Consider the following 72089-nt stretch of genomic DNA (forward strand, 5'->3'; position numbering starts at 1 on the left):
ATTAATTCATCGAGACGCTGCAGAGCTCCTCACCCCCAACAATAGAGTTTAGAGACTCATGCTGTCAAATAGTATAAAATTCAGATCTAAAAATGTCATGAGATCCAAAATAAGTCTCTAAAAGTTGTTTAAATAGTAAACTAGTACCCTAGGTTTACAGAAAATGAGTAAACTAAGATGGATATTGCAGAAATCCACTTCTGGGGCCCACTTGGTGTGTGTTGGGGCTGAGACTTAAGCTTCTCACGTGTCTGGGCTGTTTCTGGAGTCGAACGCCAGGTTGTAACCTGTTTCTGGCGTTGAACTCCAACTTGTAACCTGTTTCTGGCACTGAACGCCAGACTGCAACATGGAACTGGCGTTGAACGCCAGTTTATGTCGTCTATCTTCGCGCAAAGTATGGACTATTATATATTGCTGGAAAGCCCTGGATGTCTAATTTCCAATACAATTGAGAGCGCGCCAATTGGACTCCTGTTGCGCTAAAAAATCCATTCCGAGTGCAGGGAGGTCAGAATCCAACAGCATTCGCAGTCCTTTTTCAGCCTGAATCAGATTTTAGCTCAGCTCCCTCAATTTCAGCCAGAAAATACCTGAAATCACAGAAAAACACACAAATTCATAGTAAAGTCCCGAAATATGAATTTTTGCCTAAAAACTAATAAAAATATACTAAAAAGTAGCTAGAACCTACTAAAAACTACCTAAGAACAATGCCAAAAAGCGTATAAATTATCCGCTCATCAGCTAATAAACTTCTGGTTTACAGTGGCATGTGATTCAATTGCACTAATCTTGGTATAATATAACCCAGATGAATGTGAGGGCAACTTTTCTAATATAACATTTTCATTTGAATCATGAGTTATGAAACATTAGTACTCATAACTTTCCTCATTCACAGTCTCAATATGATATCTATTTCGGCGAATATCTTTAAAACTTAATAAGTTTCTAAGAGAATTGGTAGACAATAGTGCATTATTTATTATGAATTTTGTTCCTCCAGAAAACAAAATTATAGCTCTTCCGGAGCCTTCAATCACATTGCCTGAGCCAATAATAGTATTAACATATTCTTCTTTTGGCATAAGATGGGTAAAATATATATCACTTTTGAGAATGGTGTGCGAACTTGCACTATTCGCAAGGCATATATCTTCATTATATATCCTTGCCATTTTCTGAGTCTTCCTAAAAATTTGATCAGAGTCTCGTGCTGATAACGTGTTGTAAAATAAATAACTGATGAAGATATAATAAATATAAAGTAAATAAGTATAAATAGAAGACTCTAATTTTGTTATTTACCAATATAATTTATCTTAATATAATAATAGAAGAAACTTATATATTTTTTTTCCAAAGGTAAGTTAAATTTTATTTCTTCAAGAAAAGAAACAAGTGTCCAAAGAGGTACAAACAAAAAGCAATTGGAAATTCCCACTATAGGTGACATAACAAAACAGATGGCTAACAAGAGAGGGAACGACACGAGGATAAGTGCTGAATCTGAGTTTCATCTCAATGGTACGCATCACTGCATTAGTTATCTCCTCCATTGTAGTCTTCTTTCCTTCAAACACTTCTCTATTTCGGGCTTTCCAAATTTCCCAGCAGACAATCACAACTCGAGCAAGTGTCTCAACGCCGCCCTGATTTTTTGTTGTGACCCGCAGCCACCACGATACGAAATCAGAAGACCCATTTCGATCAACAGTCGCAGCAGGAAACAGGGTGTCCCAGGTCGCTAAGGCAGGGCCACAGTGAAGGAGGCATTGGGTGATTGTTTCATCTTCCACTTTGCATCTTTGGCAAAGTGGCACGGTGGTTAAAAATCTGCGGTGGATGACATGCATCACAGGTAATTTTTCATGAATTGCCCTCCATAGAAATATCTGAAGTTTAGTTTGAATCTTTAATCCCCAAAGCTGCTTCCAGATTACCTGATTTTGCAACAGAGAAAAAAGTTGTGCTGTTGGAACATGAAAGAAATTGTAGGCTATCGTGTACCCTGTAGAGACATCATATTGTTTTCTTTTGTTCCAGATCCACTGGAGCTTGTCAACACCATCGGCATTCAACGGAGTGGAGAGGATACGGGTTGCTGTCTCCGGCGGAAAATTTTTTTCTATCAGCTCTTTTTTTTCCATTGCCGATCCACTGTAAGTAAATTCTTGACCCAGTAGACTCCTGTATCTGTGTTGTTGCTGCAATTAGGAATAAATGGGTATGGGGGAGGTAACCAAGGATCATACCATATACGCACATTAGAACCCAAACCTATGCTCCAGGAAATACCTTTTTCTGCAACTTTTCTTCCTTCTAGCAGACTTTGCCAACCCCAAGAAGCCTGTGATCCTTTATCCGCTGTGAGTGTGGTTGTATAACGAAAATATTTTCCTTTTAGCATTATGGATAGTAGAGAATTTGGGTTGATGGTGACTCTCCAAAATTACTTTCCAAGTAGTGCCATATTAGAAACTTATATATTTACTACTATTATATATTAGTAGCGTATGAAAGAGGAAAGAGAAAAGTTTAATATAAAGAGAGAATTGCTTTTTATTTTTATTGCTTTTCGTTAGAGGAAAAGCCTCTATTTATATACATACATAAGGTTACTTTGTCAAACCTTATTAAATGTAATTTTTCTTGAGAATTGATTCCTTCAATATTGAGAAGGTTAGTCTACTCAAAACATACGTGGTCATTCACATCTTTATCATAATAATATCTAAAAAAAATTATAGTAATCACCATAATATAGAACATTTTAGTTTATATTAGATGAATAATTAAATTTATTTATAGTAATATCCTAAAAAAAATTATAAAATTTCAAATATATATTTTTATATTTAGTACCTAATTGATGATCAATTTTGGATTAAACCCTATACATAGTATAATTAATTCATATTTTATAGGATATTGATATAATGTTATTTAGCATGCTTTCTTAAACTTATTATCTTTGTTTTTTCCTCTTTTTTTTTTTTTTCATTTTCTCTCTCGTCATTTTCTCTTTCCAACAAGACAACAACTAAGGAGGGAATTTTCGTGACTTGAAAGATTGATACTTTAGTTTTTAAATTTAAAAAATTGATCAAGTTGAATTGCCGTTGAATCTCACGTTTGAACTCCAAATTCAGAAGCTCTTCAACAACAGTGATAGTAACTGACTGAATCTGAAAGAGTAGTCGCCTTCCAAGTTCCAACCATTCCACCAAAACGTCACCGTTTTGAACTCATCAATGGTGAAGGGGCTCCACGGCCAGAACCTCCCTGCTGATGTGACACAGGTCGTTGATCAGCTGGAGCGCCATTGCTTGGCTCCTGATGGATCTCTCATCTCCAAGCCTCTTTACAACGATCTCCAACTCGTATCTCTCTCTCTCTCTCTCTCTCTCTCTCTCTCTCTCTCTAAAAACTCAAACATTTTTTGACCCATTTTGACGAATGTTTGACTTTGGTATTGACTCGCTGAATGGATTTGCAGGCCAGAGAGGAAATGTGTAGGGAAAGACTGCGTTACTTGGAAGCCATGGTAAAGTGTTTTCTATAGAATGAATTAGGGTTTTAGTTCTATTTTCTATGATATTTGTATCTATAAAGTGATTAAAAAAAATAGCAATAGTATGAAGCCGTTATAATATATTCATTTTTCTTTTCTGTTTTTTGAAATTCTGGTGGTGGTTGAATGACATAGTGGCATGACCTATTCAATCTGATTCATTTAAAGGTTATTAATTGTGCTATGTTGCTCCTGTGCTTGATTGTTCGCAAACAATTCTGGCTATTGAGATTTTTTCTAAAACCAATTTTGACTTGGGTCTAAATGTTTGGATGGTGTGATCCACAAACTCTTGGAAGGGTTGTCTTGTCTCTTTTTCCACAAGAGATGGTCATAATCATGAGAAAAGTTAGCATGAGAGGATGCATTGGGGTTTACTGATATGTGGTTCTGATACCGTGTGTTGGTTACGCTTTCAGGCAATATATTCTGAGGCCATTGCTATGGTGGAAGAGTATCAGCAAGCCATTTCAATGTCTAGCCTTGGTGGACTTCGAGATACTGGCGGTCTTTATCCTCAGCTTGGGTTAAGGAACTCCCCTCAGGTTTTGAGTTATTATACTGGAAAGCTAGTTTAATTTCGAAACAACTGTTAGAATTGTAACTCTGTCAATTTTGGTCCTGTAATATTTACATTATGTTATGTATATGGAGAGAACGGTTGCGCTCTACCAAATTGTTCCTTATGGAAATCGTTTGTTACATGAATTGTCTCCTTCCTTATCATAACTTAAATGATAGGCTACAGGGGTTGATATTTGAACATCAGTATAATTAAGATACTGTGATTTTAATTTAGGTATTATGAAATTGATAACAAAAGATACTATTGAGTTCTTCATGAAATTACCTAGCTCTAATCTAAGAGGTTCTTTCACAAGTAAATGAGGAAACAGGTGCTATAAAGTCTAAGCTCTCAATATAATTAAACAGAAGATGGGGGATTTTGGAACAACTGGTAGCTATTTATCCCTTATCCCATTTGCAATGCCACATTTATGTAAGATTGAAAATCACTCTTGAATTTATTAGAGGTGGAAAGTGTCTTCAGGCGTTAGTTACCAATGTTCTTTGTTGGAAATTGGAATGTAGAGTTACAATAAACTAGTGTATTAATAGACACTACCCACTTATATATTAAATGTGTGTAAAAGTAACAAATGTGGAAATAGTTAAGATGGTGAGTGGCTTACACTCTAATCAATAGGTCTTGTGTAACCAAAAAAATTCTTTGCTATAGATTATATAAAATGAAGGGTATTTTAGGAAAGAAAGTTATGCACGAAGTCTCTCGCATATCCCCATTATATATAATAGATATAATAGATATGCCACCTCTTCGTGAGCTTCATTTGGTAGTCTTTTACTTGATTCAGTTTGTTTAGCAAATAAAGCCTGAGTCTAATATTTTGAATTTTTGTAAATGAGATGTGGGTCTATCTTCTGCTTATTGATACTATTCATTATTGTTAGCAGAGGAATTAGCTTAAATAATGTGTTTCTTGTGGATTAATATTTGCTTGGCAATGGTAAAGATGTGCTTCTTTGTTAGTTGGCTTTAATAGTCCTATGAATATATCTTTGAACCTTAACATTACAAGTGTGCTTCATTTTAGTCTTTGAAATTTCAAAATTAACTATTTGGGACTGAAGTTATATTTCATAGATCATTTTAGTCCTTGGCCAGTATATGATTAGTCAACAGTCATAGTTTGCTGAGGTGTCACATCAAAGGACATGTCAGCATGTCACATAGCTTTCCATGTAGTGTTGATTGATGATGTGTTGTATGCCACACCATTGGTCAACATTACATGATATGTTAACTTGTTACTCAAACAAAATTGTGATGGTTGACCAAACAGGGATTGAAATGACTTGCGGAATGTTAGAGATTCAATAATTGATTTATTTAAAGTACTAAAATAAAGAGTGCCCATTTTCAGAGACCAAATTGAACCTTGACTTTTTTTAGTTCTTATAGAAACATTTGTATATTTTTCTGTCATGTTATGAATATGTTTCATTGACTTAACAAAAAAGTTACATATCCATCTGTATCAGGTTTATGAGACTTTGGAGCATCAATTGGTTGTGGCTGAAGCAGCCCAAAGGTTGAGGCTACCTCTTATCTCCAAAGATGGAGAAGTCCATACTGAGGATATTGAAAAATTGAGTGTAATGTCTCGAAGCTCCCTTGACAGTACCAACACCAGCACCACGAACAACTCAAGCACAACTTCGATTAATTATGCTACTCCAAACAGTTCAGTTACTGGGATTAATTCTTCCGTTGCTGCTATGGATTCAGTGGAAGCTGCAGTTGGTGGTGTACCTAATCGTTTTCTTGGTATTACACCTGCTTATTTGCGGCAAACTCAACATCAACAAACACCATTATCTGTGGTATGCTATTTAGCAAAATATGAAAATCAGCTTCTAAGCAAGGACTTTCTATGATAGGTTATATTTTGATGTGATTCACTTGGTTATGTTTTCCTTATTGACACATGAAACATGCTTTCTAGGATATGACAGAATATCACATGTCACTCTCACGTGAGATAGAGGCCCACTTGAAACTGAAATGTGATAAATTGTCCAATGCCTTTGTTTTGGATGACAATGGTAAGTTTGACCAGCATATTACTGATCTTATATAGGGATTTGAGGTTAATTGATAATCTTTTTTATGGTTTGGCATGTGATTTTTTTGCCAGCTGATTTCCTTTTCTCTTCACTCAGATTCTTCATCATCAGGAATTCAAAGTTCAAGTTCTCGGCTTCCAGAAAGGTCTGATCTCATGAAATTACCTTAATTCTTTTAGTAGTTGGCAAGCTGTATTGATTTTTACCCAAAGAACATTTTTATGGAATAAAGCAATTTTGTTATATATTGGACCTACAAGTATATCTAAACCCTTGTTTGAATCATATGTCATCAGAGTTAGGACATGCTAGTTTTTTTAGACAGTCGACCTTGACATTATACAATGGCCCGCAAAGTCATGTCTGGATACTTGTTAAAGAAGTTGTACGAAGTTAGATATCAATCACGTTTTATGTAATGATTGTATTGTGTTAATGAAATTATCAATACTCAATATTTGTTTTACTTCTGTTGGTCTGAATAACAGGTATCAATGTTATGCAAGTCTTGGTTTCTCTAGCACTACAAATATAGAGGATTTTTATTCCCTTTAAAAATAATCTGTTTCATTTAGGTTTCTAGGTGATCACAGCTTATATTTGCCATTACTTATGTCTTATGCTAACCAGAAACATTCAAGCTTTGAATGAAATTTCTATAAAGTGAGTAACATAGCATTAATATGTTGATTGCATGATTCAGTATATGTAAGTTCCATACTGTACATATCCATGATTATGACTTCACGCTCTTCATATCACTTCTTTTTCCAGGGTCAAGCTGTTGATTGAGGAGATTGAAAGAGAAGAAGCTGCACTGCGAGATGATCTATATTCTGCAGATAGGAAATTTGCTGAATATTATAATGTACAAACATGCATTTATTACAACCACCATCTTTCTTGCAGACAGATGCATTTTCCGTAGCTCTACTGAATCTGTGTGGACACATGCATTATAGAGGGAGGGAGGGAGAGTGAATGAGTGTTTAAGATTTGCTTTTTGGCAGAATGCTCATGATGATTACATATTGAAAAAAATTGTTAGGGCCAAGTAGGAAAAAAGGGGAGGATGTGAGTTTCAACTGACATGAGCCCATTGATTTATCACTCAGTTTGAGCGGGAAAGTTAGTTAGTAGTTGGGGTTGAATTGAAGGAAGTTCATTAGGTGGAGAGGGATTATGTCTGGTGAATAGGCGTGTTTTGGGGGAGGAGAAATTCTCAAGTTTTCTTAGAGTTGTACACTATACAGTGGATTTTCTTTCATTTCTCTACTGTACTAATTGGATACCAGTTCTAACAACGTTATTCTCTGTCAGGTCCTAGAGCAGATACTTGGAGTGCTTATCAAACTTGTTAAGGATTTGAAGTTGGATCATCAGCATAAACATGTGAGTGACTATAATATGATAAAATCCATGATTTGATAGTTAAGGCTGTATCTTGATTTTTCCCAATGTGACAATGTATTTGTAGGATGAGCTGCAGAAGACGTGGCTCTGTAAAAGATGTGAGACCATGAGTGCAAAATTGAGGTTTGTTTTTTGAAATACGCCCTTTATGATGTCATGATTATCCAATATCAATTTGCTTTGAGGGTTTGGTTTGAAATGATAAGATGATAATAGAAAATCACAGAAGTGAGTCATTTGGTAAAAAGACAAGTTGCAACTCTATTTTCTTGGTAGGGGTCATTTGAAATTCAGCTTTTCCTAGTCTTCATCTATAAAATTTCCTTATTCGGTCTCTTTTTAAGATCCATGATTGGCTATTCACCACATTATTTCTTTGATGACTTCTCCAACATTCTTTTTGATGCTTCCCCGGCTGTGACTATTCTGGTAGCCTCTTGTCCACCCTGTGCTCCCATCACCGCACCTTGCTGTTCTGCCACTATTCATTGTGTTTCCACTAGTGTCCACCATGAATGGCTCTTTTCGTTTTGTTTTTCCTGGATGATGACCCTGTGGTCGCTGTCACCTACACAGCCAAACCAGGTGGTTGCATTTTGTGCCGGTCACCATTGTGCCTCAATGTGCCTTGAACCTTCTTCCATGCTGTTCAACCGCAACAGAATCTGTTGTGCATGTTGTTGAACAAGGGTTATAAATGGATGAAAAAAAAAATAATGGGAATGCTAGGGAGCTAACACTTTTAGTGGTTCAAATATAAGACAAAATAAATAAATAAATAAATAAATAACGGTCACCTAACATTTCTCAAAAATTAATGTTACCTAAATATTGTACATGAACAGATATTTCGAAACATCAAAAGTTAAAAATGACATAAATTGCAATTGACAGAATAGCTGGTTTGCCTTGTATTCCATATTATTTTTTGGTTCAATTACTTTGAAGGTCTTTATAATTTCAGCCAATTTTGAAATAGGTTATTGTATTTTAAAGTTTATAATCAAATCTCTATTTTCCTTAAATTTTTCAATTAAGTACCTATAGATAAATATTTATATCATGTTTTTATATTACAAACATTTCTTAACCAGGTCCCTCTAGTTTAAAAAGTATTGTCATCAAGACCCAATACTGTAAAAAATTTCGCAGAGTGCAGGTATACGACTATTTTTAATCTAGAAGTACTTGATGAAAAACATTTGTACAGTATACGAGCTTGATTAGAAATGTTTAATTGATACCGGTCTTAGTGAAAATTAAGTGAAACTGGAGAGGTTTTCCAGAGTAAATTAGACTTTATTATTTTTATTATTGGTAGAAAGTTGTTTGTTTAATAAAAGATATATTTGCCATTGCATATCAGGGTTCTGGAACATATTCTCCTGCTTGAAACTTATACAAAGGACTCTATACCCGCGCTTCATAAGATAAGGTACAACTGATGACCTCTGTAAGTTCATAAGCAGTTCTTGATATAGTATTAATCAACTATCTTTTATCCATTTTTTTATCTCAGGAAATATCTTGTTGAGGCAACTGAAGAAGCATCGATTGCATATAATAAAGCAGTATGTTCCTACTCCCTATGTCTCCAGTTCCATGGTTGAAAATTTTGGAAATTAAACACCTAGCTTGTGGTCTCTTTTTAATTATACCTTTTAAATGGTTTCGGAATGTGATTGCAGCTAAATGGTAGTCATATAGTATTATTATGTTCATGACTCTTTATGGATTGTCTTTTCCTCCATTGTTGTGGTTGTTCATCATATTTGTGTTGGTTGGTATTCTGGCAATTGTACCAGGTAACTCGCTTGCGTGAATACCAAGGTGTTGATCCTCACTTTGACAACATTGCAAGGCAGTATCATGACATCGTAAAGGTGATTTATTTTGCTGAAAATTTATGATATTTTATATTTACATTTTTTAGATTAAGATATATCAACCTCACAAAATTTGGGACAGCAATAAGAAATTGTAGGAGACATATACATCTGCTGAACAAACTTGAAACTCTGAGAAAGCAGGAGCTAAAATTCATATCAATACTCCTTAGCGATGATCTTGTTTAAATTGTCTGATTGGTGGTGTGCAGAAATTGGAGAATATGCAATGGACAATCCACCAAGTTGAAATGGATCTGAAACGTTTACCAGATAACACCACCAGCTAGGAGTTTTTATTCATTTGGCCTCTTAACAGTGGTTAGTTTGATTTCTGTAAATGGTAAAAAGTGTATATATTGTTTGGTTATCACTCTGCAATGATTGTTACTTGTCACCGATGATTTAGAATGATGTCTTGCATCTTCTCAAGATTTTGTGCAATTTTCAAGTTGTGCTTTAAACATTTCCCAGGAATGATTCTCAATTTTTGTAGAAAGGGGAAACATAACTTTTGTACTTTAATATTGAGATTATATTAATCCATTTCCTCAAATTAAATAGATTGCAAAACATTTTTGTAAATGTTCGTTACTGTTACTTTTACTAGCAGTTTCCCGAAGTCTTTAGACATGCTAAAACCTTGAAAGATTAATCTTTTACAACGAAATTGAAGCCCGTTAAACATTTTGCTGCTTTTAGTTGTTTACCAGTTAGTTATGTTATATACTTCATGTATGTCATAATGGCGATGGCAACTAAAACTTCAGAAAGATAAAAAAATGATTGTTAGGAGAATGAACATATACACAATATTGTATTTAAATAGTTGAAAATTTGAAAAAATAAGGGTTGGAATCTCATACTAGAAAATACTCACACATTCATATTCTCAGCGAGTTTCTGAGTCTGCTAAGAGTTTTCTTTTTTGTAAGGTTCCTTCCATGTATTTTAAATTTCTTTTGAAATTCTTGTCATATTTATCTTTCCTGCAAATTTATCTTTTTAGCAAGTTTATTTTTTCAGTTTTCTTTTAAGATTCAGCATTTTGTATTTGATTTCAAAAGTTTTTTTATTTTATCTGATTTCAAAAGATTTTTGATTTTATTGAAGGCAATTTACTGCTTTATTTAAATTCAATGTTATTCATTTCAATTCCATTCATTTTACTTTTAAATTTATTTGCTTTCCTTTTCAGATTTTCTTTTGTTATTTTAATCGATTGAAAGAATCTTTGATGCACTTTTAAAAACTGATACTCACAAAGAGAAATAGGTTTCACTCCTAGAACTTAGATATTGAACAACTTCAATTTGCTAAAAATCGGTAAAACAATAACAAAGATTTTTAAAAAATAAATAAAATTTGTTAGTTAATAATATATCTTATTTTAAATATTTATATTTTTCAGTTTTATTACTTATCCATTATCATTGATAAAAATAATAAAAATACACGTACCTTTTTATTATATTGGTTAATAAATAATTTATTTCATTTATTAAAAAGTCCAATAATAAATGAGTAAAAAAAACTTCTGTGCTATATATTGTTGAAATCAACCCTAAACTCTTTCAGCTAATTTTCTTGACTCTGGATAATAGGATGTGATGATTTGGTTGACTAACTTTATAATTTGTTAGGAGAGAAATGAAGCTTCACTATCTTGCATATATATCCTCTATATCATGCAATTAATGCCCCTAAAATTGCATGCATTGTACTTTGTAATTGCATATCACTATCATATCCGAAAGATACACTTAAAACAGAACAAAAGGGGTGACTGGTGAGTCAACCAAACTAGAGCTTAAGAAAGGCAATCAGGGTTGTGTTAACCCCTTTCTTTTGCTTAACCTCATACAGAATTAATGAGAGAAAAATGTATGTTGCTTTCACTAATTGGACCTTTTTTTTAATGACAATTTGTTTGTAAATGTAGATCACTTACCAAGTTTTAGGAAGAGGACAAGAGTGCATTTAACAGCACACAAAAGCAAGCACCGCCATAAGTTAATATCATCATCAATCACTAGCATATATGTAAGTATTAATTAAGTGAAGTGAGGGCAATAATGTCATTTTATTGTTTATTCAAAACCCTCCTTTTTCTTTTTGTTCAACTTTCTCTATGATCTATGTAGCAAGATCAAGGTCTATATATTGGTAGGTTTTCAAATATTTTGGATACATGATTATATTTAAAAACAATATTACAGTACCAACAAAATTTATTATTTTTTGTTAGCAGTTCGCCAATAATAATTAAAATATAAGCTAAAAATATATTATTAAATTATTAAATTAAAAAGTTAAATTAATAATTAAAAATATTGACTAAAAATAATAAATTTTGTTAATTTTTAATTTTTTTTATATCTAATCTGATTTTAAATAATCTTCTTGAACCTTATTTTGTTATATATAGCTAGCTAGCTTCTATAGCTACTTGCTACTGTGGCTAGTGACATTAGTTTAGTTCATTTATTAAGTGATGTAATTATAAGCTTCCACCAATTGTTAGTTGTTACTCTCTCTTTCAAAAGAAATCTTATATTACATAAATTATAAAAATATTATTTACATATTAAAAATTTGTTACTAAATTAATATATATTTTATATTTTAATATATATTTTATACTAGTAATTAAAATTTAGTAATAAAGACATAAATATAGTAAAATTTAGGTATAGATATTTTTTTTGACTTCATTCTCAAAATATCCAACAAATTAAAAATTAATTTGAGTTCTATTTAGGATCTGCAATTGACCATTAAACTACTACACATACGAGACATCATTTAAATTTTTGACACTTACTTAAATGGACAAGTAAGTTAATCACTCGACTAACTCAAATTGGTTAAAAATATTTAAAATTTTAAATTAAAACTAACTAAAAATATATACATAATTACTTATTATATTATTTAAAATAAGAAAAAGATAATTTCACACACATTATAATATTCAAAATAATAAAAAAATAATTTATAATGATTTCGCTTTTTATTTTTAATATGATTAAATATTATTTTTTTATATATATTTTTAAAAAATAATTTTAGTTTTCATTATCTCATATTCAATTGTGAAGTTTATGCAGTGACGGATTTAAAAGATTTTGATAGTGAAGACAAAATATATATAATATAATAAAAATTTTTATAATAAAAATATTATGTGTACATAAAAATCAGTTATCAAATTATTCATTAATCATTAGATATTTATATATAAATATATGTATTTTTAATTTATTTTTAATTTGTATTTTTTATTTCAATATGTATACATGTGATTATTTTTTATGTATATATAATATGATTAGTCTTTAAAATATATAATTTACAAAGTAAAACAATAAAATAGTAATTTAAATGATAACATATAATTTAAAATTGGGTAAAGTATACTTTTTATCCCTGAATTTTGGCAAAAATTTTAAAAATACTCCTAAGTTTTATTTTGTTTCAGTTTTGTCCCAAAAGTTTTTATTTGCATCAGATATACCCTTGACGGCTAAATTTTCAAAAAATTTAAGACTAATCTAACAATAATGCATGAAAATTATGCTTAATTTGCTTGTGTTGAGAGTTATTCTTATGAAATTGTTGTTAAATTAGTCTTAAATTTTTTGAAAAATTAGCCGTCAGGGGATATATATTTGATGCAAATCGAAAACTTTTGGAACAAAATTGAAACAAAATAAAATTTTAGGGTATTTTTGAAACTTTTATCAAATTTCACGGACAAAAAATATACTTTACCCTCTAAAATTTTATTATTTAGGTTTTATATTTTAAAAAAAATTGAATAATCTTTTTCTTAATAATATGTTATAACCGAAGAAAAAAAAAGGAAGAGGGGTTTAATGAGTCACGTGACTCACCCCCTCCCCAGCCCCACTTATTTTCTTTTACCCGAAACCCTTCTCCCTCTTTTTCAATTTCATTTCTTCTTCTTCTTTTTCTTCTTCTTCTTCTTCTCCCTTTCCATCTTCTCATCTCTTCTTCTTGAAATCATACACTATCTTTAAATCCACTTCTTTCATTTTACTTCCTTCTCCTTCTCTTCTCTTCTTTATTTTATTCATTCAAATTTCTTTTATCACAACCCTAAATCATGGAGCTTCAACCTATTTAGTAAAAAAAGTATTCAACTTTTGAGTTCTGGTTATTATTGAGGCTTCAAGGTAACTCTTTGACTCAATAATTAGCTATATCTCAAATTTTTAGCATCCCTATACTTGTGGGTATAGCAAAATCCGAATTAGGGTTATTATGGTTAGAAAATTTGGGGCTTTTGTCAATGTGAGTAAGATTATGTTAATTGACGATATTAGTAGCTCACAAATATCATTATTGTCATATTTCTAGAGTTGTAGAGTTATTGGACATCATTTGGTAGCTCGTTGACGCGCTCAGAGTTGCTTCCGGTTCTTTGGAATAAGTTGTGAGTGGATATTATATCTATAATTGTTTTTAAATATATTATTATTATCAATATCTATGTTGAATCATTAATTTTGGAGTTTGAAAATATTTTATTATTGTGATTTCTGAATTTTTGAAAATAAATATTGATTTGTGAAACTTACAATTTTATAAAAATACACACGAGATGATATTTATATATTTTGTAAAGTATAAATGTTTTCTTATTTGACCTTATGTAAATTTTAATTAAATTTTAGTATGCAATCCTATATATATTGATTTGCTATGGAATTTAGTAGTATGTTATAAGCACTAGAGATTTTTATAAGTGATTTGGTTTGGATTGGTTTGGGAGACTCTGACTAGAAAACCGTAGTTAACGGCGGTTATGACGTTAACCTAGATGCATCTGGCTCAGACCTCAGCTAGCAAGGGCGTTGCTAGCCTAACGTGTAGGCCACACGTTGGATCTGTTATACCGTACGGGCACACTAGAGGAAAGGGCTACCCTTAGAGGTGGAGCCGCCCTAGATGTGTAATATTTGATTTGATTTGACTTCTGGAATGAGAACTCCCATTTCAGTTCATCCGCTTAACTATTTATCTAATGTTTGTATAATTAATTAATATGAATTCCTCATCTCCGAAAAGAAATATAATTTTCAAGGTAAACTCTGTATTGTCTCGTGTGGGTTATAGATGTAATGTTTGCTCACTGAGTTACAAAACTCACCCTATTATATTCTCATATTTTTCAGATACAGGAGTCATTCCAGGTTCCATTCCACCAGCCCCTCAGTAGATCTTAGTCATTTTGGTGAGCCCTTCTTCTTTCTAAGGGCTAAGTAATTATGTAATGGAACCTTTGCTCAAAATCTAGATTATGTCAATGCTCCATATGTCACAGGCAGGATCCTCGTGTAGGTTATGTTATTTTGAATCTTGAACTGTTTAGGTAGTGATTATGATTTGGTTATGTAAGACTTATGGTTTTAACTATATACTCTAGTTATCAACTTGATATATATATGATGCGTATTTTGGATATATTTGGTTGTGGATATAATTTGGAGTATGTTGTTGTTGTTGTCTTGGAAATGGAGGTTTATTATTAATATAGGGAGTTAATATTTATGTTGGTAAGGTCCTAGAAACAGAAGAGATTCTGTCCGTTTTTCTGAAAATTTAGTCGTTTGGCTTGCTGAGGGACTTGTCCCTTGAGCGCCAGTCATGGCTTGGTTCGGGTCATGACATAATACAATCGAAATATCTCTCTTTTTATATAGAATAATACTACATATTCAAGTTTTTTGTTAAATAAATCCAACCAAATTAGTCTAAAATCAGTTATGACTAACATTATTCAAAGTCTTATGCTTTTACTTGATTAGACTTAGTTCATAAAAAGACTTGAATGTATAGTATTATTTTTACACATATATATATTTAAAAATTTACTTCTCATACAATTATACAATTAGAAGCCAATTTTTATTGAAATTCATAATTGAAAAAGTTCTTTCAATTAATGCGGTTGTTATAGAAAAAAAAATTAAAACTAATATAAAAAAATAAATAATACTCTTTCGAGTTGATTTCTAAAAAAAAACACAAATTTTATTTAAATTGAGAATTGATCATTTTAACAATATCTAATATAAATTTCTTAAATTGACTATGAAGTACCAAAAATTGAGTAAAAAATTATTATGGAGTCAAATTCAATAATTTAGTGGAAGCAAATAAATTTTATTATCATATACTGCTCAAAAAATTTTCAAATTGTAGTGGGGGCGCTTGCTCCCACACTTATACATGTACATCCGTTCCTAAATCTATGTATTACTATTTTTATAGTATAAATAAATTGTTTAACCAAAATAATTACTATAATCAAGATCATTTTAATAATGAATATTAATATAATATAATATATTAATAAATTGATAATATGCTTTTTATTTTAAATAATATTTTTAAAAAATCATTGACAATTTAAGTTGTACTTAATTAAAAAATTAAATTTTAATTTAATTATTAACTAATTAACTAATATAATAAAATTAATTATCAGTATTATTTTAGTTTATTTATTTATTTATTTTTAATTTTTATAATAAATTAAATTTAACAATATAATTATTATTATATGTTAAGTTTCACAAAATATTTTTCTAACATAAAATACAAAAAGATCATTTATATTTTATTTTGGAGCAACATAATATAACAAGGGATAAATATATACATTTATATATAAGTATTAGTATAGTCACCAAAAAAATATATAAGTATTAGTATTTTTTAAAAATATTTGTAAGGGATACCCCTTTTTCATTATATGGGTCTGCCGCTGGTGGTGATTGATTTAATAATTAAGTTTTTGTATATAGCTAGCATTGTTGCATAAATTAATATTGCACGCAATGTAGCTATATATATATATTATTTTTATTTAATTTAGGTAAAAATAATAACGATTTTGGTTAGACTGAGCAGTTCACCAAGCCCTTACCACTTTAAAGGGGACATTAGGCCTCCTGCTGAAGCCTTTACCAAGATATACTATTACAAAAATACTCTTCCTTTGGACTGGGATAAAACAATACTATTATTTGATATTTTTTGTTTTGTACAAAAATACTCTTCCTTTACCTAGATATATCGTTTTGGGTTTTTTGTTGAAATGTCTATGAACGTTTTTGTTAATAGTCAAACTGGCCACCAACTTCATAAGTAAGTAAACGATGAGTTGTCTGCACAAACTGGGCTTTAAGAAATTAGAGTTGCTTAGGAATTTTAAAAAGAAAATTGTTAAAAAACTACTAGAATTTATTGTTTTGACCTAACAAAATTTAAAAGTATAGAATAAAAAATATATTGTTGAGCTATTAGACTAAAATAATCAGATTAATGATTAAAAATACTAACCAAAAATAATAAATACCAACCCGACAGGTCAAAGACTAATCCGTCGCGGATCTGAGTTCCATTTAAGGATCTGCCACTGGCCAATGGGTTGCTACATGCACAAGGCAGGATTCGAACCCCCGACACTTGTTTAAGCGGACAAGTGAGCTGACCACTCGACCAACCCAAGTTGGTTAAAAAAAAAATGACTTCTTTTACCTTTCTTTGTTAGCATCTATTTTATTACTTTGTAGGCCCATGAACATTAACCAAAATAAAAGTGAGATTAAGGGTTATTCTGCATCATAAAAAAAGCACACAAGATCTTGGTCTAGTAATCATCATCCATATCTTGTAATAGGTACATCTAAGGGTTTGGATGAAATTTTTAAGTATTGTGTGTGTGAATGTAGTGTAGATAAATTTATAATACTTGAAATTAAAAACGGTCCAGTCCATCTTAGCAACAAAAAGAAAAAACATAAAAAAAAAATCCTAAACCCTTGGATCTTTCCATTATAAAAACCTTCGGTGCTTGACAAAAGTTACTTCTTGTCATAAAGCAAAGAAAAGTTATACATCTCATCAACATGATTCATGACATTTTCCCACTAACTATGAACTCGGAGCATATTATTCGCAATGATTAAACTCTCTTTCTGATCAATCGCCATAATTTGGAATCTGAATAATTTTAGATAAAGTATTAAATCATCTTTTGAGACTTGAGATAGTAATAACTAATATTCTATCTGATTTAAAATAATTATTATTTTAATTTTTTATATTTAAATTAATATACTTAGATATAAAATAAGTCTAAATACATTAATTATTTAATGTATAAAAAACTAAAACAACAATTATTTTAAAACAAATAAAATATAACAAAAATTTTAATATAACTTTTAAATAACTTAAACAATTCTAAAAGTTTCTAATAAATACAATCATTTTGTGATTCAAATTTTATTATAATTTAATATTTTATATATTTAATTTTATATAAATCTCAAATTTTTTTCTTCATATATTACTAATAACTCATTCTATACAAAAGTGTTTAAAAGATGAAGAATGAAGATAAATGCATGCTACTTTAGGCATCAACATCCACAATAATATAAATTTTGAATTGTGTGCCAGTACCACCAACACCAAGTGGGGGATGACAAAAGAGAGATTCTTAAAAAGGTGTGATTCTAATAATGATGTGTAAAGCATCATCTTTTAGTTCTTTCTTCTGTTGAATTATTCATTTTTGAATTCTAATTAATATAATTCGATCATATCATATCAACTTTATTTTACCCGCCGATAATAATATTGCTAAGAAATTTGAAGAGAAATTGCTAATTGTTAATAATAAGGACAAATATATTTAGTACAAACTTTTTTCATCTATTCTTTTGTTATTTAATTTATCTATTATTTTTTTACTTACTCTTAGTTTTCAGACAAAATTTCTGTTATTTGATTTTAGATTTACCTCTAATATTTTAGCATATTCTAATTATATGTCTGAACAATAATATATAACATGGAAAATGTACGTATGAGCTTAGGATTGTCACATATTAATATTTAATAATATATTAGATAAATTTATCTTATCAGTATTTATGTTAACAGAGTTAATCTCTAAAAATATAATTAAATTTTACTTAAAATATTAAAGAGTAAAATATTGTTTTTATCCTCGATGTTTGGAATGAATGTTATTTGTATTTTTAACATTTAAATCGTTATATTTATATTCCTAACATTTGTACAAGTGATTTAATATTATCATGTCATTAATTACACATCATGAGTTTTAGTTGGAATTTTAAAAATCTCTTCTTAAAGTTAGACTATAAATATTTGAAACAGAATCGATGATCTACTCTGGTTAATAATTCTTTAAAAATTGAAACTAATCCCTACAATATTTACATAATTCATTTTTTTAGGGATATAATTGAACCTTAACACAAATAGTGGATACAATATTAAAATCGAACACATTCAAATGAGACCTAACTGAGAATGAATACATTCAAGCGAAAATAGTTAAAAAATACAATTTGATCTATTAGTATGATTGACGGCAGTATAACATTATTGGATCACTTTTACAAATGTTAGGGATATAAATAGAATGATTTAAAATGTTAGGAATACAAATAGGATTTACCCCAAACGTCGAGGACAAAAGCGATACTTTACTCAATAATATTAGAAATAAAACAGAAACAAATTAGAAATTAGAAGTATTTTTTAAATACTTTTGAAATTTTAAAGAAAAAATACAAATTTTATCCAAAAATAATTCAATATGAAATAAATTAAACCCAAATATTAGTACATGATCTATGGTTGTTCTGGTCCACCATAATTAACCTTATCTACTGTTCTATTGGATGGAGAAGAATATATAAAACCAAAAGGTACTTTATGATTTTTAATTGGGAATAATTACTGTTCTTACATAGCTTCTTACTTGTTCATGCATGGTGGAAAACAGAAGCTTGAGAGTGACTACTGCCAAAAGATTTTAAACATTTAAATCATATGACGTATTCAATGACAACATTATTTCTTTCTTTCAAGATCAAGCGTGATTTTACCTGTTCATACATACCTGTTATTAAAGCTAATTTGTCATTTTATGAATAAGTAAAACGGTGGCGCTAGCTCTACCATAGTATAGCTAGTACCGTCAAAATTCAAGAGTATCATAATAAATAATAATATAAAAATTTTGAAATGACTTCAAGACTTGAAATTGTATTTGTTGGCTGCTATAATTTTTTAGACTCTTTCAAAAATGAATTATATACTAAGATATGCTTCGTGTTAAATGTGAAAGTTGTAATTAGCTTTTCAATTATTACTTTTCTTATAATAATTAATTATGTACAAAAACTATTGATCATGTAAAATGTCTCGGTTATAATGTTATAAACTCAAAAGAAAGGGTTCTACTAACTAAAAAAATCATAACAAAAGCGTTTTATATACTAATTTGCTTAGAATACATCTAAAGTATGCATTGTTACCAAATAAGTTTTCGAACAAATATATTAACAATTTGACCAGATGAGATTAGTTAATTGGGACCAATTTAGCAATGTAGTCTAACCATTATATAATATACTTTCAAAAGATTGAGTAATTTTTTTCGATTTAAGATCACAAATTCAAGCTGTGAAAATAGCTTATCAAAATTAAATTGTGTATATTATATTTTTTAGGTACTGTCTTTTTCTAAATTCTACGTTAATACGAAATATTTATGTATTGAATTATCCTTTATTATATATTATACTTTCTTCTTTTTTTACCGTTAGTTTTTACTTAAATTGTTCTCTATATACTCACAAACTATAAGCGGTATTATTAATGATGATTTTAATTTAATAAGTAAATATTATTTCTAATCTCTAACCATTTGTTTGAAAAATAAAATATCATTTTACAAAGAATATCATTAATTAATTTCTAACTATCCAAATAATTTTAGTCTAAGTGATTCTTAATACATCCATAGACCATCATTTATAGAAACTATTTAAATAAAATATTTTTATAGTTAGAGATGGACTAAAGATTTTTGAATTATAAAAACCATCAAAGAAAGAAAATGAGAGTTATTTAAATGATGAAAAGGATGTATCCGCATTGAGCACATATGCTTTGTGCATAATAGCACGAATTCAATGCTTGAATCGGTGTAACTTGCACGTTTGAAACTTGTTAAAATTGGGTGGGTGCATAAAAGGGGCATATAAAACTCCGCATGAAGGGGGAATTAGAAAGTGGAAATGACAAGAAGTTTTTTGGTCAAAGAAAAGGGAGCTACTCAAATGAAGATGCAAAAAACATCTTTTTATGAAGATGTTTTGTATAAAAGTGTGATTTATTGATTTGGCCACACTTCAAATAAAAACAACACTTTTATAACATATCAAAATCTAACCCTACACTCCATCATCTAAGGGTCAAAAAGAAAAATCATCACATGAAGACAATTATAATATCTTCATGGGAGTACCCACCCAAAGAAAATAGCCAAAAGAAAAGTAGATAAAATCTGCTGTCACATTATAACTCTTAAGAATCAGAACCCACGGCCACCAAATCCCCCTTCCTAAAGTGCTTGACAGCTTCATAGAATGAAAAAAGCATTTTCCACCATAATAATCATACAATTAGGTTTCTATGACTGTATCCTCAAGGACACCAGCAATAGTTTATCAAAATTAAAATTAGCTTCATATACAAGATATTCTTGAAATATATATGGTGAATAAAGTCTCATTTTAGTTTCAAATTTTTAAATATGATTAATTTTAACATAAAAAAGCATAAAAGATTATAAAATTTCTCATTTTTTGAAAGATTTTGGAACTTTATTTTTTGATTTAGAATTAAAATTTATAATATAAGATTTATAATTCAATATAAATAAAATTATTTTTAAAAAATTAATTGATGTTAGTTGAGAAAAATTAACTCCTTAACACTATTTTTGTTCCAAAGATAATAGTGATATCTTATTCAATAGAGAAATAAATACAATATTCAAAAGTCCAGATAAGAAAAATAAAAAAATCTCAAATATTCACGAACAAGTGAAATTATAAGAAAAAAATAAAATAAAAAAGTAGATAGAAAAAAAATCTTAGGACATTATGCATAAGGCAAAATAGATAGTTCCTGGTTCAACTTAAACGATGTTGTTAGCACTTTTTTCGGAGGCTCTTAGCTTGGATATGTTCGAAGACTCGCAGATATCTCTCTCTTCCAAATATTCCAAACTATAATCAAAATCAGTTGAGCTCTTTGAAGACTTGTTTCTTAAAGTCCAGTTTGTAATACCGAATTTCTTCACCAATCGAAGAACATAGAACATCTATGGTTTAAAATGAGGTAAACAAAAGAACTCTTCTTCTACACTAGATTAGCATCTCCATAGAAAAATAGACAGTACATGAGTGATTTTGGAGCTGATTTGTAGAATGAACAAATTACCGGAGTGGATGAAAACCACTAGTGGATGAGAAACAGAATTTACAAGAATCTTACTATGGAGAATTTTTCACGCAAAGAACAAAATCTTGTGAGAGATTTCAACTTTCATAAATGACTCTAAAATGGCTTTTTATTGCATGAAGTTTGGACAAAATTTAATGGAGGTATGGTAAAATTGGTAAGCAATCATGTACCATGATGCAACATCATATGTTTTTGCTCTGTTCATTACTCATTGAATTGTGTCTTCACCTTCTCTTAGGGTTATGGAGAGGATTCGCTGAGCAATTTTTGGAGGAAAAAACATGTCTTTTGCCCATAACAAATGATAACTATCTAATAGTAGTGTCGCATATGGTGGAACAGTGAAGGGGTAAGGAGAAGGGAGCCATGATTGAACTTACTTTCTAATTAACTAATATCTTTCTCTACAAGTCGCCTCCTTTCAAAAGTATTTTACCAATCCGAAGGTAAGATTCCTACTTCTGCTGTAAGGATAGAATTAAATTTGAAGTATTTACTTTTAAGTATTTTAGAAAGAAGAGAGTTAAATTGAGTCACGATTTTGTGGCATTATTTACCTAAAAGAGACAGGTTTTAAGCTCTAAGATCTTTGAAACCAAGTTCGCCTTCTCTTTTAGACCTAGTAATCTTATCTCAACTAATCCACACTATTTGCCTTTTAGAACCTTGCTATTCTTACCAGAACTGGGTTAGAATACTATGAATTTCATTAGCAAGCTGTCCGAAAGTTTAAAACATGATAATGTATATATTAAGATGTCTTCACTAATTAACTATTTGAAGGAATACGTGTCTTCTTTCATTAGATAACAAATATATTTTTTATTTTTGTATTCTTTTGAGAACATTATCTTTAATTGAGTTAAAAATAACTTTTTTAAAGTGATTGATAAAAAAACGTAAATCTAAATATTTGTCATATGTATTTATGTAAAAGATATTCAACTGAATTATTAAAAAGGTTTTAATCATATTATTACTAAAGAACAAAATCAATTTATTAAGATTAAATTTTTATTTGTTGAAGTTTTCATAAGACTCTTAATAATTTTAAAATAGACGGACAATTATTTTTCGAAATTTTATTGAATAGAATGGAATCATCAGCCAATATGACTACATCATGCATGATAAATGCCTTATTGGTCATGATGATGTGTTAAACTGTTTTGTCACATGTTATATATGTTCGAAATCATGACATGTCATGTGTGTTTATCCTATAGGCGTTATATTACATGATCATGATGATGCGTGTCACTTAACATAATCCGCTAACAAATTTAAAATGAAGAGACTAGAATCATAAATAATATAAGATTAACTATTTAATTATTAGCTCAACTTCCAAGTATCTTAAAGCATTTGATAAAATGCGGTCACTATTTCATACGAGCGTTTTTTTAATTAAATTTAAATATATAAATTGTTATAAATTTAGTAAAAGAAAATGTGTATGTTTATCACATAGTTTTTTGTTTTTGTGACTTAAAAAAATTATTATAAAGTACATAAATTTTATTATAAAACACATAAATTTTAATAATATATAATATAAAATATTTTATATATAATATCTAAATTTATGAATATAATACAAATTTTTTTTTATATAATCAGGGACGGGACTACATATATAAAAAAAAGACAATCACCCTCTCTAATTTTAATTTTTTACATGTAAATTATATGTAAATTTCAGTTTAGCTCTTTTTAAAATTTTATTTTAATTTTATTTTATTGTATAAATATTTTTGGCCCCCTCTAATATTTTATCTAGTTCCACCCTTGTATATAATACAAACATCTATTTGATATAACAAATTTTTTGTGTTCTGTATTAATTTTTTATGTTGTGCAATAAAATTTATGTACTTAATGTTTTTGATGAACATAGAAGATGTAGTAGTAGCAACAATGACAACAACAGTGATGAGACGATGTTAAAGAAAAAACGTACAAAAGATGATAATGAAGGAAGTTAAGATGAAAAAAAAAAGGAAAAAAACCAGCAATAATAAATAATACGTATGAAAAAAAAGTGCACGGACAATTTAATTAGAGACTTGATTTAAAAAAGGTTTCGACCCTAATTTTATTGTTATTTCACCATCTAAAAATATAAATAAATAGTGTCATAAAAGAATTATCCAAGGAAAAATCTTATTGAGCCTGAAGATGAAGATGAATTTAAGTTCCAAATTCAAAGTTGGGTTTAAAGGAAAGTCAAGATTCAAAAGGTGGCTTTACTCATTGCCAGAAATTAAGCCTGAAACCTAGTACAAAAATATTAGGTTAGATGATGATACTTATCTTCATCTAGTGGTTCTGCATTTGACTCTTGGCCCTATCCTTTTCCACACGTACATACTTTCATTCGTTCCTTCAATCATCAGCTTCGTTCTTTTCATTCTTTTCACTGTTTTGGTGGAATCTTCCTACTTTGCAATGCCATGCTATGCCTTTATTACTTCAAATTGATCTTAATTCTTTCAACCTTATCAAACCATAGCTTCTTTTAAATTTACGTTCACATCGAGTGCGTTAGATTATATATATTGGTATAAAAGTCAAGTGTTGTACAATTAATCTCTATTTAAACTTTTTAGATTAATGGATGATTGTCGTAACAAATCAATTGAATTGAATCAAAACTCTTGAATTCGTGATTTATGTCCAACAAAATATGCCATAATTCTTTCTTCTCGTGGCAAAGCACCAACTCACAGAAACATGGATGACTAGGAATACTCGCATCCTTTTACACGTGAACGTTTGCAATATTCTATTAATCAAATCCTATTGTCATACAATCTTATCCATAACAAAAAGTAAGTTTCTTAATACCACGATATATCCAATTTACCCACACAGATGAATTAAAATTACACCTCTAAATCGAGTATTTTTTAGAATTAAAAAAAAGAGTGCTAGAGGCCAGCAGAAATTATAATATACAGCCATTAATTAGTTATTATAGGTGTGTTTAACGGTGAGAGATTATATCTAATGATGCAGGATTATTTATTTTACTTTTGATAGCTAATTAATGGCAATATATCATAATTGGGCCAGACTTTTTCTTAAAAAAAATTAAAGATAATATTACACTATCAAACACTACAACCAATATTTAATATAATAAAAAATCAAAATTTTAAAAAATAAAAAATCTAAAATTTAATAAAAAATCCAAAATTTAAATTTAACAAAAATCATACTTATTTATGTAACAATTTACTATAATATTAACTAAAATTAATTATTATAATACTAATTTTTAAATACAATTCAAAATAAAATAATCTAAAATTATATTTAAATATCGTCTATGTCAATGGCAATGACAATATATGAAATAAGAGTACTTTTAATATACAGTAACTGAACTAATTTAAAATTAAAATTTTTATTGGATATAATCTTTAAAATGATATTAATATCAATAAAAAATAATATCATTTGAAAAGAAAAATTAATAAAATATATACTACTATTTGTGTAACATTGTAATATTGTTAAATTAAAAAAAAAACAAAATATTATTATTTATGATATACAAAAATTGACACAAACATGGAACATACACAATATAAGATATATCGAAATACGAATTTTAAAATTTTATAAGATATAAAAATACACATATATATAAAATAAAAAATATTTTTTAGTTAAATCGTAATTATATTTTAATATTTTATTGATATTAAAATATAAATCAAATTTTTAATTATTTTTAATGTCTTATTTTAATTATATCAAGTATTTAAAATATTTTTTATTTTAATAAATAATAATATATATTATATCTAAATTTATTTCAAAAATATATATTAAAAATAAGATTAAATACACTAATACGTAATGATATTTAAATGTTTAAATATGTCTAAAATTTTTTTATTTTTTACTAAGATACGATTAGATACAACAAATACGCATGTCAAACCGTAAATATCGTATCCAAAAATATATCTGACATGCAAACACGATAATTTAACAAAATATTCATATTTTATAGATAATCACACATTGAATCACAAATTAATTTTTTACATAATATACCATTTTGTAAAACTCAAAAGCAAACTAAACTAAAATTACGCATTGAAAATACTCTTATAACATAGTCCTATCCCATGAACACGAATGAGTTTGTGGCCACCAATGTTGTGGTTATTAGCTAAAATGATCACATCAAACATTTGAAAAGCAACCTAACATTGGAATTGTAAACAATTGTATATCGATTGATGCTAAATCTTCCAAAAGTACAAAACGTGATTCATGTGGCTCACACCACGGCCGGTGCAGCCAAAAATTGTGTACATCTTCAAACTAATTAAAATTCCAAAGACTAGTAATTTAGTGCAATCACAATTTTTTCCCCCTTTTTTCCACCTCTCGATGCATTGAATTCTTCTTTTCTCCACTCTATCTCCAGCCGAAAAAGAGGACCACCAAGAAAGAAAATTACAACCCAACCCTTTTTCTAAATGCAAGACATTTCTTTCTTGGAATATTCCAAAAGAATCCCTATTTACACCCCCCAATTGCACCTCAACAAATAGTCAAAAATTCAATACACTTTCTTTTAGTTATTTCACATCTAGTTCCTCACCCTGGTTCATTGCCTGAACCCGAACCCCACCGGTTGAACCGAGTACCTACTAAACCCGTAAGGATCTAGCTGGTTTGAGAATGCTTGTGTAAAGTCATTGGGGTTCGGTCCCTGCTGAAAGAATCCGGATTGAGTCTTCACGCCGCTCTGAACCTCCTCTTCAATCTTTGCTGGCACCAAATTGGAATCCACGTGGCACACCGAAGGGACAAAGAGGTCATTTCCGTAGTTAACAATCCCCTGTTGGGCCTGGCCCAAATCGTTCAGAATCCCCGGCCCGGAAGCCCAGTCCAAGAAACTACCGGTGCCGGCTACGAGACCCTGTTCCTGTTGCTGTTGGAGTAGGCCGACCTTGGTGTCTTCTTGGTGATGGCGCTGCTGCTGCAGCGCTCTTAAGGAGTTGACACGTGGCAAGGCGAAGCAACGGTCGTCGATCTCTGGCAGGGACTCGAGCACCTCGTCGAGGTGGGAGGAAGAGGAGTTTGAAGAAGATCCGTTGCTGTATTGCGTGGCATATTGCTCGCTACTCGAAATGACGCCGTTTGGTACCTTCTGCTGTGCGCTTGAATTCTTCTTGTATATCCGGCACAGAACCCAATCGTCAAGCTGCATAACAATACAACAATTAATTTTCAGTTTCACTTTCATGCTTTTACAAATTTAATTATTTTTTTATATTAAACAAAAATGTTAATCAATTACCTTGGTGCTCCCGTTCTTGCGGGTAGAGTCTAGGAGGCGATACTCGTGCATGATCCAGTTTGTTTTGGTGCCTTTGGGTGCCTTACCAATGTAGAAAACCAGAGCTTTCTTGATACCAACTTTCCTTCCTTCGGTCGTGATAGTCTTATCGGTTCCGGTAGCTTTCCAGTAACCCGACCCGGCTACTCGATTGGGTCGCGATCCATTCGGATACTTCCTATCCCTCGGACTAAAGAAGTACCATTCTTTCTCGCCAAAAATTGCCTTACCTGCACCATGAAAACACAATTACACCGTAAGAAACATTGTCCAGAGATTAGAAATTAGAATATAATAACTAAGAGGGAAGATATAGTTAGCTGATTACTTGGAAGAACCCAAGGGTCGAACTTATACAAATCAATTTCGCCAATGATTTCCAGGGAGAAATGGTGGCCAGCAACCTTGCGGCACAGATACTGAACGAGAAGCTCCTCGTCCGTCGGATAAAATCGGAAACCCGGCGGTAAACTCAATTGCGAGAGAGGGTCTTTCTCTTGAATTCCCATTTTGTTTTAATCTTCTTCAGATAATCAAAAAGCTAGATTCTCGAAAATCAGACCGTAGTAAATCTCCTCTTCTTTTTTTTTTTTTTTTCTTTTTTCTTCTCTTTTTCAGTAACTGGAAAACAGAGGAAGGTATTTATAGGGAAGACAGGAGAAAGAGATAAGTACGGTAATGTTGGGGTGTGGGGACCACTTGAGTTACTGTCCTGTCAGATTGCGCCACGTACCCTCTACTCATAAAGCATTCTCTGCGGCCGACCTTATCTGTTACCGGTACGGTTCAATCGTTTCGGTGGGTGCATTGTATTGGATTTTCTGTCACAGCGTAAAATAAAGTTTAATAAAATAAAAAGTGAAAATATAAAAGTACCAATATTTCTTTCACACCTATATACTGTTACACACGTCACTACCTCAGTTTGATTTGATTTATATTTTTTTTTCTTAACAAAATTTCTGTTACTAGAAAATGTTTTATAATTATTATATTGAATTATATTTTTTGATAATGCAAGGTGATGTCAACACGTGAAATGGATATTTAGTAGTAACGTGAAGAAAGAAGAAGAATATCCGAAGAACAATTAAGAAATAAATTCATATTTTATATATGTTTTGATAAATACCGGCGATAATGATGATGATGATTCATGCTTTTGAAATTGAAAGCTGAAGCCGTATAATTTTCTAGTGGTGACTAGTGTTGTACAAAATCTAAGGGTTGAATTCAAACTTTCTATATATATATGTGTGGCACACGTAAGTATGAGATCGTGCTTAGAACTCATTTCTTTAGAAATGAGCGGAAAAAGAAAAAACACTAAAAAGGATCACAATTAAGTAACTAGTTAACTAGTCTCTGTATTAAGTTCAATAACAAGAATATAACTATTTTTAAATATATCAGAGACTATCTTATTTGATGACACATTCTCAGTAATTCTAATTATTATTTCTTAACGCATAAAAAAAAAAATAGTTGCATTGCCTTTGGTAATTGGCACAATATATACGCTTTAATCAATTTTTTAATAAAATCGTTTCATATATGCCAGCACAACAAAAACAACCACCCATTCCCCCTACATAATAAAAAGCATGAACGATACATGTACCTGTATATAATTTTTTTCTCTTTTTCTTTTTAATACCTGCCTAGTAATAATATAAAAAAAAATCTTCGAGATCATTCCGACACGTGTAAATCCAGGAGGGGTGTTCTAGAAGCATGATTTTGCTATCCAGTTTCTGACACACTCGAGATCTGTGAGCGAATTCCTCCACAGAAATCTTTGTCTGTCAGATCAACTTATTTTATTTTTAATTTTAATTTAACATCCCAATAATTAGGAGTAGTATAATTGTTAATTATTTTCTTTTCCAATTTTTTAAAGGATAAAATAATGTAGGAAGTGAAGTCATATTTCACGCGTGGGTTTAAACCACGTCGGCAAAAAGGAGAGAACGCGGGAAGGGTGGACACGTGCTGGCACGTGTCATGTCAGAGAGTGTGAGTTAGGCTGAAATTTTGTTAGAAAGAAGAAATAACCGAAAATGAAAGCACTACAAATATGTAACTCGTTGCGGTGGCCACCACCATTGATCGACACGTAAACCCTCCTTTCCTTTTTCTCACTTTTCGTCTAATTTGTTGTTTCTTTCACTCATCAACAACTCCCACAACCATGTAATATGACTTTTTTTTTTTTGGGACCTCATGTAATATGTGCGTGTAATTTTAGTTGTGGGCGTGGCCTTATGGACATTTTTTGTTTTTACTTTTGATACAAAAGAATAATGCGCTCAAAAAATAAGAAAGATAATATTTTTTAAAAAATATTAACTTGTCATTAAATATAAAAAAAGAAAAAATAAAATAAAATATTCAGATTTTAAAATTTAAATCTTAAGATGATATAAAATATAACAAATAGAAAATTAAAATTTAATTAATTAACATAGAGTAAAATAATAATAGATATATTTTAAATAAAATAATGGAATTTATTATTATTATTATTGTAAATTTAATTAAAAATATTAAATGTATATAAAAAATCAGTTACTAAAACAATCATTATATATTTTTACATAAATATATATAGAATTTAATTTATTTTTAATATATATTTTATATTTTATATAAAATTAATATAATTGTTAAAAATAATGTGTTAAATTTTGTTTGTATAAAATTATTGTGGGTATTGAAGGAGGTAGTTTTCATGTGAAAGGATAGGGTTGTGACGTGGTTGGTCAAGGTCAATAATATATTTGGGAGAGGGGGTGTGTATATAATGCACTCGATGATTCTTCATCGATTGGTGACGTTTTAGATTTATGTGGACGTGGATTTGAGATGGTGAAAGAAACAAAGGGGATCGGCATGTTTTGGTTTATTGGTTGGGCATTTAATTTGGTCAAAACACATTAGTGTAAAAGAAAATAAAAAGTTAGATACTGAAATATGTAAATAAAGAATGATTTCGTCAAGTAAATTAATTAATAATACAAAAATATAATTTCCAATAAAAAATATTTAAAACATATTGTTTTATTTAATTTTTTGTAATTTCAATAAGATATCAAATTAAGTTTGTATCAAAATTTTAGTTCGAAAAATAGATACAATTTTTTTTAAAAAAGAGTGGCGGACTCAAAAAGTTACTTATTATTTATGTCGAAAAATGCTCAATAATAATAAATTGTGCAAATAGCTTAAAAGATTACAACAAAAAAAAAAATAAACAAAATAAATAAAAAACTTTAAATAAATAAAAAAGTAAGATTAAAATTGAAAAAAACAAACAAAATAACAATAAAATATGAAAGGCAAAGAAACGAAAAAAAAAAAAGAGAAAATGAAAAAAATAAAAATAAATAAAAATAAATTCCAAACATTCATATATACTTAAACTCTATAATTTAACTTAGCGTCAGGAGATCAAATATGGATTTCTAGCTAGTTGTATATCGTTTTTTTCCTTTATCAGGTTTTTCCTCACTAAATTTTACTAAAAGATACTTTTATACGAGACATTTATCTACATAATCTCGAATTATTGTTTTGTTAAAGTTCGGTGGCTTGTTAAAACATATCTTTTAAGGGTTTGTTTGTTGTTATTTAATCAACCTTTGCAAATCTTCTTCCTTGTGCTTTCTGCTTCGTTCTTTTTTAATGTCGAATTTTCTCCCTATATCCAAAAAATTGACGAGTTAATATTTATAAAAGAAATGGATAAATAGATGAAAAACCCTATGTTAAATGTTGTTAAGTGGTGAATGGAAGAGAAAATTTGTCCAATAAGAAAAATAAATTTGTCACTTTTAAATTAGTATATAATAAACTACTTTATCTCTGGCTAGAAACAAGACTTTATGGCACTTAAATTAAAATTACAAATTAAAAAAAAATGCACGTGTTGGTGTTTGGTGTGTGGCTTTTGTGAATGATACATGGCGGTGGTGTTTTGACAATTATACCAAAAATTAAGATCAATTTATAAAGTTGACAAATTAATATGAAAATGTTGAAGATTTGTTAGTATACTATACAAGTGTGAAGAGTGTGGTCAATATATAGAGGGTGTGTCACATTTATGCACTTTTGACATTGTTATATATCTCAAGTTGATATATATAACAGATATACATGAGAAAAATAGGGCTCGTTCCACGTGCACATTAATTAATCCGATGAGAGATAGAGTTCGAAAGTTCGGTTTTTGTGAGAAAAAAAAAATAAAAAATAAAAAAATGACAACAATGATGAAGGTTGAGACAACGATTTCTTTTTGGCACCTACCACTACATGCTATACTCTACTAATTTCTTCGAAGTAGATGATAAATATTGACATTTAAATTTGGACATACTATTAATGTGATAGCGTCAAAGCTTGATTAATATATAAGGTGTTAAAATTCAAATTTTGCTTCTCTTTCTCTTTCTAATTTTGTTCATATTCACATCAATCCCGTTACCGTACCCTTTTCCTTGCATGCTTCCTTTAACTTGACTAGTATTGGAATTGAAGAAAAATCAAACGGTCAATTTTGACGAGGATTATATATATTGTTGCATTTCTAACCTTTACCATAGAGCTTGGTCAATTCTATGTTCAATCACATTTTCCCTTGATATTATTCTCGTATAAAAAATTTCGACTATATTCTGGGTATATTGAAATCAGCCATAATATAAAATATATATTAAAATTAAATTAAATAATATCTATATTTTTATAAATATATAATAACTAATTTTAGGGATTAATTATTTTTCTTATTAGTGGCGACCAGTCATCATCAAATTTAAAGTGGATTTTGAACTCAAGATTTAATCTCATGCTAAGTGTGTGTGAGTTTCATTATTACATTTCTCTTTTGGTGTCTTCAAATGAAATGTGTGATATTTATTAGTAGTATACTTATATGTATAAATATCTTCAATATTCAGATTTTTTTTAATTATTTCGCAATAGATTTGAATAATAGTTCTTTCGAAATTCAAAGATGGGATGGTCGGGTCAAACTTTAATTTGTTTTGATTTACATTAGATCACATGCAAAATGAAGGTGTGCTTATAACTAAAGTCTTCAACAGCAACCAAAAAAAAAAAAAAACTAAAGTCTTCAACAACAATAGTGAGTAAAGATTTTGATAAACACAGAAAGTAAAAATACACTTTTATAATATAACTGAATATTTTTATCAATAGTTAATCAGAAATATTTAAAAATATTAACTAAAAAATAATATAAGTTGTTAAACAAAAAATATTAAATTATTTAAAAATATTAGTAAATATAAATTAAAATTTTTGTTTTTAACTTTTTTTATTTTTAAATAAGTGAAGTTAAGTAATTAAATTTTTAATTTATATTAACTTTTTTAAAAGGGTAAAGTACTAAATTGGTCTTTTACGTTTGGACGTAATTCTGTTTTAGTCCTTAAAGTTTAAAGTGTAATATTTGAATTAAAAAAAGTTTTATTTAACTTCAATTTAGTTTCACCGTAAAATCAAAGTTAAATAATTAACTAAATGTCCTACATAACAGCAGTACAAGAACAAGGTCAATAATCTAGAGAATAAATACAAGCACCAAAAGCACAAAATTAACTGTAGATGCATCAATACATTTATTTATCATTCTCCTTAATTCTATAGAAAATATTTCATTTGAATTATAAAAAAAGATAAATAAAAGTATTGATGCATCCACGATTGGTTTTGTGCCTGTGAAACTTGTACTTATTCTCCAGATTTTCGATCTTGTTCTTGTATTGCTGTTATGTAGGACATTTCATTAAGTATTTAACTTTGACATCACGGTGGAACTACATTGAAACTAAATAAAACTTTTTTGGATTCAAATATGACACTTTAAACTTTAAGAACCAAAATAAAATTACACCCAAATGTAGAGGATTAATTTAATACTTTACCCTTTTTAAAATTATTTTACTTTTTTATATTTTAGATTTTAAATCATAAATTTTTAACCTAACATCTTAAATTAATACTAAATCTTAAAATTAATTAATATTAACTAATTAAAATTTGATTTTCTATACTTTCTTAATTTTTCATCAATGATAAAGTGTGAAAACAAAAAATTTTGGAAACCTAAATTATAGATTTAATAACAAGTAAACAAAATGAGTTGACTACGACCACTCCATTTTTCTGACTTTTGATCTCTCCCATAAATAACGTACATTTCACTCATGAAAGCTGCGTCAACTACATAATTAAAGCAAGTGATTACAAAAAGAATAATGTTTGAGAGACAAACAAAAATTCACTCAAAAATGTTTAAATTTATTTTATATAATATTTATTAATTATCACTACAATAATAAATATTAAATTAAAAATTTAGATTTTTTTTGTTTTCTTAATATTATCGTTACAGAAAAAGTGTCTGATTGAACACTAACTACATAATAGTTTTTATTTTAATTTTTTTAGAAAAAGATAAATAATTTTTTTATTTTTTGTTCCACAAATATTTTTGTCTTTGACTATTTAAAAATACTTTTAAATTTATAACCTCTTTAAAAATTGGATATATACACTCCTATCCATTCATATGAATCCGTCAGATCCAACGAAAAGGTCTAACATAATTCTCATTGTGTTGACCTGACCGTTACAAATGCTCACATGGAATTAAAATTTTTAAAACGGGACAAATTAGTCCCTCCTTCCACAAAACGGTATTGTTTAATAAGCACTCAAACAAGCATCACAAGACCTCAGCGACAATAGTGGCAACTTTTGCATCGAAAACAGAAGCCTCATCTTCTTTCTCTTTCTTTTTCTCGTGATCTAAATTGATCAAATGTCTGCCAAACTCCGACCTTTGCAGCTCCATAAGCTTCTCCACCAAACCCTCCTTAAGCATGGCTTCCACCACTTCCTTCTTCCCAAATTACCCAATCTCAAGCACACAATCCATTCCTAAAACCCTTATTTCCAATTCCTCTCAATCCAAAAACCCAATGATATTTGAAATCTCACCATTAGATTCAATTTCATCCATAAACGGCGACTTGATTTACCTAATCAGAGAACACAGAGCCTCAATCAAACGCAACGAGCCCATACCCACTAGAGCTCGAATGGTAGCGCCCATGAGAACTTGCCCGACGAACACATCCTTGTTGAGGAATTGGGGCACTTAGCGTCGAAGATGGTCATAGAATCTCTTGACTTTTTTATAGAAAAGCTTCGCCTTTGTTGCCTCCTCTACTGTTTTTGGCTGTCGTATACGGCGGCAAAAACATATGAAAAATAGAATAAAACCTAGAACAAGAAGCAGAACAACAACTCCAATTACAACACTAACAACCACCAATTTTTAAATTTCCAGAGCTACCGCTTAGCGAAGTAGTCTCCACCGGTGGCGGCGGCAGAGGCTTTGGCGACTGAGCCACCCTCTGCAACTTCTTTGGCGGCGGCTCTATTTTGAGAAGAACAAAGATTGAGTAAAGTAATAGACAATCAAAGTTTCAGAAGGCTTATTCGCATCTAAAATGGAAGGAGTGGATGCTCTTGTTATCGATCCATGCTTGGATTTTGGACTCAATGGAGTTGGAGAGCTTGAAAATGGAGTGAGTGGAGAGTGTCGTGGGGAGAGGAAGGAAAAGAGGGAGTGAGAGCGGTGGTGGAAAGTGGTGGAATTTTGAAGGAACAGAAAGAGTGAGAGCTTGAAAGTAAGCTTGTTTGAGTGCTTATGAAATGGCACCGTTTTGTACGTAGAAGGTGGACTAATTTGTTCCATTTTAAAAATTTTTACTTCACGTGTATATCTGTAACAGTTAGATCAATACAACGAGAGTTACGCCAAATTTTTTTGTTGGATCTGACGAACTTATATGAACAGAGGAATGTATATGTCCAATTTTTAAAGAGATAGAAACTTAAAAATATTTTTAAATAGTCAAAAACAAAAATATTCGTTAGATAAAAAATCAAAGACTTATTTATTTATTTTTTTTAAACAAATAATCTCAAATATACACATTTATTTTATTTATTTAACTAAACTATAAATTTTATTTAGATTTTTTTTCCTATTAAAAGAAGATAAAAGAAGAAGGAGAAGCAGCAGCACCTGATATTGAAAGTAGATTGCTGCTTACAAATATTATCTGCTGTGTCCCATTTCCGAAGACATCATTCACAAATATTATTCTGAACAACCCTAGGGAGTGTTCTTTATGGAGTTATATTAAAAAATGTATAAATAAATTTAACATGCGTGTGGCACTTTATAAACAATATTAATATTTGAAGTTACATTGTCTAGTCACATAATTAATACACATACACACGCTTTCATTTGATTCTAACCATAGAATTATTTAAAGGCATAAAGTTGACGGAGCTATCATATATATAAAGCACTTAATTCTTTCTCTGGCTAGAAATGGCACACATGCACATGTTTTCTTTAAGGTAGGAAATCTATAATGAAAACTGGGTAGAAATTAAATCAAAACTAGCTAGAGATGGAGTAATATTTGACTTTCTTTAAATTTTATTTAATGTTGACATATATACACATTATTAAAATTTATATTTAAAATTAAAACCGAATAGAGCGGATAAACATTATCTCACACATACACATACATACGTATGATTTAAAGTATTTTAATTTTAAATAAATGGACTACTATAACGTGTTAATCTTTCTCTACAGCAATACTTCGTGAGGGAAAAAAATCCTTTAAATCCGTTGACAAATAAAACATTTATAATTTTTTTATTACCCTAACACACTTATAAATTTATATGTATAATTAAATGAGTAATACTACATACATATACACCAAAATCAGCTTCTAAAATCAGCTATTAGTATAAAATATATGTTAGAATATAAATACATATTAAAAATAAATTAAACTACACATATATTTATACACAAATACATTTGTGGCTGATTTTAGTATACAAGTAATATTTTTATAATTAAATAATTAAAGGTTTAATCAGGTTAGTTACTTATATATGATGGTGCATGCAGTTAACATATAATATATGTGAAGATAACAAGTATCCTAAATGTAAATCTTACACTTATGTTGATTTAAAAAAATTAGTTATCGTGTATAAAAATATGTACATATTTAACATTCACGAATTTTTTTTATATTATATTATTGTAAAAAAATTTAATTATTTTTTTTATTGTAGGTTTGATTATTATTCTATTTGATTAATTATTTTGGTAATAGATTATTTAATTAAAAAATATGAGAATTAATATGTATAAATATACATAAGTATATTGTAACTGATTTTTAATTTATATAAAATATTTCTCTTTTAAAAAGTATTCCCTAATCCCTAAGGCCTAAGCATGATGATTAAAGTTAAGATATTATTAGATATGGTGTCTGAATGCGTAGTATAAGGGACAAAATGAAAATTAGTTAAGCAAAGTTGTAAATGTATGTGTAAAGGGATGCATAAGACACATAGTGATTAGCTGTAACATATCTTTGTGTATTTTGTTGGCGCCTAACAAATGAACATCAATTTGGTTGCTCGCCAAACCTTATTAATCAGTGCACGCACGAGCTCAATTCCATTCTTTAATTCTCTCTTTATTTATTTATTTTTCTGTTTATGGCTTGTAATCCAGAATGAAACTGAAAATTTGGTTTGGTTCCTTACTCGCAAAGTCGATAATCCAAATGGGAAAGGAAGCAAGAAAACAAGCACACATGACTTTGTTTCTTTTTCATTGATACATACAAGTTGGCATTCATGCGGCACATTCGGACATTATTGTTATTATTATTATTATTATAATTAAGTACAATTTTAGTCACTATAATTTTAATAAAAAATTAAAATTGTTTCTAATATTTTTTTTGTCCAAAATTATTTTTGATTTTAAATTTGGTTTTAAAATTATCTTTTACTTAAATCTTAAATTTTTGAACCAAATTATCCTTAAAAAAATAAAGGAAAGCATAGAGAGAATCACAACTAGAAAAAAAAAAGAGAAAAGAAAAATAGAGAGAGGCTCGCAGCCTGTGCTTCATCCTTGTTCTGTCATTGCCATCACTGCTATTGGAGTTCACTGCTAAAAAAAAGGTATCCATAGAAAAAAAAGTAAATATTATCGTGCCTAACTTATGATGTCTAACTTACTAAAAAAAATAAAAGAATAATATTTAATAAATTTTAAATATTTTATTTTTATTTTATACATTTTATTTTTTATTTATAAAAATAAATTAGATAATTTAGGCACAACAATAAAAGACATTATAGAATTCACACAAAAAAAGAGGTAAACAAGAGTGAGGGGTGATTTTGATGTTGACATGGATGAAATTGAAAAAAATTAGAAAAAAAATTATATTTTTAAATTTTATCATTATTATTTTTGTTAAAAAAAGTATTTTAGTTTTAAAGATAATTTTAAAATAAACTTATGTTTTAGAGACAATTTTTTAAATGCAAAAAAAACGTCGAAGACAATTTTAATGTTTGGTCAAAATTATAGAGACTAAAATTATAAGAGTAATTATTTAAATTTAGTCTCCAAAAATTTAAAAGCAAATATTTTAGTCTAAAAAAATTAATATATAGATCAATTCTCAATATTTTTTTCTATTAGACATAATAGTCTCTCGTCCATTTTACTTTTATTATGTGTTAACTTTTATTATTATTAACTTAACTTTATGCATGTGAACGGTGACACTAGCATATTAATACACTCTTTTCGTGAAAAACAAGTAAAGTGAATAATGATATTTTAAAATCCAAATTAAAACATTTTCTTTTAATATGAACATGCTTTTTAAAATAGGATATCTTCTAATTATATTAAATACAAAATTATCAAATAGTTTTAACTTTAAATTTTTTTTAGAATAATTTCTAATTATTATTATTATTATTATTATTATTATTATTATTATTATTATTAGGGTTAAGTACTTTTTTCGTCCTTAAAGTATTGGGTCAAAATAAAAATCATCTCTGACCTTTTTTTCTTATCAAAATCATCCTCAATGTTACAAACATTATAAAATAATCCTTTTGTCCATAAACAATATTTTTTTGACAATTTACCCTTAAAAAAAACCATTCCCCTTACCACTAATTTCCAACCCCTTTTTCATCATCACCGCGCCTTTTTCTCTCTCTCTTTTTCTCCCAGACTCTTAATCTCCCTCATCACTAACCCCTAATCACAATAAATCAACAATCCAACAACAGCAACAATCACAAAATAAATTAATAATTCATTAATAGCAACAATCACAAAATTAGCAACAACATAAATTAAAAAAAAATTTAAAAGGAAAAACTCATGTATACGTTCTTCAAAAATTAAAAAGAAAAAGAAAAAAAAGAAGAACGAAGAAGAGAGAAAGAGAGCAAGGGAAGAATATTGAAATCTCAGCGTCTCCTTCTTCTATTTTCTGCCTCTATCATTTACTCTCTACCCTCAACACTCCTATCACCTCCATCCACCACAAGAAATTACTAGAATAGCGACCAATTTAACGACCGATTTAGTGACCAATTTTGGTGGTCGCTAAAACCTTGGTCGCTAATTAAAAAATAGCGACCGATTTCGGTCGCTAACCGTTGCGACCAATTTCGGTCGCTAACCGTTAGTGACGAATTTTTTTAACAAAGCTACCAAACCCCTCACCAAAGAGTATCAGTCGCTAAATCGGTCGCTAAATGGCGACCAACTCTTCGGTCGCTAAATCAGTCACCGATGAAATCGGTTGCCGATGCCTAATTTAAAAATCTAAAATCGCTCGCTAATTCCTTAACTAAAAAACTAAATTGGTCGCTAAAGCGGTCACTGGTCCTAATCTTATAATTATAGATTTTTACTAATTTCATATTTACCACTATTAAAACTTAATTTCATAAATATTTATATTTTCACAAAATATAAAAAGTATTAAATATAGATCAATTTTTCACATAAATACCAAACACATTCACAATGTCTATATAAAAATATAGAATTTAAAATATTAAAAATTTTTAATACATTAAATTTATGATCCACAATCTAAACTAAAAATAAAAATAATTCATGAATAACATAATTCTACTCTATTCATGAATAATTAGTATGGTTCAACAATTTTTATACTAGTTTTGTTTTTTTTTTCCACTGCCCTTGGGGCTACAACCAGTACAAAGTTACAAACCAAAATTGGCACAACTTTATTCTTCACCATGGTTGCCAAAACACTGTCGCAAAAAAAAAATAGAAAATGAATGAACCTCACTTCAACCAATTCAATTCAAGTTTCAAATCATGTTCAGAACTCAAAAATTTCACAAGAAAACAGGTTTCAATAGAGAACTCAGTTCCTAAAAAATGAAAGATCGAAGCCACGTCACTGATCACTATAGCAATTTAAATCTTTTAAAGTTTGATAACAATATTTTTATAAGTACAGTAAGGAATTTATAACAATTTTTTTTAGTTGATAAATTTATAGTTAATTGAAAAAATGATACCTTGCGGTCATCTTGTATACCTTCTTTTTAAGATAATTCTAAAGGAATTTCACTCGCGAAAGCTTTAAGCAAAACAAAAATATGGTATTATTGTAATTATCAAATAAAACAAGAAACGAAAAAAAAAGGAAACAACTGAAATAGATTGTAGCCCATTATCATTGTATTATAAGCTTATACTATCCTTCTTATAGATCGCTGTTCTCCATAAACTACATCTATAGCAAAACTAGTATAAATATCTAAATAAGTATCAAACACTACACCTTAATGCAACATCAAATATCCTATGAAGAAACAAAGAAAGATGATGCAAATAAGTGAAAATTTTCTATTTTTGGTTTCTCGTCTTTTAGACATGCAATGCTGCTTCTGAAAACACAGCAAAACATGACAAACAAGAACCAAGTAGAATTTAGAGTTTTTGCAATTAAATCTAAATGATTAAGAACAACAAGCTTTGTTACACCACCTCCATATATGCCTCATGCAGAGTATACAATCCTACAAATTGTGCTAATTACAATATTACCAACATGGATACAACTTCAGAAACATGAGATGATTGTCGCATAACGGTAAATTTTTCTACCTTTCTACAAGCAACTGTCGAATGCTTGGCTTCAAGGAGATCCAAAGCTTCAACTTCATCACTTCCTCCCCTGTTTTACATTACAAGAAACGAACCAAAAAATCAAGTAGTTAGATCATAGACTCGTGCTTTCTAGGAAATCGACAACAAAAAATAACAATCAAAGATTATTCACTCAATTAGGACAAGAAAATTTCAGAGTATGAATTATAAAAACCAAATTTCGCTATAGAAGCTTCACTCGTACCTAATCAAAACCAGCAATAACATAATTTACAAACCTTCTTTAAACAACTGGATTTTTTATTTTTCAATACTCTAATTCCTCATATATTTGAAGACATAGTTACATGAATATTTTAAATGTGGCGCACGTACTAGAACGTATTGTGTTCCATGTAATTATGATTGAAGGTTTGTGTAACACATAGGGTTCAAGCTGCAGAAACGGAAAAATTACCAGATATTAGAGTCGTTTTGTTGTGGATTGGTCACCACTTTGTTATGGCTATTCCTCCTTTCATGTGTTCCACTGCACAAGGCTGAAATAGTAATAATAGTAACGGTTAATCAGCAGAGATGCATGTAGTAAAGGTGGCATTAGGATTCAGCAGTTCAACTAGTAATAATGAGAAGGGGAAAGGTACCGGGAGGAGGAGGAGGAGAGTTGCATTTGGTGACAGATTTGTTGAAGTTGTTGGAAGAAGAGGAGTTGGTGCAATCGGAGAGAGGGTATCGTCGTCTTCTCTGGTTCGCACCTTTCATTTCCATTTTTACTTTGTCGAGCAATTAGGGGACAAAAACTAAACCTAACAGAATGGATCGGATTCGGCAATTAGGAGCTTACCTGTTTGAAGACGATGAAGACGACGCCGAGATCCCAATGACAAAGGCTACGACACCGAGAATGAAGAAGAAGACGGTGACGAGACCTCAGGAAACGGCGTCGAGACCGCAGAAGAAGACGACGTCGACGGGATCTCAGAAGACGGTGGCGAGACGCAGAAGACGACGACAATGGTGTTCGGAGACGGTAATGATATCTGATTGGAGAAGATGAGAATGGTGTGAGTGAGGTAGAGTTAGGGAGGACAATTCAGATAATATATTTTTTTAATTAGCGACCGAATTTGCTACTAGTATTTTGGTGACTGATTTAGCGACCAAACAGTTGTTTACTCTTTTTACTATTAGTTACAAAATCGGTCGCTAAAATAAAATATAGCGACCGATTTTGTGACCAACTGTCCCAAATATGTTACTTTTGTTTTGGTTGCTAATTCGATCGCTAAATTAAAAGATAGTGACCGATTTTATTTTGGTTGTATTTAAAATTTATTAGTCGTTAATTCGGTTGCTATTAGCGACCGAATTTGTTAGTCGCTAAAATCGGTCGTTGAATATAATTTAGCGACGGATTTAGCGACCAATATTTTTTCAGTCCTAAAAATTCTATATCGGTCACTATTAACAACCAATTTTTTCGGTCGCTAAAATCGGTTGTTATTCTGGTACTTTCTTGTAGTGATCACACCACTGCCTTGGCCCTTTCTTCTTTTACTACAACAAAACCATCACAAGTTTAACCTTAACTCTGCCCAAAATCAACAACATCAACAGAGACAAAAAGAAAGTAAACACAAAGAAAAATGATACAGAAGAAAGAAAATTTAAAAAAATTAAAAGAATGAAGAACAAATTAAAATCCAACGAATCAAGTAAAAGGAAGAAAAAATACAGCAGGAATTTAGCTGAAATCCAGAAAATAACACACTGTTATTTTGACCAAGTTAACCACATCTTCTCTTCTTCCACAGACAGCACCATAGCTTAGTCAAAACCCTTTTTATTTTTTCCTTTGTTGGCATCTCCTTTCTGTTCGCAATAGTCCCCTCTCCGTCGTTCTCTCATTTCTCAATCCCTAACCTTTTTCTCAAGAAGCGCTTCCAATTCATCATTCAATTCTGCTGTGGAACTCTCTTCGACGACTACCGCATCTTTGGGCAGAATGAAGACTGGATCGGCTTTGTCATCGACGTCTCCCTCCTCTACCGTATTGTTCGCAGTGCCGTCACCATTTGTTGTATGTGGCTCCTCTTCCGACAACAACAATAGCCGCCTATGGTTCATGCTCTTGAAGAAGTTTCTACTGGATGAAGTTTTTTATTTTGTGATTTTTTAATTTGTGTGTGATTCAATATTTGTTTTTGTGATAATGATAATGGTGATGGTGATGAGAAGATGAGTGGGGTTAGTGGTGAGGAAGAGTAAGAGTTTGGGACAAAGAAAAAAAAAACTTTGATGATGACGATGAAGGAGGGTTAGTGGTGAGGGAGAATAGAAATTCGAAAAAAAAAAAAAGAAAAAGAAGTTCGGTGATATAAAAAATAATTTATTTTTTTTGAAAAATAGAAACGGCAAATAGAGACGGCGAATGATGTGGACTCAAACTATAGAAAAGAGCCGGCGAATGAAGATCTTGACAATGGTAGAGGTCAAAAATCTATTTATATATATTCTTGGATGTGAATCCTTCTACTAAGATAATGAAAGAGATCAAGCTTGTAAGTATACGTAGATCGAACTACTACTAATAATTTTATCCCTAATTTTGTTTATAAATAGAAAATTGGATAGATTTTAGCTTAAAATGGAAAAAAATATTTTTTCCTGTTTTATTCTCTCTAAATAAATGTATATATCTCAATATTATATATTTTGCCCTTAAATAATTACCGAACATGGATCTTATATGAAGCGTGGGTTATAGCGATAAAATTACGTTGGCTAGTCATAACAACTCAAAACGGAGGAACGGAATGACACTTGAGCTTTAAAAAAATGATAAAGGAGGTGATCTTAATCATTTTGTTAAAAATAAAGAAATAAAAAGAACAACTGATGCTTAGTCTTCAATGTCAACCTAATCCAACAATGATATAATTATTGTGAGGTTGACCTAGGCCATATTCATATTTCATAAGATTTAATTGAAGGCGGCCACTATATATGGCTACTCCAATTGGGTGCTAGTAATTTCACTAGTATAAACGCATGCACCCTCCAATAGGCACACATCACTTTCCTATTAGTAATGATTCAACCATGTGCCATTTATCAAATATAGTGTTTGTGACTATTCCGTACAATTATTGTGAGACTCGGTTGTTCGTGAATCACATTAAATTGAATTTAATATTTAATATTTTTATATTTAGGTATATTCATAAAATAAAAAATATATTAAAAAATTATCTTTATAAAAAATCAATAATTTTTTTTATTTTTTTTAAATATATTTATTTTTAAAATATTGTTAAACCAAATTTTTTAAATAATAAAAATAAAATAATATAATATATATAAATAATCATCACTATTAATTAAAATAACATATAAATACAATATTATGTATTTATTGATTATTTACTTATTTAGTATGAATGTGCGAATATGTGAATCAAATTCGATATCATCTGATCATCCTACGAATTAAATTATATCCGCAAATTAAATATCAAATACGAGCAGATTTATAAATGTGATCTGACCTATGCACGCTACTAGAAATTGTCAAAAAAAAAAACATTTCATGAACAAATTTTATTGCTATATTATTTCACGTTTCTTGACTTATTACACGGAAAAGGAGAAATTGGTAGTAGGGGTGTTCGCGGTGCGGTTTGGTTCGGTTTTGAAGGAAAAAGTCATCCGATCCGAACACTTAATTTATGTGCGGTGCGGTTTGGATTGGATGAACATTTTTTGGAAATCCGATCCGATCCGATCCGATTACAAGCGGTTTGGATCGGTTTGGATCCGCGGTTTTTTAAATACAAAATAATAACTTAATTTATAAAGTTATATAACCTGTCCAATAATCCATTATAATAATAAAACACAATTCAACGTAATAATAAAACAAAAATTCCATAAAACATTATAAACTAACATGTCCAATTGCCCAACAATCTAACATATTCAACAAGTATTGATAAAATAATAATTCTTCAGCATCAAAATAACTAAACAAGTCTCAACAACACAAAATTAAATAACATAGAAAAGTCTTAATAAAAACATAACATAAAGAACTCCAAACTGAAAGCTGAAGCACTGATCACTAATCAGATTCATCACCAGAGCCTTCTTCATCTATTAGTTGAGGAATTGGCTCAAGTTCTACAATAAAATGTAATAAAATAAATATTAGTAAGTTAAACATATTATCAAATAGTAAAGTTAATCACTATGTGAAGATAAAATAAAACATAATATTAAAGAGCATTACCTTTCTCAAGTTTTTCAAATTCTTCAAAAACTCCTCAAGGTCAATTGGCAATGAATTGGCTCGAAACCAATTTTGTGCACAAATCAAAGCTTCAACAGTTTTTGGAGTAAGAGAGCTCCTATATTGATTAAGCACTCTACCTCCCGTGCTAAAGGCGGATTCAGAAGCAACCGTTGACACCGGCATAGCTAGAATATCCCTCGCAATTTGACTTAAAACAGGATATTTGTAATTGTTAGAGCTCACTTTCCACCAAGTTAAAATATCAAAACTACTTGGATCAACTGGTTTCTCCAAGGACTCCATGAGATATAAATCCACTTCATTTGTGTTGACACTCTCACTTGCTTGTACATCATTTTCAAATGCTGCCGCAAAGCGAACATCATCAAAGGCACTATCATCCATATCCACATCTTGGCTGTGTTGTGCAGATTGGTGTGCTTGATCACTATTGAGAGCAACCCTATAGCTGTTAAACAAGTCATTGAATACTTCCTTCACCTTACCACATAAGAAATCAGCATCCTCCTTCTCAAACAACCTTTGAAAACTCCACTCAACAAACTTAATCTTGTATCTAGGGTCAAGTACCACAGCAACAAAAATCATCATATTCATGTTCCTTAAGTTACCCCAATATTTATCATGCTTAGCCTTCATTTTTGTAGCCATACCCTTAAGTAGTATGTCATTACTATCAGCCCAAGTCTTCAAAGAACTAAGAATTGAACAAAAGTGATGAAAATATGAAGAAGAAGTCACAAATGTAGAACCCGAGACTTTTTTGGTTACATCAGAAAAAATCTTCAAAAACCTCACAAAACATCTTGCATTATCCCAATCTTCATTCTTTGGAATGCCCCCTTGCATCATTACAAACTCAGCATCCCTCTCACTTAATCTCTTGAAGGCCTTTTGGAATTTTAAAGCACTATCAAGCATTATGTAAGTGGAATTCCATCTAGTGGGGACATCTAATTGCACACAAGAGCAGTCTTGGATCCTAGCCTCTTTAATGCAACTTTTAAACCTATCCATACGACTAGGAGAAGCACAGACATATCTAACAGCATTTCTAATTTTACTAATTGAAGAATGCATATCCTTCAAACCATCATTCACCACCAAGTTCAAGATATGAGCACAACACCTAACATGCAAATGTTCACCTTTTAAAGGATGTGAATTCCAATCTTCCATTCTACCTTTCAAGTAACAAATGGCAACATCATTTGAACTAGCATTATCAACCGTGATGCTAAAGACTCTACTTATTCCCCAATTCAAAAGACATTTTTCTATCTTCCTACCAATTGTTTCACCTTTATGATTCTTGATGAGACAAAAGTTAAGAATTCTCTTTTGCAACTTCCAATCTTGATCAATAAAATGTGCAGTGAGACAAAGATAGTTTAGATTTTGTACAGAAGTCCAACAATCAGTGGTCAAACACACACTTTGATTTGAGTTTACAAAGACACTCTTCAATTTATGTTTTTCATTCATGAACAAGTTCCAACAATCCCTAGCAACTGAAATTCTGCCCGGAATATGGAGTTTTGGCTGTAAAACACTCATGAAATAACGAAATCCCTCCCCTTCAACAAATCTAAAAGGCAACTCATCTATGATTATCATTCTAGCAAGAGCTTGTCTACATAAATCAGGATCAAATGATACAGAAGTCAAACAATTACCCAGCCCATTTCCTTCTTCTTTTTTAAGTTGCTGCATAACAAGTGTTTTTTGAGTGGGATCAAGTGAATCTTTTGGAAATTTTCTACATTGACTCAACAAGTGACTTTTAAGATTGCTAGTACCATTTTTATGTGAATCAGCCACATAAGATGCTCCACACCACTTACATATAGCCCTAGGTTTGGGACCACTATCATCTTTTTTAAAATGCTCCCAAGTCCAAGATCTAGGTCTAACAGGTTTTTTAGTGTTACCTGTACCTTGTTCCTCAGACTGGCCAGGATTAGGTGACTCATTAGCAACATTTGCTTTGCCTCTCCTCCTCTTAGATCTAGTTCCTTCATTGTTCTGATCACTGTGCGGCGGCAGTGGCGGCAGCGATGGTGGTTGCGTCTGCGTCTGAGTTTGTGGCTGCGATTGCTGCTGTGGAGGCGGCATTGACTCTAACTGTCCTGAAGATCTGACTGATTCAAAAGTGGATGGAGTAGCACTGGTAAATCCTGGCTCGCTACTTTGAACATCCTGTGATAACAAAGATAATTAATCAGTTTATGTTATTTTAATATTTTTCTCAATTAATTAACATATTGAGTTGTTACCAACATACACATTACACAATAAAAAATTACCTCAGGATATGAAGCTGACATTGTTGACCTTCGAATTAAAAGCTAAAATTACTGGAACAAATATAAAATCTGCAAAAAATAAAAAAAATAGAATTCAATTTCAATCAACAAGAACAAAGGTAGATTTTATACATATACCTCACAAGCTTCTTTCTATCTTTTAATTGTTCATATACCCTAGTCGTGTTCCATTATATTTCCAGATTATACTTATTATGAAAATCTAGTAGCATAACTTTTTTATTTATTTTATTTCTTTTCCTTATGCATCTACCAGAACATCCTAAATAGAACACTTAAAGCGTGAAATCCATCATCTTTGTCCCCTTTCAAATATCACTGAAGTTCATATTAACAATTATACATTGAGCAATTTGTGGCAATTATCTTGTAAAAGAATATGAAATGAAGCATAAGTACTAAGCACAGGTAAATATATGTACAAGACATTAACTCAAAGCTACCATCAATGATTGATGTGAACAATGTTACATAAGATTTAATGTTTTACTCATAAGAAACATTAAGGTAGTATAGAATTGCATATTCATTAGTTTGTTAAAAATATCAAAGTCGAACTTGTTACCTTCTAAGAAATTTTTGTCTTTTGAATCAATGATATCAGTGAAAGTTTAACAGATTTACAAAAACAAAATAAACAAAAGCAAGTAAAAATCTACCTTCAACAATGAACAGTTTAACACAGATTAACAAGTAAAAAATAAAATTAAACAAAATCTTAACACAACAGAACAAAACAAAATAAACAAAACCAAGTAAAAATATACCTTGAGGCTTGAACAGTTTAACACAGATTAACAAGTAAACTTTAAAATTAAACAAAATCTTAAAATAACAGAATAAAACAAAATAAACAAAAGCAAGTAAAAATCTACCTTCAACAATGAACAGTTTAACATAGTTTAACACAGATTAACAAGTAAAAATTAAATTTAAACAAAATCTTAAAACAACAGAACAAAACAAAATAAACAAAACTAAGTAAAAATATACCTTGAAGAAGAGCAGCAGCAGCGCCACCGAGGGGAGAAGGCGGCAGCGGTGTCACCGCGGAGAGGAGCCGCCAGCGGCGTCACTGAGAAGAGGAGGCGGCGAAGGGCATTATTCAGAAGAAGAGCGGCGGACGACGTCGGCGTGTGTCAGTGGGAGTGACTGAGAGTGAATGATGCTGTGAATCTGTGATAGTGAGAGTGAGTGATGTTGTGTAAGGATGAAGAACGAAGACTAAGGAGTAAGGACTAAGGAGCGAGAGAGAGAGAGCACTGAGCAGAAAGTGTTTCTTACTTTCCTTCTTTAGTTTAGGGTTTTCAAAATTTAGGAATCGGCGTTGCGCTACTGCACAAGTGTGAAGTGTGCTAGTGCTAGTGTGCTACGGTAGGTAATAGGTATTATTATTATTATTATTATTATTATTATTATTATTATTATTATTATTATTTGTAATATATGCGGTTCGGTTCGGTTCGGTTCGGTTATGTAGAGGGGAACCGCAAACCGGACCGAACCGCAATAAAACCGATCCAAAATCCAAAAAATATCCAAAATAGAGCGGTTTAATTCGGTTTTCGGTTTGAATCGGTCCGGTTTCGCAGTTTTTTTTGGACCGGTTTGGATCTGAACACCCCTAATTGGTAGGACAACCCACCAAATAAATAATAAAATAAAATAAATTGATAAACTTCTATACGTTTTGTCTGATTAATTGATCATACACCATGTCATATCTTTTATTATTATTCTATTCCAATATGCGTAAAATAAGCATAACTTTTTATATTTTAGATATATATGTCATATTTTTATAAATTATTAAATTTTATTAAATATAAATTAAAAATTAATTAATTTGAATTAGTCAGTGATCAACTCACTCTTCCGTTTAAGTAAATAATATTGGGGTTCAAATTTTATTTTATACATGCAGTAATTTATTGGCCACCGACAGATTCTTAAATTGATCTTAGATCTGTGACGTATTAGTTCTTAACCTCTTAGATTGGAAGATACTGCAGGCAACTAAAAAGTTATAAATTAAAAACTACTATAAAAAATATTAATAGACTATAATAAATATAGAATACACTAGACATCACAGTACATAAATAAATAAATATTTTTTAATATACAATATTTTAAATAATAAACATAATCTTTTTATTTTAAAATAATAAATATAAAATATATAAATACAAAAATATAAATCTTTTTTGTTTATAAGATCAATTATTATGCAATAAAATTTTTATAATACTCAAAAATTATATTAAAATAATATTTTAAACTGCAATATAAAAATATAAAATAATTAAATTTTATTTTATATTTTTAAAAAATAATTATATTTTTATATTAAAATTTTATTAATTAATTATTTTGTTAAAATATTATTATATAATATAAATTTTTGTTAAAATATTTATAAAAATATTATTTATTTAAAATATTATATTTAATACATAGAGATATTGATCTTTTTATTTTTTAATTTTTTTAAGAAAAAAAGATACATATCTTTTATGAAAAAGAGAAAAAAAAAACAAAATAAGAAAAATCGTTTAGAAGTCACATGAAGAGTAATTTACATAATAAATTAATTGAATATTAATATTATATATATAGATATTCTAAATAGAAATTGATTACACATTTATTTTAAATAAATTTATGTAAATTGAATAGGTAAACTCGATTTACATATATATATATATATCGAATCAATTCAATTTAATTTATGCACAATCGTTTAAATTCAAGTAAATCAAAATAATATGATTCAATTTACTAATTTACTAATATAATACAAACTTTTTATTTTTTTCTTTGTTAGTAAATAAAATCATGTTAGTTCGATTTACTTAAATTTGAACATTTATTCGTAATCGAATTGGATTGATTCGATTTATATGTATATACTTAAATTGAGTTTATCAAATTTAATTTACATAAATTTATTTAAAAAATATATAATTAATTTTTATTCAAAATATCTATGTAATATTAATCTCCAATCAATTTATTAATATAAATTACGCCGTTTATAAATTTGTTACAGCATTGTGCTTATCATTTATTTATTTATGTTTTTATTTTTTATTGTACTTTTTTTAATAAAAAATAAAAAATATTTTCATGTATTACATATAATATTTTAAATAAATTATATTTTAATAAAAATTTGTATTGTGTAATAATAATTTTAACAAAGTAATTAGTTAATGAAATTTTAATATAATTTTTTAATATTAAAAATTTTTATTACATGATAATTAATCTTAATAAATAAAAAAATTATATTTAAATTTAATACACTATGTAATTTGAATTATATTAATTTAATTTAGTACCATGATATTTAATTTAAATCAGTGAATTTGATTTATATAAAAATATAAATAAAAATATTTACGTAATATTATTTGTTTTGAGATATTTATATAATATTAACATATATTTAATTTATGTATATATTTTATAAAAATTATTGTATTTATTTTAGATATTAACGTATACTTTATTCTATTTTTCATTTTCAAAATAAAATAAATGATTGCTTTAAATATATACTATTAATTACACGTTGACTAATGAATAACAGTTTTACCAAAGTTAGTTATGACAGCTCATCCACATACACATCAAAGTTGTATATGATCTCTCTTATTCTGCTAGACTATATTTACAGCAGAAGAAATAGGGATATTTGAAGAAAAGTATTAAAAAATTATTAAAATTTATTATTTTTAGTTATTAATTATTTATTAATATTTAAAAATATAAAATAAAATATGTTATTAAATTATCCGATAAAAAAATTAAATAAATTGAATTAATAATTAAATAATATTATAAATAATAAATTCTAATAATTATTATATTAGTATTTCTTGTATAAAAATATAAAATTATGTTTAACAGCTAAAATATAAATAATATTATATTTAAATATATTAAATTAATGTATTTTATATTTGTTTGACAAAAAAATACAAAAATATTAACCATAAACACAATTTATTTATTTTATATTTTATTATTTTTATATAATTTTAATAATTATATTTTTTATTATTATATATATTTTTTAAAATTTTTATATGAAAAAAATAATAATAAATTAAAATTTTATAATTTATTTATTTTTATATTTATTTTATCACTAAACAAAATATAAAAATAATAATTTATATATCTCGTTCTTAGTATCTCGTGTTATCTTATCGTCATAATTAAATCGATTCTTGAATATATAATTCAACAATAAAAGAACTAATATGAGAATAACAAAAATAGCAAACTAAAGCATTTGAGAAAGAAAAGAAGAATTAAGAATGAATTAGAACTAAGTGTTCTTAATTATAAAAACAAATTAAAATAAAAAGGGTAAAGTATACTTTTTGTCCTTGAAGTTTGGCAAAAGTTTTAAAAATACCCTTAAGTTTTATTTTGTTTCAATTTTGTCCCAGAAGTTTTTGATTTGCATCAAATATACTCCCGACGGCTAAATTTTCAAAAAAATTAAGACCAATCTAATAATAATGCATGAAAATGATGCTTGATTTGCTTGTGTTGAGGGTTGTTCTTATGAAATTGTTGTTGAATTGGTCTTAAATTTTTTGAAAAATTAGCCGCTAAGGGTTTGATGCAAATCGAAAACTTCTAGAACAAAATTGAAACAAAATAAAACTTAGGGATATTTTTAAAACTTTTATCAAACTTTAGGACAAAAAATATATTTTACCCAAATAAAAATTTGAGGTACTCGAATACTAAATAGTACACAAATATATAAAAAGAGTCAAGTAAAATACCTCTAATTAATCTAACTATCTAACTTCACTTTGCGGCAATTAAAATCTTACCCTTCACAATAACCAAAGGTAGCCTTAGTGGAGTAGTTTCTAGAATTTATCCTCTTAGGACAAAATTGTTATTTTCTATTTTATTTCCCCTGCTATGTGTTGGATCTGTTTTTCATCAATACAAATTATAATACAGTTATGTTAAAGTCTACATATGTACTAAAATTAATTACTAGTATAAAAATATAAATATACTCTACAATCACTACCAGAAATGCGGTGATTAGCCACAGAAAAAACCGTGGCTAAAATCAAGAAATTCCGTGGCAACTAAGCGTTAACAACGAATACACTTCCGTGGCTAACAAGGGCGACGCCTTTTCAATTAGCCACGGTTTTCGGCCGGTTAGCCACGGTTTTATGACCCGTGGAGACATCTAAATAGCCACGGTTTTTACGTTATTGGCCACAGACTAAACCGTGGCTAAATGACAACAGTGTAACCAATAAATATAGTTTCGCCACAGTCTTTCCGTGGCTAATACTGATAGGCTGGGCTTTTTTGCCACATTTTTTCTGTGGCTAAATATTGTTGGGTTATTTAGCCACGGTTTTTCCGTGGCTAATCATAAAAGATAAATTAAAAAAAATATATAATAATAATAATAATAATAATAATAATAATAATAATAATAATAATAATAATAATAATAATAATAATAATAATGCTACTTAGAACAAAATTATATCATACAAAATTAAAAAGATTAGCCATATCCATATAAGTAGTATTTTTAGTAATAAAAATATGAAATTTAAGTAACAGTGTTAAAAAACAAATATTCTGAACTAAATGAGTTTAAACTATTACAAAATCAAATATCAGAATGTATCATTATTAGATCTCTAACATCTTCATTGGAATACCTGCAAAAACATTCAAATAAGATTGTGTTATCTCTTAATTCATGAAAAAAAATTCCAAGATATTATTTAAAATAATATTTTAATGTACTTTAAAAAAAAAGTAGGAATGCATACCCAATAATGCTGATTTTCCATTTTCACAACATAAAACATCTTATTGGACTCGTCATCAATCAATATATATATTACTAGACTTGATATCCTGGTGAACAATTTTCAATTCAATTGCTTCATGTACGTAAATAAGCAAGCCTGTCAAGAATGAAGGTAAAATAGAGAGTGATATTAATGATATTTTCTCATATTAAAACCTAACTATAGTATTATTTAACGAGACAAAAGAATACTATTAACCAGATATTGAATTGCAATCAAAATCATTTAGAGACAAAGAACTTAAAGTAAAAATAAAAATGTGTTAGAAATTACCAAGGTCAATATTGTAAAGTAGAAAGTTGAGCTTAGCAGGTAACTATCGAATAAAACTTTCATGCAGACCTCCTAGGGAAGTGTTCCTTGTTCCCTGGCAACATGCATCCATTACTCTAAGTTACCATTATTCACATATTTATCCATTAGCAGCTTAAATATTGAAACAAACACTAAAACAAAAATGCTATTGATAATACAAAGAAATAGATAATTAGATACTATGTACTCGGGAGTTTGAACAATTTAAAAGAAAACACAAACTTGTATGGAGATCCCAGCATGGACAAGAGCCAAAGTTGCAGCATTGATACACGCAGATCTAGATCTAGTCCTACACAAGAATATTGGAGAAGAGTTAGTGAATAGTCAAAAAAATAGTCTTTTAAATAAAAAAAGAATAAAGATTCGAGAGAATATTAGATAAACATAAAAAGGGGTTGCTTAGGGTTCCTTCCATTTTTCTTTGTAATTCAGGATTGCTTGCAAAATCTTGATTTCCGCTATTTTGGGACCTTCTTTGGTGACTCAACGCTGAATTTACTAAAGATACAGAGAAACTGAACAATAGTATGAACCTGTGAGGGAGTTCTTCCGATTTTCTAGTGAGTGGGCTTTACTTTGATGTTGAGTGAAAATTATTTTTAAGTTTTTTGCCCAAAATTTCACTTGTATTATTGTAAAAGTTCATTTGAATTTATTTCAATAATTGAGATTTTTAATTTAAATTAATAGTTAACTATAAAAAAATATAAATTATAATATATACCATATTTCAAAGACGGTACATACTTTCAAAAATAAACTTACGTTAATTTATGTTGGATATTTTTTTACTAAATTGATAAAAAGATAATGAAAAAAATAAAAAATAAAATTTAGGAAAACTAATGCATATTGTGAATTAGAGACAAAAAAAGTACTCTTTTTTATCATGAATTTTATATATACTTTTAACATTTATTCTCAATTAATTAAAGCAATAAATATATACTCTTTTTATACTATTTCAACTAATGCATCTTCCGGTCACAAAAAAAACTAATGCATCTTCGGTTACTCAAGGCTAAATTTATTAAGAATACTGAAAAACTGAACAATAGTCTGAACATGTGAAAGAGTTCTTCCGATTTTCTAGTGAGTGGGCTTTACTTTAGTGTTAAGTGGAAGTTATTTTTTTCCGCCCAAAATTTCACTTGTGTTATTGTAAACGTTCATTTGAATTTATTTCAGTCACGTAATTGAAATTTTTAATTTAAATTAATAGTTAACTATAATAAAAAATATAAAATTATAATTATATATCATATTTCAAAGACGGTATATACTAATTAGGATTATGAATTTTGGCTCGGATTTAAAAAAATAAAAAAAGTTGCCGGAGAAAAAAAATTAAAATTTTGTAACTATTTCAAAAATAAACCTACGTTAACTTATGTCGGATATTTTTTTATTAAATTAATTAAAAAAATAAAAAAATAGAAAAATTAAATTTAAAAAATTAATACATATTGTGAATTAGGGACAAAAAAAATTATACTTTTTTTTATCATGAATTTTATACTTTTATCATTCATTCTCAATTAATTAGAGTTATAAGTATGTAGTCTTTTTATATTATTCTAACTAATGCATATCTTATTAATTGAAAATGGCTGGAAATGAGAGAGAAAAAATTATCGACAAACTAGATAAGATTGCACTCTTAAAAATTGAAATTTATTATTAAGGTTTAAATTTGGAAAAAGGAGGAACTGCATATAAAATTTTTGAAAGGGATGGAAGGAAACACTAGAAGCGCGTAATTTGAAGATAAACATCGTTTGATTTCGCCACGGTGAGCATTGGTTTTGTGGCAATTGAGAGAATCCAATTCAAATTACAGACAAACAAGAACGTGGGAAACTTTCGCACAATTTAACCACGGAAAAACAAAACGTTGCAAGTGATTACGACGATCATGGAGATTTGCCACTGTTCCTTGTTCGTGAGTATTTTTCCGTGGTAAACTATCGTATTTCTGGTAGTGAATATTCAAAAACTACAAAACCAACTTCTATACGTTTTGGCTATGAATTTGCATAACAGACAGCACAATTCCACCGAATCACTGTTCTTCGTTGGGATTGATATCATTTGAAGAATTGATAGCATTCACAACCCCGCATTATCGTTGCTCATCAGGATAGGATGGATAGGATTCGGAATAAGAAAATAAATGATATATAATTGGATCATTGTTTTTTTTAACAGCTATAATTAAATATAAAAATTAATATATATTTTTAATAAATATTACAAATATCAAATTTTTTATATTTTTTATGAATAATTTAATCTTAAAAAATTACTCTTCAATTTTGACACTTATTTATTTTTAATTTACTCTAATGTTTCTCTTATTTTTTGGATTCTATCAATTTTGGTATCACACTGTTTTCAATTTAAAATTATACTACTCAATCTTTATCTTCAAATCTCAGTTTATTCTTCGATTTTAAGATTTCATATCATTTTTTGTTAAAAAAAATTGTTGAAAATTTTTGTGGTCAATAAATGTCAAAATAAATAATATTTTTTACAGTTAATAAATATCATAAAAAGTATATTCTCAAATTTTTTTAACAAATTATTTTTGACAGTCAATATTTATCAAAATAAAATTTAAACTCTTTTCATAATTATTTATATGTTAAAAATACTATTTTTAATAAAAAATTTTATTAACATATTTTCATAACTAAAATAATATCAAAAATTTTTTTTTGATGAATTTTAATTTTTTTACATATATAACCCTAAAAAAAATCCTAAAAAAAAATCTATATTGTTCGTAATAAAATCTGCACTTTCTAACATTCCCACAGTCCATACTTGAAGGGAATCAGATAACTGCGGAAGGGATATACTACCTGAATTGTAACTGCATGCGCTGCTTTGAATTGCAAGATAAAACATACTCACGTGATGATAGGATCACTGATAGGGTTGGAGAATAATTCATTTATGGTTATTAGAGTTAGAATTTAGAAACAAGAAATTAATATGAAAAATGTATTATTGAATATGTGTCAAAAGGTATAATATAAGAGGATATATATAAGTGTTAGAAGAATCAAAGTAATAAAATTAAAACACATAATTCTATAATTAATATATAGATATTCTATATAAATATGAATGATACTAATTGATTCTAATTATACTCTAACATTTTCTCCTTTCTCCCTCAAACTCAATCTGAATAGCACTGCGGTTATCATAAAAAACATCAATTGAGGACAATTAAGGAGCACTCAAGTCTTCGAGAAGCTAACGAATCGAGACAACCTTAGTAGTGGTGTCAGTGAGAGCACAGTATTCAATTTCTGTGCTTGATCGAGCAGCGAACATTTGCTTCTTAGCTTGCCAAGAAATAAGAGCGTCGCCGAGAAACAAACAATAACCAGTAGTAGAGCGATGATCAGTTGGATCACTAGCCCAATCAGCATCCGAGTATGCCTGAAGGAATAAAGATGAATGGGTAGAAAAATAAAGGCCATGAAATAGGGTGCTTTTGATGTAGCGAAGAATGCAAAGAACTGCCGAATAATGAGCAGTACGAGGAGCTAACAAGAACTAGCTAAGAACATGAACTGGAAAGGCGATGTCTAGTCAGGTGACAATTAAGTAGTCGAGTCATGCAACTAACTACCGATAAATAGAAAATTATCCAAAACAGTGACATCTATAGGGGTAAAGCGAACATTAGGCTCAAGGGGAGTAGACTCAATGCGACTATTTGTAATTTTAGCTCGAGTAAGAAGATCCGAAGCATGCTTAGCTTGACAGAGATAGATATCGTCATCTGTGGATATGACTTCTAGACCAAGAAAATAATTGAGAGAACTAAGATCTTTCATCTCAAAAGCATGGTGAAGGGAGGCCTTGAGATTAGAGATACCATCAACATCATCTCCAGTAATGATCATGTCATCAATATACAAAAGTAGAAGAACAATTTCTCGTTCACTTTTACGAATAAAGAGAGCATTTTCATGAGAGCTCCAAGTGAAACTGAGATTGCATATAGTGGTGCTGAACTTTTTCAAGTGCTTGAATTTCTTCCTGCATTGCTTGCTGCTAACTTGAATTTGTGGAGTCTTTTCGGAATGACTTAGGTTCATGATGATGAAGAATAATAGAAAAATAATAATAAAAAAGATGAGGAGGTGAATTTCTTACCCTAAAAGAACGAGTGAAGGAATGAGGCATGACAACAGGAGCAGGAGCATCGTCCGATTCAAAATCATTGGGAGATGGAGAAGATGGAAAAAGAGGAGGCTCAAGGGATTGACTTAAGATAGATCCTGTATCATCATCACTAGGAAGAAAGGTCAACATTGGGGTTAGTAAAAAATGGTAACTGAGTAGAAGGAATGGACTCAAAAGAGGAAAAACTAGAGAACATGTGATGCTCCCAGAACACAACATGACGAGATATACGAATACCTCGAGAGGTAGGATCCCAACAACAATAACCCTTGTGTTTAGTGCCATAACGAAGAAAATAACACATACAAGCCCGAGGTTTAAGCTTATTATGTTCATGAGGCTGAAGAATGACAAAATAGACACAATAAAAAATACGAAGAGAGCTGTAATCGGGAGAAGTATGATAAAGATGCTCAAAAAAAGTAGTGTTACCAAGGACAGAAGAAGGGAGTCTATCGATAACATGAACAACAGTGAGAACGGCTTCACCTCAAGTATGCTTGGGACAGGAAGAAGAAATAAGTATTGCACGAACAGAGTCAAGAATTTGACGGTGTTTGCGCCCAACTCTTCTATTTTGTTGAGAGGTATTGGGACAAGAGAACTCAAACAAAGTACCCTGTTCAGCGAAAAAATTTAAATGTTTGGAGTCACGATATTCCATAGCATTATCGCGCCTGAAGATTTTAATGACCTTTGAAAAACTGAGTTCGAATCATAGTGACAAAGTTAATATAAATTTGAGATAGCTCATGACAATTAGTCATCAAATAAACTCAAGTAAAACGTGAATAATCATCAATAAAGACGACAAAGTATCGAGCCCCTCCTGTAGAAGTGGTGGCAGCGGGTACCCAAACATCAGAATGAATAAGATTAAAAGGAGAGCAAGCAAGAGAGTAATTATTATAAAAAGGTAAAGCAGGTTGTTTTGTAGTTTGACAAGAAATGTAGTAAAAAAATTCATTTTGAATTTTACCCGAAACACCCGTTGACATAAGAGGACACAATTTTTCTAAGGAGTTGTGGACAAGATGGCGGTGTCACAAGTGAAGAGTAGATGGAGAAGAAACAACACATAGATTTGACATAGAGGGAACATGAAGGTTCTCGAGCTCAAACAATCTTCTAACCTTACCCCTAGTACCGATGATCTTTCCCGTTCGACGATCCTGCACATAACAACCATAAATAGCGAAATTGACATCAAAACCGAGCTCAACAAGTTGACTGATAGAGATAATATTAAAGTTTAATTTTGGAATAAAATAAGTATCAGGAAGATTAATATTTGACTGTGAAATAAAATCCTAATGTGTCGCATGCAAGAGGGAACCATTAACAGTGTTGATAGAATGTGTATTTGTAGTGGTAGACAACGACAAGAAAAAGTGACACAAAAGAGACATGTTGTTAAAACAACTAGAATCAAAATATCATTTAGAATTACTTGGAGGGATGGAAAGAGCAATAGGGGTATTACTAGAAAAAGAGAGGAATTGCTTAAGAAGAGATTTAATGTCGGATGGAGAGATAGAAGGTGGGTTGAGAGAGGTAGAGTTAGTGGGATCAGTAGCAGCAGCAGCAGCAATAAAAGCAGGCACATTCAGAGAGTTGTTGGGACGAGAGTGATACTTATTCTGATCAGAACGTGGTGGTCGAGTACTACAGGTAACAATCAAGTGATCCGAGAGCTTACAATAATGGCAGAACAGTTTCAGGCAATTAAAGCCAATATGACATTTTTGTTTACATTTGCGACACTTGATAGAGGGACAGCCTGAGAAAGAGTGGACAGAACAGTTACAGTTTCAACAAAATTTACCCTTTCTCTCTGTGACAGCAAATACAGTTTCACTCTTAGAGCGAGTCCGCTACAAGCGCAATTCTTCAGACTTAAGATGAGGAAGAGCATCTTTAAAATTAGGCAAGGGATTCTGATGAAGAAGAGAAGCTCTAACCAGCTCATAGTCGTCAGTAAGTGCCATAAGAAACTGTATGAGATGGGTTCGGTTTTCGATAATCCTCATATGCCTTAGCATTAGTGAAATCTTTAAGAACATACTCACAAGAGATTAGTTGATCCCAAATAATTTCTATCTAAGCAAGAAATTCAAAAACCGCTTGGCTATGATCTTGCTTAAGGCTATGAAGCTCCCTTAGTAGTTGGTACTGATGGGAGAGATCAGAAATAGTGTAACATTTTGTCAAATGATCCCATATTTTTTTAGCAGTTTCAAAATGCCCGAACTGTAAGTGAATGTCTGGATTAGAAGTGTTGCAGAACCAAGTGATAATCTGATGATTTTTACTATCCCAATCATTCAATTTCTCTGCAAAGTCCTTATCAACATCCTCCTTGGATTTGGAGGTCTCATCTTTTGATTTGGCTTAACATGACAAACAATATCAACAGTCACATAGCGCCATAATTTTCACCCTGTAAGAAATCCTCGCATAACTTCAACCCAATGAGTATAGTTGGAGCCATTAAGAATAACAGGAATAGGCTGAAAAGTATCTGATTTTTTCATAATAGCTGAAACAAAGATGAAAAAGAGAAAAAACTACAAATTTGGGACAGAAAATGAGGAATCAGAGAGCAGAATCGGAAAGAGCTCATCAAAAAAATTTAAGGAGGGTTCCACTGTCTGCCACGTCAGCAGGGAAGGCCACGTGGCAACGTGTGATAGGAGAAGGAAATCGCATTAGTGCTGACGTAGAGAGGGAGGTGACATGCGGGTTGGGAGCAGGGCCAGGTCGGAAAGAACGCGGGTGAAAGCGAGTCCTGGGTCATTTCTGGCTGACATGTGGCACTCTGTGATGCCATTGATCTTTGGCGTGGATCCAACGACGCTGGAGCATTTGGAGGGAGGAGAACCTGAAGCAGACACCGATAGTTCGGCAACTGCTGACGAACCAAAGCGTCGAAAAAAAGATAAAAAATAAGGCCAAAGAACACTGCCAAAAGAAAAAAATATAGGGACTATGAACGGATTTTCATGAAAAAAATACCTATACTCTTGATACCATGTTAGAAACAAGAGAGTAATCTGAAGAATGCATTATTAAAATGTGTATCAAAAAATACAATGTACAAGGATATATATAGGTGTTAAAAGAATTAAAGTAATAAAAATACACAATCCTACAATTAATATATAAATATGAATGATACTAATTGATCTAAACTGATTCTAATTATACTTTAATAGTTAGCTTTTTGAAGAGGATTTATGTGTAGTTACAAGCACCTATATGTGTGCCTTAGGCTGTTTGATCCAAGATGTAGCATTTCTTGCTTTTTCTTTGTGTTAATTTAGACAGAACTTGTTTTCAGATGAACAAAATTATGTTTTATTTATGTTAGTGAAATCTTATTAACATGGATTCTATTCCCTATAAAAAGAAATAAATAGGTTTTTTATGGTTGGTTATTATCTTAAGTATAAGCATGTTGGATTATAACAATATTTTAAAATATTTTTATTTATCACTATGAGTATGTCTAATTAATACGTTTGAGTTTTGATTTAGATTTTGGTGTTTGATTATAGTTGAATTTTTATTGCTACAAAAGTTGTCAAACAAGTCAGCTTGATTCATTTAAAATATGTCCGATTAAATTTGTGTATTAAGTAGGCTAACTCATTTAAGTTTGTTTTATTAATTAGTCATAATTTTTTAACTTAGACTGTTTATAACTAGTCCAATGAATTAGACGGGCTAGCCTTTTTAATTTTTTATTTTAATTTTTAAAAAGTATTTTGACAAAAAAATTACTTTTAGTTAAAAAATTTTAAATAGACAATTTTTGTTAATTGATCAGTCAGATTTTTGGGATGAATCAAGAAAGATGTTGACTAAAAATATTTTTTTTAATGCAAAAAAAATTTGAATAGACCGTCTGTTTAGTTTTAGGATTTAAGATTTAGGATTTAGATTAACTCATTTAACCAATAACTTTTTGAATTAATCGAGTTTAAACCGTATAACCCAAAATTTAAACAAACTTAAATGGGTTAGTCCAATAAATTTGACCATTTTGACCGTCTTAATTGTTATTACTGTGCTCTTGTCAATTTTTGCTTCTTGAATTCATCTTTATAGGTACGAATTTTAAAGTACGACTTGATGCGTATTTAATATAATATGATTTTTGAACTCTGAGTTTGCTTATAATTTTGAACGCAAGTGATTATAACTAGATTTTGAAATATAATTTTGAGCATATTTGATTATTGTCTTTAGTAATGTTTGATTATAATATGATTTTAATTTTGATTTGGATTTTTAAATTTAATTATAACTTTGAACATGTTTAATTCACTACAAGAAAAATATTAAATACCATCGGATTTACTATCGGATTTAGTTGCGAAATAAATTTGATGGTATAAATTTTGCTAGTATTTATCATCGAATTTTTTCGTCTGCCGCTAATTATCGTAAAAAAAAAATTCACTAGTAAATTTTATCATCAGATTTTTTTCTGGTAAATCCGACGGTAATATATTATTAATAATTAAATTAATAACTACCGGTTGATTTAACCGACGGTAAATCTAACGGTAAATTTAAATTTTAAATTTTTTAAAAATTTTGTTTAAAATTTAATATATAATTTTAAATATTTAAATTCAATAATTTCTAAACTAATAAATCAAAAAATACAATACTAATTAACTCAAAAAATAATTAACTCAGATAATAATAAATTTAAAAAATTAACAACAATAAACAATAATCAATAATTAACTCAAAAAATAAATAAGTTCAGTTTAACTCAAACAATTAACAACAATCAACTAATTAACTCAAAAAACTAACTCAGACAATAATAAATATAGAAAATTGACAATAATAAACTTGGAAAATTGGTCTATGATATTTGCCTTGGACCAAAGGCTTTAGCACATCCAAAATAGTAAATAATAAATATCATCTTCTCAGATACATAGAAAATTTGAATGCCTCTACATGTTTTACTACCTGATCAACATCGCCACTAGGTTTGACTGTATCAATTCTGCCAACTGAAGATCTCACACGCATGTCAAAGCATTCGACAGCACCATCTTCACCACCACAGGCAACTAGTCTATGAAGCTTGCTAAATTTGCAAATTTAGAATTTCAGATACAATTGTAGTTACACTTATTCATACAAAGTGTATGATACAGTGCTCTTATAAATGAAAGGAAATAAAGTCACTCAATATTTGAGTTCCACTAGATACCTTCTTGAAACCACATTCAATGTAGGGGATTGTGTATTGAAATACCTTCTTGAAACCACATTTAAGGCAGGGGATTGTGTAACAAGGGAGGAAAGAAATCTCCCCTGTAAAGATAAGTAGATCTATAAGTAAGACAAGTAAAAACAATTGTTGTCCTTATTTTTTGCAAGAAATACACCAAACAAAATACAGAACAAAACATAATGTTTATACCAAATATAAGAATTCCACTCCAAATTACATAGAGTGTCATGAGAATATAATTTAAAATTTGAACCTTCAGATTTTTTTCACAAAATTCAACCAATAGAAATAATCAATGTTCATGACACTAGTGATGCCTTTGAACAAAAAATTAAAGCTTGAATACCTGCTTTAAGTTAATTCTATACAATTCTAGGGAAAAGGCAGCACAAAGCAAATCACAAGATCAGCTGTCATATGTAATATTCCTTCCCATTCAATCAAACAAGAACATCAAGGCATGTAATAATTAAACTCATGAATTTTGATTAACTAATACTAACATCTAAGTTTAATTGTCAGTATATATTTCTTTATTGAAGGATAAATTACCATTCAGTCACCAAAAGTTTACATTTTTATAATCCAAAATGCTAGACACCTAAATAATTCATCATTATATTTTAGTATGGAGGGGAATAAAACTTTGATATTTGCAAACTGTAATATTTTTCACATTTTGCATGTAGACAAACAGAGCAGTCAGCACATAAAAATGCTAGTTTCAAATAGTCATCTGTTAGAACCTGCATAAATAAAATTGTTCAATTAATAAAATAACAAATTGAGAAAATATACAGGTAAACTCAAGCAACAAACGAATACGCAAAAGAGGACAGTTTAAAACACAATAAAAAACTAAGACAAAAACAATAAAGTTGTTAACCACTTTTTTCTCTAAACTAAAGATAGTTTCGGTACCTGAAAATCAATAATCTCTGAATCCAAATGCCTTTCAAACTTCAATCCTAGCTCCCGTACCTCGCATACTTTTACTTGTGGTGGATATATACCTTTAATATTGAATCACCATGAGTGCCAAATTTTGAAATTAATACCTAATTACCTATCTTTTCATGCCATTTTTCCAAAACCATCATGTCATTTATGAAATCTCAAGAGATCTCACCAAAATGCTAATATCCTATCATCTTCCCCCCACATGATTGATAACATACAATTGCAAGTTGCAACTGCTGTCCAATTTTTCTCAAGGCCCAAGTTGCTAGTTTTGAATTTGTAAAATTGTAAGTGCTCCTTCGCAACATCCTCTCTAAAGAAAACTAACCATGGTCTTTAGACATGTTTTACTTGCTCAAACTGCTATTTACAGTACTTGGTGCAATAATCTATGAATAATCAATGACTACTTTTCCTTATCACGCTTCACAAAATTTTTCTCCTTGTTACTTAATCATCATTACTAATTATTAACGTGCACACATATAAACATGAATTTGAAGTACCTGAAGCTATGATATACGCGCCATCAGGAGTTGCCTTAATCTTGGTAGTTGCAGTTGTGAACCTCAAATCCTCAATCAATTGCACATTCTGCATGTAACGTAGCAAACAAGTAAATAAATAAATAAAGTGATGAACAAAAAGATTAATGCAAACCTAACAGTGGAAAATAGGAATAGAGAAAATAAAAAAGGGGAAGTACTTTTGACATTGTGATGTGATTTCTGCTTCTTAATGGGGAGTTAGGAAGCGAGTGAGGTTGCTAGGAACCTATTGTATACATTTGGATGCCGTTTATCGACATTGACTTTATGCCGCCATCTTTAACTTTGTTGATGGTGGTCGACGCTAGTGGAGGGACTGTCAGAGTTGGTTTGGGGAGGGGGAGAGAGAAAGAGAGGGCAGAGAGAGAAAGGAGAAGGTTAGAGAAAGAGAGTAGTTCAGAAATAAATGGGAAAGGGTTAGTAATTCGAATTTAATTAGGACAAGATTACTGTCAGAGTTATCCGCAGATAAATTTGATGGTAATGCTTTGTAAATAACCAAAATACAACGTTTCGCTAATTTATATTGCCGGCGGATAAATCCGACAGTAATAATTGCTCCAATTTTTCTTTTTTTCCTTCTAATTATTACAGGTAAATTTACCGTTGGAAATCGAAATCCGACGATAATTTTTTTACCCAACAAATTCATCGATAAATCCACCAATAAATCTGCCGTTAATACCGATGATAAATTCAACAATAAATTTGACGATATTCAGTATTTTTCTTATGGTGATTATAATGAAATTCTAAAATATGATTTAAGACATATTTAATTATTATCTTTAATAATGTTTGATTATTACATCTAGTAATGTTTGATGTGCACCATTCATATTTTTAATTACACTAAAAAAAAATAATCCAACACTAGAATTAGGGGCGACAAAGCGGGCTAGTCTATCCTGCCAACTAAGGTGAATTCAAAATGCAAGACCATCCCGTTTTATGGCAGATTAGCAAGTCGACGGGTTAGTGCGCTTGATTCTTTTTTCTTTTCGAAAAATAAAATTCATTAAAATTAATAAAAATTAATAATTAAAAAATCAAATATACAAATAAAAAATAATAAAATTATAATATAATTCTTTTTATTATCTTTTTTACTTTTTAATTTCAATAAAATTATTTAAAATAATATTTATTAATAAAATCACCTTTATTAGCATAATAAAAAACAATTTAGATTGTCCACTCAACCCACTGCTCACTTAACTTGACAAAATTTGTGTGTGTATAGAATACGATTTTGGAATTGGATCAAAAGCATCTTTAAACAACACTTTTATTTATGATTTTATCATTTTATGCTCACTACTAAGAATCGAAGCATCGTTCAAAATACAAATTTCATTTGGTATTTAATATTTATTTTTTCTTTCCTCTCCACTTCAAACTCTGAACTCAGGAATCTAACACAACTCATCGTCCTATTAATAAACTTTCAGTTGTATGAAATGTTACAAAAATTTAAATAAGTTATCAATATGGGGGAAAAGAATAATGAAATAGCATAGTAAGAAATTTCACTGCATATTATTCATGCATTTTTATTTTTAAAGTCATGGGGTACAAGTATATATTTTATTGATAACGCTCTCCACTTCCTAACTACTGCCACACATACTTTCCCCTATAATCTCATCTAATGACCACAACTAATAATAACTATAATAATAAATTAAAGTTTTGTCTACATGCACCCCTTTCACTGATTTCTATATATTATATATAGATAGAATGGTTAATAATCTCTCATAATCATGTTGATCTAGCTAGACTTGGATTTCCTTGTGACTCCAATTCTCATAAGAGCAACATAAGCTATAAACCTATAGAAAAACAGCATTGCTAGCAAAATCAATGAAGCCCTTAATTGACTCTCTCTATTATTAACGAACCCTAAACCCTTGATTCCAGGGTACTCATAAATCAAGCACTTACCCTTACCACATTTGTAAGTCTCACCTTCACGATACTGAGAAAATATAACGAGTTCGTTGGCGTAATATATGAAAGAAAGGTACTTCAACCATGCTATGAATTTGGGAACATTCTGGACAAAGAATCCACTTGTTATCATGAAGGTTAGCCCTATGACGGAGGCGAAGGTGGTGGCGACTTTGGTGTTCTGGACACAGGCGCCGAGAGCGAGTCCTATGCCTTGTGAGACCAACACAAGGGTGAGGATAGTGAGCAGCATGAAGATGAAGGCGGCGGCGGTAGCTTTCAGAGCTGCCATCCAGTAGGTTATAAGAATGGAAACGGTTGGGAGGACGAGTTCCATTGGAAGGTCTACCGTCATCTTGGCCATGAAGTATGAGGATAGTCTGTACATTCCGGAAGATCTTTCTTTCTCCAACATCACTCTTTCATCTGGGAACACGAAGATTGCTCTGTACAGCGGATAAAATGCCCAGAAACTTGATAAGAAGAATAGAAGTCCAAGCTGCAAATACATCATATAACATTTCAAATCTCGTTAATTAATAATTAGTTCCCATTAAAGAAAATGGATCATTTCTATTTTTTTTAACACTTGAAAAAATAAAGTGTGATCTCTCACCTTTAATTTTATAAATAAGACCAAAATTAAATAAAAAAAAATAATAAAAACTGAAATTAAACACTGAACATTATTTATTTTATTTTTTTACCGAAGAGGATCTATTCCCTCATTAAAGACTACATCTTATAATTGATATACAATACTTTAGAAATAATTAATATGTATACAAAAAATTAACAATTATTATAAAATATATATTAAAAATATATAAAAAAACAAAAAAATTGCACAAATATATCATAAATAATTTAATAATTATTTTTTTGTATGTATAGCACTTTTGTGACTAAATACATTAATTTGAGAATAACTTATATAACTTTATTTAGTAATATAAATTTGGTTTAATCAATCGGTTAGTTTTTATAATTTTATTAAATTTATAATTAAATTTTTATATTTTTTATTAATTTTTATATTATTTTTAATTTTGTATTGTAATTAAATTTTTATTAGTATAAAAAATATTAGAGTTAACAAATTATTTATCTACGAATTGAAAGTATCTACAATTAAAAATATAATTAGATCTTTAATCATATGTTTTTGAGAGAAATATTTTATTAATTTTACGTTTTTGACACGAAAATAACTTAATTATAAAATTAAAAATAAGTAAAGATCTAATTAAAAAAAATATAAGAATTTAATTATAAATTTGATAAAATTATAAAAAAATTAAACTTATAATTTTGTATGACACGTAAAATTCCATGATAAAATATAAAAGAACAAATAAAACCAAAAAATTTCAAAATGCTTATTGTTTTTTCTAGACATTATAAAGTATTTTATATTGTTATATAATTATATTTTTTTTTATAATTATTCACATAATTAAAATAAAAAATAATTATTTTTATTAATGACATTACATAATTGAATGTATATATAAAATTATTTTGTAATAAAAAATGCATCAAATTAAATTATTAATTATATTACCTGATCTTGCATGTGTGCGGTATCAGACTTGTACCACAATAGTCCTACAATGAAAGAAGTCAAGACGACCTGAACAATATTGAAGGAAGCGAATGCTTCGTGCTTTCTCTCTTTAAGGTCTCTTCTCAACAACACCGTGAATTGTTGCCACCAATTTGTAGGCCATTTTCCAAACCCTGCTGTGTTCTCAACTCTACTTGATGAGTTTCTATTCGTTTCTTGAACCATTTGCCTCAATTGGGAATCAGCGTTACAGCTCTTGTATGCCTGAATCAATTGTTGTTTGTCCACCACAACATCCTCGTTCAATTCGTTGGTGTATATCCCTGAATTTGCATTGTCAACAACATTAAATTGGTCAATTTTGACACTTGAGAATTTCAAAGCATGCCAAAGATTAACACAATTCATACTAATTTGGAGGTGACTTCTATGGTTAGTGCCTTTCGATACTCTAATTATATAATTATTATTAAAATTAAAGTCATCTTTTTTTATTTTTTGATGACACTATTTTTTTAAATTAAAAAACATAATTACCTTATTAGGAATTCATCTAAAGCATGTATTTCCAAGGTTAATTCAACAAAATATCACAAGACAAGCATCCAATTACATGAAGGATTAATTAATTAAGGAATAAAAAACGTACCATTAGCAAGATCCAAAAGGAAATCAGCAGGGTTCATGGCTAATGCTGGAGAAAATCCAACACTAGAGAAATAATCCAATGCCTCCGAACCCTTTCCAAAATAAACAGTGTTCCCTTCTGAAAGAAGCAACACCTTAGTGAACATATAGTACAACCTACTAGAAGGTTGGTGTATTGTCATCACAATAGTTCTTCCTCCTCTTGCAAGCTCAAACAAAGTTGACACAAGTCTTAATGCGGTAGTTGAATCCAAACCCGAGGTTGGTTCATCAAGGAACAACAAACTAGGGTTTATGAGCAATTCTTGACCAACACTAACCCTTTTTCTTTCTCCACCCGAAACCCCTCGTAGGCCGGGGCCTCCGACAATACTGTCTTTACACTTGACCAATCCAAGTTGGTTTATGACGACTTTTGCCAATGCCACCTTCTCCTCCTTGGCTACCGTGTTAGGTAGGCGGAGGAGAGCGGTGAAAACAAGGGTTTCAGTTACTGTCAAATGAGGGTGTAGGACATCGTCTTGCGTGACGAAGCCGGTGTTCCTCTTCATGGCATTGCTGAAGGGGTCTCCATTGTATGTTATCTTTCCTTTGAGGCGGCCGCCGAGACGGCCGCCCAATGCAGTCAGCAGTGTTGTCTTGCCACTTCCTGACGGACCTAACATTGCAAGGATCTCACCCGGTTGAACAATTCCTGATACTCCATTCAATATCACTTTGCGTTCTGATGCCTTTTTCTTCTTCTCCAATATTCCACCATTCTCAATCTTTATTTTGTACACAACATCTTCAAACTGTAAAATAACAATGTTAAAAAAAAAGGTAAAAACTCTGTGAGAACTATTAAATAAAAATTTAATCAAATCAATAAAATCATTTAACGACTATTAGTTATAAATTTCACGTAAAATTAACTGTATCTAAATTTTAATTTTAAAAAAATAAAAAAGAAAAGTTAATTACTGGTTGATCCTTATTGGCATACAGAATTTTTAAATAACAGGAAAAAGAAAATTTATAAAAAAAAGTTAGTCTAACAATTTTTATTATAACGTAATTATATATATTCCATAAATGTAATTATAAGAAAAAATAGTCTCCTTCTAGAAGGGCCCGTCCGTTTTCAAAATTATTGGAATAATAAAAATTTATTAAGCATTAAAGTATTTAACTTCAATTTTTTGAAAATCAATTTAAACATTTATTCAAAAATATATATAGATGCGAGTTATGGTGGAAAAGCAAAATTTGACCGCATTGAAAATATAATTTTATAGTGATAGTTATTAATTTTTGTGAATATTATTGTAATTAAAAAATTAATATCCAAATTTAAAACAAATAAAATTAGGCATGATATAATAATGTTGAAAAGGTTTTCAGTAAAATAAACTAATATATTGATTTCTAGATCAAATTTTTTATCTCATAAAAAAAATAAGATAACTACTAAATACATCATCAGCTCAAATCGTCCTAACTGACAAAAATATATTTATTTGCTTAGAAATATAAATACACTATGATTTAAAAAGAAAATAAGTTTTACTCTTAAAAAAAATCAATTAAAAAGAAAAAGAGTCTAATTAGACTCAAAAATTAACTTATAAATCACGTGAATTCAGTTAAAATTAAAATCAATTACTAATTTGAGCATTGTAATCAAAACAGAAATCAGTTATTAAAATAAGTTATCAATAGATTTTCGATGTGTGTGGTTTAAACACTAGTAATCAAAACAGAAAAAAGCTCCTTTCAGATATACTTTACTTAAAATTCGCAATGAGAAAAGGAAAAAGGAAAGGTCCATTTTTGAAATGCATGGAAAGAATAACAACCTAAGTCTTCTTTTTCTAACAACCAACCATACCTTGAGAGTCACCGGAGGATTTCTCTTGTGGAAGACATTGTTAGGCACTTCTTGATGATTAGTTTGAGATTCAATGTCCACCATCTCTCGTTCCATTACAACCTAATAAGCCTTTGATGAAGAAACTCCTTTTTTTGTGAATTTTGAGAGAAAATTAAAATAAATAAATTGTGCAAACAACAACACAAGAAATTAGAAGAGAAAGATGTATTCTCTCTTTTGCTCTTGTGTTTGTGGTTTACAACTGTGAATGTGAATATCCCTTAAATGCTACTGTTTTGCTATATATATAATCATGAAGGAAAGAAGCGGTGCATAATTCTTTATTTGTAATATAATACTAAAACTAATATATTTTTCCAAACAAAACTACTTTCCATTTTTTTCTCAATCGTATTAATATGGACTGTTAGAATATATTTAACATATTATATATTAATATAGTATTTAGATATATTTTAGATTAATTTTATATTTGTTTAGTTTAATGTTAAATTAATTTTAGTCATTATAATTAATTAATAAATATAAAATCAATTTGAGATATATTTAGATAATTTTTTTAAATAATTTTTAATATGAACAAAATGGAAAAAGGTCAGCTGAAAAAATGTGAACAAAATAAAAGAACGAGGGTTTTGCGTACATTGGATGCATGAATCTAAAAAGGAAGAGATGCTTTGAATTTGAAGAAAGACAAAACTAAACACATTTTCTTTTTTTGGTTAAGATTATTGGCAATTAATTAACTTTGTCTTGTTTTACTTTGTTTATATCATACGGGTGGCTAGAAAGCCACATTTTATGCCAACATCCAGGAATATATCTTAGTCTTATACTCTACTATTTGACTCATCCTATAGTAAGATATTTAGACCATTTTTAATAGGAAACTCATTTCAACTCTTTTATCTATTATAAAAATAATTTTACATTAACTTTTACATCATAAACAATAAATAAAAATTTAAAATATCTCTTTTTTTTATTAAAAAAAACTAACTTTAATTCCTATTGTGGTCTCACTTAATTAATTAATTAAAATATTTAAATTTAATGTAATTAATTTTTTAATAATATAATTTAAATATATAAATTTAAAAATTATTCACTATTAAGAGATATTAATATTAAATAAATTCATATATAATAATAATACCCAATATATAAATTGAGATTACATTCATTTGTAAAATTACTTAATACAAAAAAAATATAATTAAATTTTATTTAATTATTATAATTATTAATAAATTAATTACAATTTAATTATTATTTAAATAATTAATATAAATTATTAATTAAATAAAAATATAATTATTTAATATAATTAATTAAAATCTTATATAATTATTCATTTAAATAATAACTTGCCAAATTATTATTGGCTATACCAAATTCTCATTCAGAGATTTAGGGTCTGTTTGGAAAACACCAAGAAGTTATTTTTTTACTTTTGACTTATAAAAAATTATATTAATAGTGTTTGGTACAATTTTTTAGATAAATTTTTAATTTTTCAAAAAGTTATTTAAGAGCTTTTGATAAAGTTAAAAAATGTGACTTCTCCTATTTTCAAAAACTATTTTATCACTCCTATTTAATGCACAACTTTAAAATAAGAACTTTTATAATAACTTTTTCAACACAAAATAACTTATTTAAAAGTTGTTATTAATAAAAGTCCTTATATTTTAAACTTCTTTTTTCAAAAGAACTTATTTAAGAAGTTTAGTCAAACTGGACTTAAGTTCTATTGAAAATTGTGTAGGGACCAACTCCACTTCTCTCCAATGGCTGGAGATTCAAATGTGTCC

At 29.4% G+C, this 72089-nt stretch overlaps 4 protein-coding genes and 1 pseudogene across 6 annotated transcripts; 1 reads left to right on the forward strand and 4 right to left on the reverse strand.

Annotated features, from left to right (window-relative positions):
• Positions 1 to 2928: 2928 nt before the first annotated feature.
• Positions 2929 to 15015, forward strand: LOC112707371 (AUGMIN subunit 4). 3 transcript variants are annotated; one of them, XR_011864833.1, is made up of 16 exons: positions 2929 to 3386; positions 3503 to 3550; positions 3997 to 4122; positions 5642 to 5983; positions 6106 to 6205; positions 6323 to 6371; positions 7001 to 7094; positions 7547 to 7618; positions 7704 to 7762; positions 9006 to 9074; positions 9159 to 9210; positions 9445 to 9522; positions 9738 to 9846; positions 11468 to 11568; positions 13909 to 13984; positions 14727 to 15015. XR_011864833.1 is itself a non-coding variant. In XM_025759079.3 (14 exons), exons 1-13 carry the CDS (start codon positions 3258 to 3260, stop codon positions 9813 to 9815), a joined length of 1296 nt encoding a protein of 431 aa, XP_025614864.1. In that variant the 5' UTR covers positions 2929 to 3257; the 3' UTR covers positions 9816 to 9846; positions 11468 to 11759. The 3 variants fall into 3 exon arrangements, 2 of the variants coding, with proteins under 2 accessions (XP_025614864.1, XP_025614863.1); XM_025759079.3 differs by lacking the exons at positions 13909 to 13984; positions 14727 to 15015 and having other exon boundaries at positions 11468 to 11759; XM_025759078.3 differs by lacking the exons at positions 11468 to 11568; positions 13909 to 13984; positions 14727 to 15015 and having other exon boundaries at positions 9738 to 10086.
• Positions 15016 to 26144: 11129 nt separating this feature from the next.
• On the reverse strand, positions 26145 to 28152 carry LOC112707372 (NAC domain-containing protein 72). Its single transcript, XM_025759081.2, has 3 exons — positions 27612 to 28152; positions 27245 to 27513; positions 26145 to 27148 (listed from the first exon to the last, which is right to left on the reverse strand). The coding sequence occupies exons 1-3, from the start codon at positions 27790 to 27792 to the stop codon at positions 26549 to 26551; spliced, it is 1050 nt and encodes a 349-aa protein (XP_025614866.1). The 5' UTR covers positions 27793 to 28152; the 3' UTR covers positions 26145 to 26548.
• Positions 28153 to 40277: 12125 nt separating this feature from the next.
• On the reverse strand, positions 40278 to 42626 carry LOC140174854 (uncharacterized). The gene is made up of 3 exons (XM_072201273.1): positions 41060 to 42626; positions 40873 to 40954; positions 40278 to 40482 (listed from the first exon to the last, which is right to left on the reverse strand). Exons 1-3 carry the CDS (start codon positions 41181 to 41183, stop codon positions 40341 to 40343), a joined length of 348 nt encoding a protein of 115 aa, XP_072057374.1. The 5' UTR covers positions 41184 to 42626; the 3' UTR covers positions 40278 to 40340.
• Positions 42627 to 59563: 16937 nt separating this feature from the next.
• Positions 59564 to 64286, reverse strand: LOC112708434 (uncharacterized; annotated as a pseudogene).
• A 1465-nt stretch (positions 64287 to 65751) lies between these two features.
• Positions 65752 to 70512, reverse strand: LOC112707373 (ABC transporter G family member 9). Its single transcript, XM_025759082.3, has 4 exons — positions 70273 to 70512; positions 68404 to 69196; positions 67752 to 68077; positions 65752 to 66686 (listed from the first exon to the last, which is right to left on the reverse strand). The coding sequence occupies exons 1-4, from the start codon at positions 70366 to 70368 to the stop codon at positions 66009 to 66011; spliced, it is 1893 nt and encodes a 630-aa protein (XP_025614867.1). The 5' UTR covers positions 70369 to 70512; the 3' UTR covers positions 65752 to 66008.
• Between the last annotated feature and the right edge of the window lie 1577 nt (positions 70513 to 72089).

The sequence above is a fragment of the Arachis hypogaea genome, chromosome 8 (assembly GCF_003086295.3).
Source record: "Arachis hypogaea cultivar Tifrunner chromosome 8, arahy.Tifrunner.gnm2.J5K5, whole genome shotgun sequence".
In the NCBI taxonomy this organism is placed as follows: Eukaryota; Viridiplantae; Streptophyta; class Magnoliopsida; order Fabales; family Fabaceae; genus Arachis; species Arachis hypogaea.

Bases quoted from the DNA above. Each gene is read 5' to 3' on its own strand.
- LOC112707371 (XM_025759079.3), top strand. From the start codon at position 3,258: ATGGTGAAGGGGCTCCACGGCCAGAACCTCCCTGCTGATGTGACACAG. The intron at 7,619-7,703 runs GTGAGTGACTAT...ATGTATTTGTAG, and splicing joins TGGATCATCAGCATAAACAT to GATGAGCTGCAGAAGACGTG. The intron at 9,075-9,158 runs GTACAACTGATG...TTTTTATCTCAG, and splicing joins CCCGCGCTTCATAAGATAAG to GAAATATCTTGTTGAGGCAA.
- LOC112707372 (XM_025759081.2), bottom strand. From the start codon at position 27,792: ATGGGAATTCAAGAGAAAGACCCTCTCTCGCAATTGAGTTTACCGCCG. The intron at 27,514-27,611 runs GTAATCAGCTAA...TTCATGGTGCAG, and splicing joins CGACCCTTGGGTTCTTCCAA to GTAAGGCAATTTTTGGCGAG. The intron at 27,149-27,244 runs GTAATTGATTAA...ATTGTTATGCAG, and splicing joins GCAAGAACGGGAGCACCAAG to CTTGACGATTGGGTTCTGTG.
- LOC140174854 (XM_072201273.1), bottom strand. From the start codon at position 41,183: ATGGAAATGAAAGGTGCGAACCAGAGAAGACGACGATACCCTCTCTCC. The intron at 40,955-41,059 runs GTACCTTTCCCC...TTACTATTTCAG, and splicing joins CTCTCCTCCTCCTCCTCCCG to CCTTGTGCAGTGGAACACAT. The intron at 40,483-40,872 runs GTAATTTTTCCG...AATGTAAAACAG, and splicing joins CAAAACGACTCTAATATCTG to GGGAGGAAGTGATGAAGTTG.
- LOC112707373 (XM_025759082.3), bottom strand. From the start codon at position 70,368: ATGGAACGAGAGATGGTGGACATTGAATCTCAAACTAATCATCAAGAA. The intron at 68,078-68,403 runs GTACGTTTTTTA...ATGCAAATTCAG, and splicing joins CCTTTTGGATCTTGCTAATG to GGATATACACCAACGAATTG. The intron at 66,687-67,751 runs GTAATATAATTA...ATGTATTTGCAG, and splicing joins CCGCACACATGCAAGATCAG to CTTGGACTTCTATTCTTCTT.